The sequence below is a fragment of the Aythya marila genome (genome assembly GCF_965140915.1).
Source record: "Aythya marila genome assembly, chromosome: 2".
Taxonomy (NCBI): domain Eukaryota; kingdom Metazoa; phylum Chordata; class Aves; order Anseriformes; family Anatidae; genus Aythya; species Aythya marila.
In genome coordinates this window covers 135,553,157-135,624,060 of record NC_139043.1, presented here as the reverse complement: position 1 = coordinate 135,624,060, position 70,904 = coordinate 135,553,157, and the positions used below count along the sequence as shown (strand labels likewise).

Genomic DNA, 70,904 nt, shown 5'->3' with positions numbered 1-70,904 from the left:
TTACAGGCCGGCTCCAGCGTGTGAGAGCTACTTGGTGCTGCGCTGGCACTTCTACAGCATCCTCAGATGGGAATTTGCGAGTGCAAATTAAGCGTAGGGAAGAAAAGAAGCACGTTAAAGATCTGCATTAAAGAGCTGCAGTTGAGCTCTTTACGGGAGCTTTGAAAGATCTCGATTTCTGTGGTACAGGTGGTGCCTGATGTTTGATAAAAACCAAATGCAAACAAATTAGTCGTGAATTCAAAGTGGTTTCCACAGACTGGGAAGCGAGGTCTGTGCCCTTCCAGCAATACAATCCAGTCGATCCTCTCTGCTGCTACAGGGAATGTCACGGATTTGGAAAGATAAGGAAGATAAAGAGGACGGAGCCAGACTCTTCTCAGTGCCACCCAGTGAAAGGACGAGGCATGAGAACAGACTCAAATAAAGGAAATTCCACTTCAGGAAAAGCATTTTAATGTGAGGGTGGCAGAGCACTGGCGCAGGTTGCCCAGCCAGGTTCTGGAGCCTCAATCCTTGGAGATGCCCAAAACCCAGCAGAGCAGGGAACTCGAAATGATCTCCAGAGGTGCCTGCCAGCATTGGTTGTTCCGGGATGCTGTGCAAGGTGATGAAATTCCTGAATGAGGCAGGTTTTTCTGCAGTCAGGGGAGGCCAGTGTACACTTGACACGAAGTCCTTTCTGTTGGTCAGGAACAGAGGGCTACACACAGGGCTTTGGGAAAAGCGGCCAGGTTTCTTCATTTTAGGCAGTGATTACCTCAGAATAAATCAGGTAACGCACAACTGATGTGGAGTGGAGTTCCCAGAGTGCTTCTTCATCCTCTCTGCCTCATCGTTTTCTGCACAGATACATAAAAGATGACGTTACACTCCCGTGTGATTCACAGAAGCTCCCTCCCTGCCTCGCTCAGCTCTTACTCACGCAAGGAGGAGCGCCGGTGAGCAGCGCTGTCTGTCACCTTCGGATTCCTCTTTGTGGAGCTGAAGGAGTGCCGTGACGGTGCAGGTTGCTCGGAATTGCTGTTGGGGGCATTATGAGAATGCAGTGAACTTTGCGGCTTCCCTGGAAAGTAGGACAGGAGCCGAGAGGCAGCAGCGAGCAGCTCTGAGGTGTGAGACTCCTCTGCGGGGGCTCTTCCTCACTGACTCATCCGGGAGCTGTACTCCCACTTCCCACTCCAAAACGAAGGCTCTCCCCCTCCTTCGTTGTCCCGAACTGTGTCAGCGTCACCCCTGCGCTTCTTTCTCTCCTGAGCCCGCGTGGGTGGCACTGGCTTTGCCCGTGAAAGCACTGGGGGAAGCTCAGCCCTGCTCTTTTGGGCTGAGTTCGACACCACAGACAGGGCTGATTGCAGCAGTGGCACCTTAATATCCATCACAGCTGCTGCTGCTGCTGTCGCTGCTGTGGTCACAGCCCCGTTCTTCACAGGCCGCTGTGGTGTCCTCAAAGGTGAGCCCTTCCCGATACACTGCACGTGAAGAACAAGGTCGGGGCTGAGATATCCAGCGTGAAAAACACCCAAGAGCTCACTGATAACTGGGGAGCTATTTCTGTCCACGAATGCTCCATGGGTGTTTATTTTCTCTGAACTGTAAAAAAAAAAATCAGAGGCACGATGCTGAAGAAAGCCTTGCTGGAGAAATTACACTACAACAATTAGCTTTTATACAAAGATTGATCCTCAAGCAGGGAGATCTGGATCTCTTTTAACACTGCTTGACTTTTCCACAGGAGTTTTTTTTCTTATTTATTTAGAAGTGACTGTTCCTGCTCGCACAGAAAACTTCTGCCTCTTCATCTGCTTCCCCGGAGACTTCTGCGCTTGTCATCGACCTGCTCTCCCCGCCCGAGGAGCGCTTCCCCACCGCGCAATGAAAATTTATCAGCTTGTCCTTCAGCGTGTCTCAACAACTCCGAGATTATTAACTCATCCTTCAAGTGATTAATACTCCTGGCTGCTTGAGAGGCATAACTCGAGTGCTTGGGAGGTGCTCGGAGGCCCTGGAAAATAAGGCACGAGGGGAATGCAAAGCCTGACACCCTGGGCTGAGAGGCAGAGCCACCCCGCTCTTGCCCAAGCCCCGTGCCCACCACATTTGGTTCCCATTTCGGCTGGCAGCCACAGGCCCCACGGCTCAAAAGCAGCCCTTTTTAATCTCCCTCCTTCCTAAGACCGTCCAGATCTGCGGATCCTCGAGGGAGAACATCTGAGCAGAAGCCATTTCGCTTAGCGCTGCCTAATTATAGCCGTGCTGACAGCCAGAGCTGCAACTCCTCTGCTCGGAGATTTTCAGTATTCATCAAGGCTGCTCCGTGGTGGCTGCAGAGCACCTGTCACTCACGGTAATTACTAATTTGCTTTAACTTGCCTGGGAAGCATTCCTCGAATTTGTGGCTGTGCTGTGCATCAACACAGGCCTCGTTTTCCCATCTTGGCCTTCTACAACGACAGGGGAACGGAGTAAATGCAGCACGTGTAGAAAGCCATCGTGGCTTGTCCCTAAGACGAGTGATGTGCTGAGAAAATGCCCACATGGTTGTGCCACTGACAAAGCCAGCAGCTCCGTGCTACTAAATCACCCCTGGGGTTGCTCTTGTGGTGCTACCTGGGCTGTGAACTGGTAGGTACATGAAGATATTTTTCTGGTGAACAGACTGATGTGGAAAATAAGCCCTTTCCCAAGGTGAAGCGCTCAGTGGATATATTATTTATTGTTTTTCCTTTTTTTTTTTCTTCTCCTTTTTTTCCAGAGGCAAACATGTCTGTTCCATCAGGAAGGTTAAACAGGAAAATGTTTAAAAATTCATTTAAGTGCAAATGCAGTCCGTAGGACCGTGGCAATTCTTTCTCCTAACTACACATTAAAGAGCACGACGTGGAGGTATTGGAGGATAAATGATAGTTTGTCCGAGGCAGGACTGACACACTCTCTTCTCTTCTCTTCTCTCTTCTCTTCTCTCTTCTCTTCTCTCTTCTCTTCTCTCTTCTCTTCTCTCTTCTCTTCTCTCTTCTCTTCTCTCTTCTCTTCTCTCTTCTCTTCTCTCTTCTCTTCTCTCTTCTCTTCTCTCTTCTCTTCTCTCTTCTCTTCTCTCTTCTCTCTTCTCTTCTATTAACCAATGCAGCTTAACTTTTTGCAGAGATAGATTAAATAATTCCAACAGATACAAGAAAAAATAAAATAAAAAAGATGGATTATGGCAAAGCAGAACGATTTACTGAAAAATTAGCTCATCCAATTGGAAATAGTACATCATATGCCCTAGTGAATCCTTCAGAGCTAGAAAAATGTGCTTGAACAATGTAAATACGGGCAGCGGTTTGTGTGCAGCTTTCCAGGAAAATCCGTCCTGACAGCTGCTTGGGTTTCCCTCTTCTGGCTATTTGCGATGGTGACTTAAAAACTTCCTGACTGACTGTTCAGTCAAGTAAAAAGGAAGAATAAAGCCATGTAGGCTCTTACAGCTTCTTTCACACGAGCTGGCAGCGCCTGCTCCCGGCACGACACGCGGCTCCCTTGCAGCAGCCCAAGCCGTGCCCCGTTCCCCAGCTCCGGCTGCCGACGCCATCCTCTGATTTATGCCGTGCAGCACACAGCCATTAAGGAAGTTTAAATTCCATCGTAATCAGGAGTAATCAGCACCACAGGATAAGATTAGTAAGTAAAAAACTGCGGTCCCAGCGATAAAAATAGCCTGGCTGGGGCAGCGTGGAGCTGGAGGGCGGCAGAGCTCGGGGCTGCAGAGCAGGACCTGGGGAAAGGTGCAGGGCCTCTGGTCCTTTCCAGCTGCTTCCAGCCCTTTCCTTGCTTCCCTTGACACTTAACTCAGGAGTTAAGCAGCCTGGCCTGCTGGTTTTCCTCCCCTGTGGCCCTGGCGACAGCGAGTTCAGCGTAAATGCCCCCGATGTGCTCTGATTGCCATAGTAACTCAGCCAGGATCTGTGAGGAGATGCTGGAAGGGAAGGGCTGCCTGAGAAGAAAGCAGCTCGCTGCTACCCGGATGCCTCCTCCGAAGGCAGTGGGATTCCTCTGGCACACAGTGAGTGCAAATTGCAGCACAGTTCTCCCAAAGGCTCCAAGCATTTGGGGTCTAAATGAAAAGTCACCTTGTTAGCAGGGGCTGCTTTCCAGCCAGGCGTTTCACTCTCTCACTCCACTTCCCCCATTGCCATCGGAGCGAGGATGTGGGGGGCTGCCCAGAGCTGCCAAAATGCCGCACCAGGAGGCCAGAAGCAGGCACAAAACGATCCTGCTGCCCTCCTGCTGGGCCTTCCCCAGCTTTACCAGCAGGGAGCAACATCCATCACGCCTGGCTGCGGCGCTGCCAGCACCAGGACGGGCAGGGATGAAGCTGCTGGTGATGATTTCCTTGGCATTTGCTGGTGGTGATGAACTGCCAGCACCTGCCTCGTGCCTGTTTCATTGAAGCTCCTGGCTGACCCAGCTCCATCCGACGAAGGAAGACACAAAACTACAGGAAAGTCGCTGGGGGGATTCCTTTATTCCCAAGTGGGAGCAGAACGATTTTCTGAAAGAAGACACCTGCCAGGCTCAAAGGAAAGCAAATCCCTCCTGCAGCAGGTGGCTTGCAGGCTCTGTCCCCAGCCGGGGAGCCACCAAGAAATGTGGTAAGTAGAGTGAAAACAGGCTGGGGAACAGCAACATGGCACTGCCCTCCCAAGCACGGCTCTCCCCAAGCCCAGATCAGCCCCCGGAGCCCAGGACACCCAGCGGTGGCTTCACCACCACCAGGGAGAGCAAAACATCTCACAGAGTGCAAGCCCATTTCCATGGGTTTCCACTGGGCAAATGTGTCTCTCTGTCTCGTCACACCACGACGCCCACAAAGCTGCTGCAAGCTGCGGTTGCGTTGCTCCACGCTGCTAAGGACGAGTTATACTCGTCTTAAGGAGCCAGCCTACGTCCCTTCAGCTGTTATTATCTTGTCAAAAGGGAGTGCTGGGGCCAGCCTCACGCTCGCTAGCTCTTGCCCTGTCTTGTTGCAGTCACTTGGCACCATGGCTCTTTTTTTTTTTTTTCTTTTTTTTTATTTTCAAGGCTCCAGCTTGCATTTGCATAGGAACGTTACTGGAGCAATTTCAGACCTAAACACCCAGCTTAACCCTGCCATGCCCTGAGGAAAACTCTCTTCCCCTGCCTCACACAGACACACATGGGTCAGCACGCATCAGACCCATTTCCTCTTATCCCACCCTCCACACTCGCTTGCCCTTCTGCCGTGGAGAAAGCCTGTGCTCCGTCAAGGCTAATGAGATCTTTATTTTACATTTGATCTCTCCATTTAAAGCTTAATTACCGCCCTAGAAAGCTCCGGTCCTTGGAAATCGGCAGCTGTGTATGAGGGAAGGATGGAGCCCTCAGCTCTTGCACGCTGCACATATGTCTAATGCATTTCAAGATTTTAACAATTTCTTCACCAAGAAGTTGCTCTGAATAATGAGGCCAGACCAATGTTTTCAGCATGGCCCATAAGTAGATAAACACAAACGATCATATAATAATCAAAACACCAGGGCTCTCATTCAAGGCTCTTTCCGACATCCTCTGAAGTTAATGGAGCAGTTACGACCTATCAAATATACATAAATATTACTGTGGGCAAGAGAAAACGTTCCTAAATGTAGCTGCACGCCTCATGCAGTCTCACCACATTTAAGAGGTGAGTGTCCTTCCTCAGCCAGCGCCACATTGCAGTTATTCAGACAGAAAAAAAAAATACCCAAACCTCGTACTTCAGTATGGGAGAACTTTGTGCAGGCAAATCCAGAGAAAATGCATAATGAAACGTTGTGAAATTTCATTTCTAACATTTATTTTGACATAATGTATTGGTCGTGTAGTCCAGAATGATAGCTGGTGCAAAACCCTACACCTTTAATGCGAAGGGAAACAAAAATCTTCCTTCTCAGGAAGGTGCTGGGGCTGAGGTCCAGTGGGGATTTGGGGCTGAGCTCCCAGCCTGTGGGCACTGTGAGAGGGGAGCTGGCATATTTTCCTCCAGCAGTGCTTGTGCTGTTCATTTTGTGTTTCTGCTTTGGGCTGAGAGGGAAGATTATCTTTAAAAGAAGAAAGAGGGGGAGCTGGGATAATTCATGAGCCCTTTACCTTGGAGTAAAGGGTCAGTGGCCACAAGCCTTTGGGTACCAGCCTCTGCTTGGTTTCCTGGAATAAGACAGCCACACTCTTTTTGCAGGCTTCGCATGCACCAAATTCATCCAGACAAGAAAAGAAATAAACAACGAAACCAGCGATGAGAGAGGCATCCCTAATCATCTCTTACAACAGCTTCAATCACTCCAGATGTCGTCACCGCTGCGAGAGGTGCCCCTGGTTGCGCCAGCCCTGACGCAGGGAGGGGAGCTCCTCTGGGAAGCGCCGGGACCTGCCCGGCAGTGGCCATGCGTCACGTTTCCTGCTCTCATGGGCTCTTTCCCTGCATGTGCTGGCCGGGCAGCCCATGCCACCACATATTTCAGGAAGGTCAAGCAAATAACAGCATTGGCCAGGAATTATTTTAGGTCTCCTGGTAAAGTGATGCATGCCGAGAAGATGCCCACGGGCAGCTCTGTTGCCGTACAGATGGGCACTTCGACAAAGCAGCTCCCTGCCATGCCCTCATGCTTTCTGAGCTGTCATAAATCTGATGGGGATCGGTTAAAAAAATGAGCTTGTTCAGCTCTTCTGCCTAATGCATATTAATGCCCTGAAGGAAAGCAATACATTATTTATTCAGGAACCAGCAAGCAGCCCCTCCAGCTCCAGAGAACCTTCACTGGGTCCCAGTGAGGCTTCTGGGGAAATCCCACCGTACAGTGAGGGCTTCCCTCTTCAGCATCCCCCACAAGCTGGGGGGCAAAACCTGGGGGCTGCTTGCTGGCATAACTGAGCCTCAAGGCAAACAATCCCATATATCAAGTCAAACAATCCCATATATCTGCCACCTCCTCACGCACTGGCGGTGCTTCTTGCAGCTCCAGCACAAGCATCGGGACCCCACCGCTGGGAAACGTGGCTGCTGTCGTGCTCGCTCGGTAGCGCCTCGGTTTGCTCTGCCTTTTGGAAGCCGTGAGTCTTTCCGAGTGGTGCTTTTTTATCACCACGCAGCGCGGCACATTTATAGCACCACTGCATAATTAACAGTTGCTATCATTTGCTGATGACAGGCATCTCCTCGGTTGTTTCTCTCAGGCTGCAGTTTTGGGCTAATGCGGATTTTGCCAAGCAAAAGGATGACTGGAAGTTCGTCGGCACCTGAGAGTTTCTTGCGATTTGGCACTCTGGGTTATAAAACAAAGAAAAAGAAACCCCCTTACCACAAAATGTTAAAAAGAAGTTGAGCAGCAGAGGCAGGAAAGCCTGGTTTCCCCGTGGATTTATAGCTGGATCCTCTGGCATCCAACAAGACACAGATTCCCACTAAAACGTGGGTGGGAGGGACACAGTGCCTCTTCCATGTGGACTCTCTGGTGTCTGTGAGCAGCCTCGGCACAACCTCCAGGCCAGGGGGAGATTGCCCTGTGCCTGGACGGCTGCCCCTGATGGTTAACTGCTCCTGCAGGTTTTGCCTGAAATCAGCCAGTGAGCCCAAATTTACCTCGGCCAGTCTGCTCCTGCCAACAAAATGCAACAGCGAGCACAGGAGCCGTGCCAGTGGAGCCTAAGCAGCTCTGATATCATTGTGTGTGGAACAGAAAGGTTAAGATAAAGCTAATGGAAAGAATTTGAAGCCCGGCGAGATCTGAGGCCGAAGCGGAGCCCTGAGCTCAGCCGAGCTCCTCTGTGTCTGCTGGTGGGGGCTCCGTGACGCTGTCTGTCCTTATCCAGGCTGGGGCTGGCCAAGGCCATGCTTCAGTCACCGCTAGCCCCATCCAAAGCCGGTGCTGGAAAGGCAGAGGTGGAGGCTTTATCTGAGAGCAGCGACCCCAAAGGGGCTGGGTTTGGCTTCTCCAGGCTCTGCCGTGCCTCCAGTGAAGGTTTTCGTGACAGGCTGGAACTTGTTCGTGCACACCAGCCTTGCCCAACCTGGTTTCAGCCCTTCCTTTGAAGAATATCAGGTGTCTTTTATGGGATGCTTTTGGAGGATTACAGGTGCCGTGCTGGATATCGCTGCTGCGGCCTTTCTGTCACAGGGCAGTGGAACAGCCCTTCTCTGATTCCTCAGGGCTGTCACGAAATCCTCCCCAAATTCACAAAGCACTGACTCGACCAAAGCCTTTCTCTGCCCTGAGCTGAGCTAAGCACGAGGGTGGCTCCTTCCACCTCCTCCTATTTCCCAAGACAAACATTTCCACCTGCTTTACAGCCGGGTGTGGTGGAAAGCCACCTCCAGTGCTGAGCCAGCACAGCCACGGGTTCTCACCCTTATCACCCCTGTTTGCCCCGAGCCGAGCCGGGAGAGCTGCGGGCCCTCCAGCCACGCCGAGCACAAAGGTCGTTTTCCAGGCCTAATTAACGGTGTTAAGAGCTGCAGCGCCTGTGAGGAGCGTGAGGCTCTGTGCCTGTGCAGGGTTTGGGGTTAGAGCTGAGAAAAAAGGGATTTGAGCTTCAGAGCAGCTACATCAGCTCGAGGCCTTCCACCAGCCTGCTCTCCACACACAGCTGCTTCAAGATCTGCTGGAGCAGTACTGGGAACAGCCTTTGGTGTTTCTCTGTGGGAACTGTGCCTACGTGGGCAGCCGAAGAAGGAATTTGTGAAGATCTCCAGAACTTCTGGACACCCCATAAATCAGTCAGTGTCTCCGCCAGGACTGCTGGACACCAGAGACATGGACCTCTGGGGCAGGGCGAATCTGCAGTGCCCATCACCCAAGGACCCCATGTCCACGGCACAGTCAGAAAGCCAAGAGGAAAATTCAATTATCCTGCTTAAAACAACTGATGGGAGCCATGGGAACAGCCTGGGATCTGACTGCGTGGAATCACAAAAAATAATTGTAAATGGGAGGCCAGCCTTGGTGCCAGCCTTTGTTGGTACCTGCTCTCAGCAAAGCCCTGCTCAATGTTAGCTCAGGTTCTTTGGGTTATCAAAGAACCTAAAAACCAGGATTTGCTAATGATCTTCTATATGTGATGAAAAGATTTCTCACATGAAAGACCTCTTCATGGTGTCAGAGAAGAACACAGAAGCAAGAGGCCTGGGGGATTACTTCCCATCTAAATTTATCATGCTCAAAGGTGCACGTTTTAAAATAGGGAGCAGCTGAAGGGTGCGAGGGCTTGGGCTGGTGTGAGCTCTGTGCAGCTGGAGTTATTTGTTACTGGGGCTGCCAGGCACGGGAGGGTGTCAGCAAGAAGCCAGGACAGCTGGCTTGGAGAAGGGCACACGGGAGACGTGGGAGGAGGAAGATTTACGTGAAGGATGGCAGGGGCTGCACTCCTGGCCTGGGGACAGGGAGAGTGCAGCAAGCAGGTGTTGAGCTCCTATCTCTGAGCAAGGACAGGATCAGGCCCTAATTGAGAGCCTGAAATTGTTCTCGCCTTGTAAATACTAATATGCAAAGTCTGCACCTAGTGCTACCCCATAACCAGCTCTTTTCAGCTCCGGGACTGTCCTTGAAATGTTATTGTGTCTTGCCTGACTGGAGGTGTGCGCTGAGGGTTTTCACAGAAGCATAATTCATCCTTCTTGGTTTTCTCGTGCAGTTCCTAAGCAGGAGCCAGGCTAAAGTACAAAGCGAAAGAGCAGCCCTTTGCCTGTGTTTGTAGCAGGCTCTTTGGATTCCTGCCTTTAAGTCCCACGGGGGTTTCAGCGTGAGGGTAACGGGGCACCAGAAGAGGAAAGAGCTGCAATCCAGCAGATGTTCCTCACTGATCTCTTCCTGAAGCAGCAGACTGCTGAGGCTGAGCCAGCGCTGCAGACCTGGGAGCACCAGCAACGTGTGCGGTGCTTTTGGATGCCCAAGGCTGCTTTCCTTCCACGGAGCATGGTCAGCAGCTGCGGAGCCCATTCCTGTGTGCTCATCGTAGGATGTGTCATTCTGGGATGTGTCCTTGGCCTCTGCTTCCCCGCCAGCACCATTTCACATGCTATTTGGCCAGCAGAAAGGGCTTCAAATGGCTTAGCAGTCCCAGAACGGCAACGAAATCTGCACGTGGATGACTGAAAGACAGATGGAGGGGCTGGCTGTGGAAGAAAAGCACCACTTCTGCAAGGTACAGTAAGCAGCTACCAAAATATTCGCTGGTACAGGGGTGGAGCCTTGCAGATGGGCTGCAGAAGGAAGCAAGCAGAGCCGGCAGATGTTTTAAGCCTCGATGTAGAGGCCTCTCTGGGATGTGCAACCACCCCAGAGCACAGACAGAGGGACGTATTGCCCTCCTCGAGGCTAGAGACAAGTTGTGAACAAGGCTGGCATGCTTGTAAGAGGTTCTAATTACAATTGCTGCACATGTTTTAATATGCACGTGGCATGGTGCAAGGATTTTTCTCATTCCTCATACACATATTTAAATATATCCTCAGAGCAGGAGTGAAATCTTGGTATTCTTCACTCAAAATCTGCAGATAAATTGGTTTTCAAGATAAGGTGGGGACTTCAGCACACATCAGACTCAAAAGCATGAATGGAGGGCACGTGCAAAAAAAGGAATGAATGCATGAGATTAATTTGTGTGCATTTAAAAATAGAAACTGTATGTAATGCTGTGCAAAGCTGAAATCTATTTTTGGCTGTTTACATAGGACGGAAGCATATGTTCTCAAGGTCTCCAGTTCGCCTATGTGGGTTGGTCCGAAAGTTGTGACATGCTGAGAAGGGCATTTGCGCCCTGTTTTTAGCAGGAGCCACATCCAAAAACGTGAATTTCAAAGAGGAGAGACTGCAAAATACTTCCAGGCCACAGGGCAAGCTTTGCCCTGCTCTCTCATGTGCCTTGCCAACCTCTCGGCACCTGAATCTCCCAGCTTCCGACTGCCTCCCTCTCTGTCAATCTGCACAAGCCTTTTCCTCAAGCCCTCTCTTTTTTTGTCTCTCAGAGGATGTAGGCAGCTCCGTGTCACATCCTCCTGTGGACATTTTTTCCTCCTTCCAACAAAAAGGAGCGTTCACTGAAGCGACTTGTGGATCAGCATGCTGTGCACTAGACGCATACCCTCACATGCCTCAAAACGTTTCTTTCTGCAGTATCTATGTATTGTGATTTGGTAGCATCTCATGCAAGAGCAGAGCTAAAAATCTAGTGAACACGAAAAACAAGCATCTGGTTTAAGATCTCACTCTTTTTGGTGTGTGCCACGACAGCAATGTTGGACAAGCCTGTGAGATGCCAACATCCCGGCTGTGGAAAAGTAGCACGTAAGGGGCAAAAGGGGGACAGGAGTCGATATTTTGTCACCCAGGCACGAACTGGACGTATGAAAGCTGAAGCAGTGGTTGTGAAAAATGCTTTTACAGGGAAAAAAATGATATATTAACACACAGAGGAGGGAGGAAGTAAAGTCCATAAGGCAAAGGAAGGGTAAATGAGCAAAATGCCACTGCCAGGCCCCCCAGCTATGGTAAGTGCTGGTACACGATGGTTTATGGCAATACTAACAGGGGAGGATTCCATCCTGTCTGGTGCTCTGCCTACAACGGTGTCACCCTGCCCCTGAAATTCAGCAGCATTGTCCCTGACTGATCATTGCACCAGCTTTGAACACCCTTCCAAAGGATCTTGGCTTCAAAGTCTAAGCTTTGAACCCTTTTGCTGCAGAGCCAATCTTTTCTGGTTGTGTTCCTGTCGGCGTTGCTCTGCATCCACAAAATGCAGTGCGATCTCTATCACTCGCAGGCCTGGGTCACGTCCCCTTTCACTCGTGAAGACGTGCAGACGTGCCGTGGTGGGGCACCAAATAAAATCTCTTGATAGCCACGCACACGATGCCAGCATGTACACATCCCACACGTGGGTAGCAAAGGGCAGCCTGCGGCCGCCAGCCAGCATTTGGCTTACGAGGTGACGTCTGATGGTCGTGGCACCAGATCGAGAGCGAGCACGCCAGAAAAAAAGCAGGAGGAAGACGTGGCGAGGAACGGCAGTGGGAGGACCTGGCAGGCGCCCGCAGGAGCTGATTCAGAAGGGAGATGCAGCCCCACCTGTTCTGCTGGGAGCCAACCTGCCCTGCACCGCAGCACCGCAGCGCTCGACGTGGGTTTAATGACACCCGTCGCTCTGAAGGGAGATAGCCCAAGCTGACTTGCAGCGAGAGCCGAGTGCCAGCCAGCTGCTGCTGAGCAGGACGGGGATTTTGGCCTCGTGACAGAAATCGCACCCCTGTGCGTGCCCAGGAAATGATGGGGTCCTAGAGTTCAACGAGATGGGAAATAAGCATGAGAGTAACTAACAGCCAGGACTGTTAAAAATTATAATTAACAAATAATCTTGCCATACATCATTCTTCCCATTGTTTGCATCTGTAAATAAAACAAGACTGTAATAGATGTGGAATTTCTTATACTCCTACCCTATATAGCTCTTACCATCATCCTGTAAGTGACTACTGCCCTTAGCACTCAGTCCTTTTCAACCTGTTGTTCACCACCTTGATATTTGGCCTTGAATTAAAACCTTATTTCTGATAAATTGTGTCATGAAAAGATCCCTCTCTCTTTTTTTTTTTTTTTAATATAGACTGCACTTAGGGGCTCCACAAGAGCTACAGTGCCTTAACAATACCATTTGGAGCTATTTTCTATGTGTATGATGTCCCTACAGGTTGCAGTGAATTCCAGCCTCTGAAACATTTCTGTATGGCTTGGCTTGGACATGCTGGCAAGCTCCTTACACTTGGTCTACCCTTAACTACTGAGAGGTATTACTGATTTTTTTTACTCTATTTTAACGCAGAATACTTGGTAACATCAGTGGTGCTCGAGAGTTGTTTTAAAATAAAATAAATAAATAAATAAATAAATAAATAAGAAGACAGAAAAAAATACAATGTATTTCTAGTATTTTGAAAATATGACATCTCAATCTAAAGCCTTATTGTATTCTTCATCTTAACTTCTATTTTTGCTTTCATTCATATACTCCGGCTTGCTTTACCTCATATGGGAGCAACACAAAGCACAGGAAGTCCGTCAGCCAGATAAACTGCAATTAACTGCCTCGTTTTGACAGAGCTATGCAAAACATCCAGCACACAGCCCGGCTTCGCCTCCACCAGCTCACTGTACCCACCCTGCTAGCCTTTCTGCTAGCCTGCACATACGTGTGCATGTAAATATCCCCTTTGGTGTGATAAATCGCTTTCACCCAGCGAATAAATTCTGAAAAATCATTTAGAGCAAAAGGGAAATTTTATTTTTTTTTATCTTCATAATAGAAATGTCAGCTATGGGGACTCGTTTTCTTTTTTCACAGTTGGTTCTGTTTCCTAACAGTCTCTTTGGAAGTGTCTCAGTTGCAAAATGATTTGGGCAATATAGGACCCGAAGCTGTGACCGGGGGCTACAGCACAAGCAGCTGTAGACAAAGCAGCCGGAGGGGTGACCGTGGTCCTCTGTCCTGTAAGATCTCTGTTCTGCCAGCAGCAGGAGAAGGTTCAGAGACAAGCCAGAGCTCGATGTGCAGTCAAGAAATCTGCTTCATTCGAAATTCTCATCCAGCCCGGTGCATGGCAGTGACTCCCTATGGGGACACGACCCTTGAAAGCAGACTCTGGTAACACTGCTGAGGTTAGCAGCCTTCCCAGAACAGCATCAGCCAGGAGAGAAGCTATTTTTTCACTTCACAACCTTCTTTCTGATCAATGCAAAACCTCATTCTGAAAGCCACCTGTTCCAAACACTAAACCCAAGCTGGCCACCTCACCCTGCAACCCCACAACCCCACACACGTGCACTTTCAGGGTTTTTTAGAGTTGTGCTTTCCATAAGGTTCAAAACCCACTGACACGACTATCTGAATGCGGTGTGGACTGTGGATGTCATTGATCAAGTACGTGCGTTTTCAGCACTGTCACTTTAATGTGGAAGAAATTATTGAAAATGGGAATGTTGGGAAAAGACATTATATATACATGTATATATATATGTGTGTGTGTATGTATATATATTTAAATCAGATGCTTATAGCTTGACTGTGTTAGTTGTAGTCACATCCAGACCTACTTGCAGTGACTTAAGTCTCCAAATTTGCTACGCAGCTGCCCTGTCGCTGCTGTCACGCTACGGGCATGACTCGTAACAATGGCACCATTGTTGTTTTGAGGACTTTTTTTTTGTAGCTTTTCTTCTCTCTCGGATGGGAAGGGAACGTAAGAGTCATCTAGCCTGACCTGTAAAGTGCCAACACCTATTAATTAGTGAGGGTAAGCGTGTTTGTGTTTGCTGTTTTGCCCCAGATGCAGGAATGTTTGGGGACCCCAGGTTTATTTCAAAAATGCAGCAATTGATCAAAGAGCGGTGGGATGTCAGCCTGCTCCCTTTCCCCTTTTCTGTGTGGGTGTGTGAGCGAGGAAGGCATACACATTCCTCTGGGATACGTGAGGATCTGTCCCAAAACTGATCCTTTACCAGGCCTGCTCCCCTCACTGGGGGTTGAACTCTTCTCACAGGTGACGGGACCAGAGGGAATGGCCTCAAGCTGTGCCAGGGGTGGTTCAGGGTGGAAATGAGGAGACATTTCTGTCAGAAGGAGCAGTGAGGTGTTGGGACGGGTTGCCCAGGGAGGTGGTGGAGTCACCGTCCCTGGGGGTGTTTGAGGAGAGGTTGGACGTGGTGCCTGGGGACACGGTTCAGTGGTGACACTGGTGGTGGGGTGATGGCTGGGACTGGTGTTCTCTGAGGGCTTTTCCACCCTAACGATGCCACAACCCTCAGCAGCCATCTCCCCCGCGGCCCCCCCTCGTTATGTAACGGCGGTGGCGCCGCCATTTGCCGGCGGGCGCGGGGCGGAGCCGTGCATGCGCCGTGCCCGGCCTCCTCCTCCTCCTTCCTCCACCTTCCTCTTCCTCCTCCTTCCTCCTCCTCCTCCTCCTCCTCCTCGCGGGCAGGCGGCGGCGGCTGCAGCGGGGCCGCGCGGAGCCTTCTCCTGCCGCTCGCCGGGGCCGCCCTGAGGCCGCAGCTCCCAGGCCGGGTGAGGGGCAGGGGCCGGGGCCGGGGCCGGGGCCGGGCGGGCAGCGGGGGCTCGGGGCGGCCTCGCCGGGCCCTGCCCGGGCTCCGCGGCCTCCCCGGGCTGCGGGTGCGGGGCGGCGGCGGGCGCTGTGCCTCCTTTTCTGCCCATAAACAAACTTTGGGGGCGTTTTATTCCTCTCCTCGCGTCCTATTAACCCCACTAGTCTTAATTATCCCCTCCTCGAGGCCTCGTTCTCTGCGTTTTCAGCCCTGTCGGTGCGATTTGTGGCGTTTAAGCGCTCGGTTTTCGGCTCGCAGGCGTCGTGCGGAGGCCGATGGCTCCTCAGCAGATGTTCCCGGCTGTGTGTGCTGCTGCGGGGCCTGCCCGGCAGCACCGCCCGCCCGCTGCACCCAAGGTCAGCGTGACTGGGCTGGGCGGCGTGGCCCTCAGCAGCTCCCTGCCAGGGGCTGGAACACAAAAACGCCAAAAATCCTGCACGAAAATGCCCCTCAGCAGCCCCTGGCTCTGAAAAGATCGCTCCGATCGCGAGAAAATGGAACTGAAATACACCCCGTGGCTCTTTATAGCGTGCGCAAAGCAGCTGGCAGCACCTCATACCGTATTTTTTAATGGGGTTCGTGCTGAGCCGTGATGCACATCAACAGCGAGAGGCCCTGGCTGGGGTGTTTCGGGGTCTCTAGGAGCTGCTGGCAGTGACACAGGCTGCTGGGCTCAGTTTAACGCCCTGTTGAATGTCACATCTCTGCATTTGTGGTGGTACAATTGGTGTTTTCTTGCCTTCAGACAATTTGTTAGCCGTACAAATAATCTCTCTGGAAGTGCTTGGACTCTTACAGAAACGGATGATGAAGGAGGAGGGCGCGCTGAAAACGTAGCCCGATGCCGCTGCCCGGGGCTGTGTGGTGGCGTGATCCACCCTGAAAAAATGGGAGCGTGGCCGGAGAGCTGCCTGCCAGCTGCTTCGGGTCAGGGCTGGCCTCCTGCGTGGTGCTGGGCGCTCTGATGCTCCGCGTCTGGAAATCCCTGTGGTTCTGGTGGATGCCTAGATGGAGGGGTGTTTCAGGGAAGCTTTGCTTCTCTAGTGGCAGTGAGGGCTTTTTGTGTGTTGACGGAGCTCGGCCTGTGTTTGGACAGGCTGTTCTCAAGACAGTGGACTCCAGGAGCTCTCCTGTGCTTGTGCAGTAAGCCTCGCGTCGCTGTGAGAGCCACGCAACTGGATTATGCGTGGGACGCCAGGGACTGTGAGGAAGATAATAGCTGGAAGTGGGTTGCTGGCTTGTATAACCACGGTCTGATCCCTGCCGTGGTCGTGCGCCCTGATCCAGCTTGGTACAGGCCAAGCTGAGTGTCCTGGTGGGCTGCACGCAGGTGGAGCCTTCCTGGTGTGGAACATGCTGCTTTGCTGCTCCATCAAATGTGGCTTTCGTAGCTCGTTTCTGTTTGTGGTGGACCTCCTGATGGCAGGTGGCTGTAGTGTTTGCTTCCTTGGTGTTCCTGGGCTGTGTCAAATAGTGGCTTCTGACGGACACAGCTTTGTGTCTGTCTTTCCAAGAAATGTGTATGCGTGCATGTAAAATCAGCTGGAGATCGAGAAGGGTGGCCACCTCTAAAAACAGCCTTGGATAAAGAGGGATGACACATCATTCTTACCATTCCTGATTCCAAAGCAGATCACAGCAGGTACACCAGAAGACCGTGATGCAGCTTGGGGAATGTTTCTGAGTTACCCTTCTTGAAACCTGTTCCAAGCTCCAGCAGTAAAGGCTGAGTCTCCATGTATTGAAGACATTTGTCAAAATGAAACCTGGAAGCTTTTCAGAGGCAGAAACTTCACTATGGACTAGAAAACTGTTGCATCTTCTTTGATAGGGAGACCAGAGGATCTTCACAAAGTAAAGAGCCTGAACAGGTGTTTGTTGTGTATGAATTACAGGAGTTGTCGGCCAGAGTGCATGGACAGCCCATGACTGCTTACGTTTGTAGTTACAGCTTCTGGGTCGGCTAGCAGCGGTAGTTTCTCACACTTGTAGACTAAATGTCTTCTTTTTGTTTGTAGATATGGCTCGTGGACAGCAGAAGATTCAGTCGCAGCAGAAAAATGCCAAAAAGCAAGCTGAGCAAAAAAAGAAACAAGGACATGATCAGAAGGCTGCAGCCAAGGCTGCCTTGATATATACCTGCACTGTCTGTAGGGTAAGAGATACTGAAGGCAAAGCAGTATTGTGGGCAGGTCTGTCTCCAGGCTGAGAGCAGAACTTTTAGATTATATAGCATAAACTAAAGTACTTTTAAGTGGCTGTCTAGTTTGTTACTGTGAGCATTTGTATCTGTTCTGTTACTTGCTTACAGATCACTCAGCTGTATTGATAACTGAGATAGGAGAAATTGAGAGGTCACGTAGTGGTTTCAGGTAGTTCTCTCCCTAAATTGTAAGGGCTGTGTGCACTTACAGTATGCTGTAAATACTTCCTGACCTCTGGGTCGAAAGATCATTTCTTTGTGATGGAATTGGCTTGCCCTAACATCCCTGGTCATTGATGACAATGTGCAGAGGGAAAGGTGGTATTGGATGCTGCCAAAAGCTTTAGTGTAAGTTCAATATACAGGAACTTCTGTTAGGGTAGAAGGCTTGATGAGAGAACAGAAATCTGAGCGCTGTTCAGATGGGACTTTCCTTCTGGGTGTTCTTCTGGAGTGTTCCAGTGTTGGAGCTGAAGTATAAACTTGCCATTTTCACTTAAATGGTCAATTTTAGAATAGATCTGTCACTTCTGAATGTCTTAATCAAGGTTCCAAACTAAGGGCTGCTCACTTAAGTACTTGTAGCCAGCTTCTCTTTTTGTGGAATGGGACTGTAGCAGCCATTACTTTCCAAGCAACAACTGCCCAGATATGTTGTGGCAATAGTCTGAGATTGTTTGTGCCAAGTAGAGGGTCGGACTGTGCAACACAACTCTCTGGCCTCTTGATAAACGGTGAATAGCTTTCATAAAGATCTGATCTGGAAAAAGATGAATGCTCACCTCTTAGGTGTTGGAAATAAGGAGCTGGGTTTTTCACCAAACTAGCGTATGAAACACACGATTTGCAGGCAGATTGCTAGTAAGAATAATAACTGCTGGTGAAGATACTAGTAGTTAAGTACCTCTCAGAAAACCTGAGATTAAATAGTCTCTCTTAATCTGTAGATAAATTAATGGTTCCTTTGTCTCTAGACAGTGTCACTGAAGAGATGATTGCTTCACAGAGAAAAACAAACAAACAAAAAAAAACAACTAGGGGGTGAACAGGTTTTGTAGTATCATCTACCTCTTGTACTGTGCGTAAAGTTAAATGTCTCTCTTCAATCAGACACAAATGCCGGATCCCAAGACCTTCAAACAGCACTTTGAAAGCAAGCATCCTAAGACTCCACTTCCTCCAGAGCTGGCTGATGTTCAGGCATAAAGTTGTCTACAGGTCATTACCTTAATTTTTAAATCATTATTTGAGAAGGTATATTATGAACCAGTTTTTTTGTTTGTTGGGTTCTTTACGTCCACCAGCTGGGGCTTACAAGTTGCTTCATTTTCTTTAATATAAAGAAATATAACTGTAAATTAAATTTTAAATTCTGAATTGTTAGATCAAGAAGAAAGCTAATACTTACACAGCTGAAGTGGTTGTGGCATTTCACTGTGTCCAGAGGATGTTTTGAAAGGTATTGATGTTATTTGAAATGGTCATCCTTAGAGTTGTAGGAATACTTTGTTCATTACTTACTGCTTTGAAACATTAGCTCTTGCACTTTTTGCTTTGAACAAAGTATTTATAATAAATGGGATCTGTGGGCTACAAAACATGTTATGAAAGCAGAATTGTTTAGAATATTTCCAACAATTCAGCCTTCTTTGTTCCTGAAGCTATGCAAGTGAATGCAGATTTTTCTGCATTCAGATACAAAATGTAACCTCTGCGTTAACTCTAGAAGAGATTCCCCGACGGCCAGTTGTGAGGCTCTAACTAAAAGTGGTTATAATTAAAGGCTGAAATGAGGCAAAAAACGGTATTACGGCATTTCATTCGCTCAAAGGTAAACAGCATCGTGCAATAGTTCAGCTTAACGGAGTTGTTCTTGTTTTTTGTAGGTGAAGTCATGGCACCTATTGACTCTTCTACTGTCAGACCTTACATAACAAACCTGCAGCTGCTTTTCTAAAACTGTTGATCAGCAAAAATGAAGGGGCTACAGAAACGTTCATATTTTTATGCTGTTCCCTCTCGGGCTTCATGCAAAGACAATTCTGTGTAAATGTACAGTTGTGCCCTCTTTGGAAATCCTGAAAAATCAGTCCATACTTGTTATAAAAAAAAAAAAAAAAAAAGAATTTTTTACAATTGTAATTATATTGATGTTCATATTGTGTAAAATAACTCATTTAATAAAGTAGTACTTTGATTTTACAATATCACAGATTAAACGCCTGTAGAAGTTCTGTTTCAACTTCCTGCATTGTCTGCCTTATAAAAATAATAAAAGACAGAGTGGAATTTTCCCCGTCCTGCCAAAACACGAGCAGTATCGTTCCACTGACAGTAATGTACATTACAGTAGGTTAATCTGAAGTGAAGAGGGAAGCTGCTCGCATTCCCTGCTCGATGTGCTGCCTGCTTGAGCTCGGTCGCTAGCGTTCAAGTTACAGGCTCGAGAGGCACGGCCAGCTCCCTAGAAGCTGCATGAGAATCGGGAGACTTCCTTCTGCGCTTCTGCCCTGTGTGTTGGAGTCTGTACCACGAGCCATTTCAAAGGGGGTTCTTGTCCTCCACTGGAGAGACTCTGGGTAGGCTTGTGATCCTTGGTAGGTGCCTGAGGAAGCTGGGAGGTGATAGGATTTAGTGCTTCTGGGGATGCTGGCTTGAAAAGTGCTCGCAGATAGTAGTTAGAAGCAGCTCTGAGTTGAAAATTTGATTTGAGAAGGAGTTTTGAAGATACTCGAGCATGTGTTTCCCCCTCTAAATGCATCTGGTTGTGGCAGTAGCAGCTCTTCAGGAAATACATAAAATAGCCAGCCACTAATAACCCCTCTTCATGACCAGCTTAAAATAAGCCTGTTGGAAGGGAGCCAAAGCAACTGAAACTATGGCTAGCGTAAGAAATTGCATGCGATTAAAAGTTGCAGTGACAAGAAAAAGCTGGATAACAACTCCGGCCAAAAACACTTGAGAAGCTAACCATGATTAGCCTTTAAACGTTCTGGGCTCAGCTCTAATCCCAGATGCACGGTGCAGAAGTAGTGAAAAAACAGGGTCTGATGTACAAAACCCTGTCTTTGGGATGTGGAGGGGGCTTACTCAGAGCTTTCCTTGGGAGCTCCCAGTAAGAAGCAACGCTACAACTGCTGTGGCTTACTGTAGTTAAAAAAGGATGTAAAAATAAAAATTATGGTGGTCCGGGTGCCGTTGCTGCGCAGCAGGGCTGTACCTGTGACCCTCAGATGGCTTCCTGAAGTCTAGGACCGTAGCCTCAAAGACTCATTCACTTCAAAGAATGCACTTGGTATTTTATTATATAAAGTCGAAGCCTTTGTCCTCGTCCCCTCATTTGCTCTTTAATGAACTACTTCTGTGAGCCTAGCTTCCTGTCCCCTCTGCTGTGACAGTACCTGTGTAAATACCTCCTTTGACATGAAGTTTCTCTGTACTGGAGTCACTCCGGGGTAACCTGTGTGCCACTTAACTTTTATAGGTGATGTTGTTCTCCTCCGCGAGTAACCCACTACTGCACTTGTACACCTGACATCAGAATGTAACCCTGCATTTATTTTTTTTCTTTGATGTTATCAGTGACTACATCCTGACCAACTGGCTCCCACGAGGCAAGAAATCCGCTCTCAACTTTTGTGCTGTACGGGGGAGGTGTGCTTAACTGTTCTGATGCTGTAGTTTGTCTAAAATAATGCCGAGTGCAAATGGATAAAGATGCTTCCTGCCCTGACTGCTGTTTGGTAACCTGGTTTTACTTTGGAAAATGTTCTGGGATGTATCCATATGGCTTGGTCTTGAGGTGAAGTATCTGTTCCTTCGATCCAGATTGTGTAGCATTAAATAAAAAGATTTTGTTTCTTAAAACAATCTCTCTTTATGAGCGCTGAAGAGCTGGAAAGCTGCATCGCTAGCGGGATGGTGAAGTTAGGACTGTGTTTCCCAAACTGTGTGATGCCCAATTTGAGAATACCCTATGAACTGGTGTTTGTAGGAGGCAAGGGTGACCCTAAGGCAGTAAGACCCCTGGGTGCAGTAGCTGCAGTCTCAAAATACAGGAGCAAATGAAAGCGGTCACTGACTTGTTATAAGGGCTTCGTGAGTGTAGTGGGAATGCTACACAAAATGGGGGAATAGTTCTCATGTAGGATATCTGCGATATTCCTCGTGCCTGGAAGGTCAGATTAAAGGCTGATTAAAGAGAATTAAAAAATAAAAAATAAAAAAAATAAAATGTAAAATGGCCTAATTCCTGCCTGCTTTTATAAACAAGCATCGCTGCACTTAGGAAATGAATTTCCTAGCTGTGGACAGTCCTGGAGCTTGAAGCCATCCAACTGTAAATTAAAGTTTCCCATGTCCTCTTAAGAATCACCTTTGTGTAGGGACAGCGTTTAGGTAAAGCGTTCTTGTGTCATCAACACGGGTGCTTGTGGAACAACGTTAAGAAGGGATTTGGGGTTTTTAAAAGCCCACGTCTCTTCTGGAAGTATCTAAAATCCAATTTTAAGCGAGGCTCAGAATGTTTTGCAAAAAATCCCACTTAATTCCCAGAAAGTAAGTGAGCACATGTAGTTAGATGAGGTCATCCCAGGGAGCGCTGAGTAATCGCTACAAACAGCTCGAGGAGCTGCATCGCCCGGGCTCACTGGGGTAAAGCAGAGGTGCAGGAGCTCGGTTCTAGCCTCTTTCTGAGAGATTCTGGGTTCTGGCTACCAAAAAAGCCATGAAAAAATCTGCAGTGGACGTGGGAGGCGGTTGCAATGTAGCCGTAAGGAAATAGTTGGCTTTATGCAGCGCTCTCGAAATGTCCCCGGAGACTGTCCCTCTGGGTTATTTGTTCCAAAGCTGCAAACACTTCAGCTCAAGTGAAGCTAATGACCAGGGGCTGTTTGCAAACCGCATGGCACTGAAGGAATTTGTAGCATTTCGGTAAGCTGTATTGAGCCCTTGCCCTGTCCCGATAAAATGAGTTAACGAGTGGAATTTCTTTTGTCATCAGAGAGGCTCGAGGTCTGCCTCGTTTCCCATTGCCACAGCATCGAGTCGGGGAGTATCTGGCTTTGCTACAAGGGTGGTCTCCCGAGCTCTGGCCGGTGAGGTCCATTCATCCTACAGCACTCATAAACAGTGTAAAGGTCAGCGTGTGTTCCTGCCTGCTCACTCTACTGCATTTTGGGGCTTTCAGTTTATTTAGTTAGAACCTGACAGGTTTTTACAGCAGATTTTGAATTCAGCCCCCAGCCTCAGGTTTGGACGTGCGTCCAGTCCGTGATTTTCCACATCGTTCAGCACCACCAGAGCCGTTGCTGTGGTCCAGGCGGGGGAAAGGTGTGAAGGTCTGCTCTGTCTGTGGAATTTTGCTATCAGTGTTTTGGAAACTCTTTGGAAAACTTCAGTGCGTTGTTTACCGTCTTATGTTTTTTCATGTAGGTACACTTGAGAGTCCCTGAGGGAGCAGTGTTATTGTGGTAGCTTTCAAAGAGAGGTGTTACACAAAACAGTGGTAAATGCAGGAGATGGAAGGGCTGAGGGAGGTCTCCAAAAGCTACCCAGGCCATCTCCTTGCTCAGAGATTGGGTCAGATCTGCCAAGACTATCACAATTCTTTCTCTTTTCCATAAAAGCTTCCAACCAAGGGCATCCCCTGACCTTGTAAGCAGCACATCCCGCTGCTGAACCTCACAGCTGGAGGGTTATCACAGCAACAGTCCATCCCTGCGAGTTAAGTCCATTACTTATTGTTCCTACTGACAACAGATATGATGAGCAGTGCCCTCAGCTGAACATTGCCATCATGTCCTCTTTGTGGGCTTCTCTGTTAAGTAAACCCAGGTAATTCAGTCACTCTTCATAGGTCACGATTTCAAAGTCTGTTGATTGCCTGTGCTCTTCTCTGTATCATCTCCAGTGTGGCTGTGTTCTTCACTTACATATTGTCCAAAATGTGACCCGAAGCGCTGGCAGAGGCTACCACAGAGTAGGTGGAACAGGCACATCCAGGGACTGGCATACATTAGTTTTATCAGCACAGGCTACAACTACCACCTAAATCCTCTAAATACTTTCAGGTTACTCTTTCCACTTCGTGTCGTGCTTTATTTAGTTGTTAACTTCTTGGAGTGTGTGGACTTGAGTCAAAAGTGCTCTTTATTACTTACTGGTAAACCTCTTTCATTTGATTTCCTTCCCTGACAAGTAATGTACCTCAGCTTAACTTCATCTTTTTATAGATATTTATAGACTCTGTATCTCTCTCTTATACCCTTGGCTGTTTTCTTTTTTTCAACCCTGCCAGTGAAGCTGTTACCTTGCCCGCTTTAGAGCCACCTAAAAACCAGTCACCTGCCTGCCAGAATCCACAGAAATTAAAACACACGGGGTCTTTAAAGACACTTTTTTTAGTGTCATGGGGACAGCCTGGGCCGAGCTGGTGTCCGAGAGGCAGCGTGTAGACAAGGTCTCGCTCTGAGCTCAGCGCCCCGCGGTGGGCTCAGGCAATTTAGGCTGACTTGGTGGTGGTGGTGGTGGCTTTTTGCACCCTTTGCTCACTGCAAAGATACCAGAGGCTATTTATACTTCGCTCTGATAAGCTCAGGGTCCCGAACGAGTCAGAGCTGTGAACTTTCTCATTAAAGTCTGAGCTGTGCTCGGTGTTTGCCCAGCCTCACATCAGCCGTGGCTGCACGCCAGCAGGAATACGGCAGCGGGGGAGAGATGCAGCAGACTGGGCTGACCCCATAAATCTCAATGTGCAGTAGCTGCTAGGCTCTGCCTAAACCTGTTCACTGCTAATTAGAGTAAATGACTGAACGACTTCTCACCAGACTTCACTCTGATCTTTTCTTCCCCACTTTTCAGGATTGTTCCTAAGCTTTAATGGTTGCTCCCTCTCCTTCGTTTTCACGTGGAGGCTTGTGCCATCCAGACCGTCGTCAGTTCATCCTATTTATGTTCTTTACCTTCTGTTTAGTAGTAATGGGGCAATACCCAAGCCTTCTTGGTGTACTATAATGGTGCATCGCAAGATGAAAGTACACCTGGAAAACAAATGTACATCAGTTACACCTCATGCTCCCAGGCCAACAGGGTGGGCCTTCATTTTCAGCTCCTTCTTCCTGATGTGCCTTCAAGTCCCAGTAGCCACTGCCTGATGATAAATTTATCTCTCTTTTGGTCGATGTGTTTTCTTTTAGTGGTTCCTGCGTATTTTGCAATAAAACGATTGCTTTCTTTTGAAATACCGTGCATCTTTTGAAGGGCAAGAAACATTTACTTTCAAATGAAAGAATAATGGAAGAAATATCATCTCAAAAAAAAAAGTCTAAAATGTTTGTGCGTGCTGTGCTGGCATTAGGAGTCTTCTAACAGTCGTTACTGACTTTCTGTTGCAGCAACACTCAACACAATGGCACTTTTTGGTTTTGAGGGGGCTGTGATTCAGATCTTGTGTGCTATGAGAGCTGACCAGAACAGCTGCCTGTGCAGTGGAGCTCCTTCATGCAGGACCACAGGGAAAAATAATTTACATTTGTGACTAGATCCCACTTGCTCGTTTATTTTGTTTGTTTGTTTAGAACATGTTTAGATCATGATTTACGGAAAATGCTCAACTCGTCTTAGATACATTTTCTAAAGAGCGTCTGCCGCTGCAGTTAGCTCTTACCAAATCAATGCTAAAAGACAGCATTTCTCCAGAGATCTAAGCAATACTGTTTATTCAGGGCCATGTTGAGAAATAGCACACAGCTGCTTCTTGCTGCTGCAGTAAATCATTCAAAGAATTTGCTGCTATGCATCGGAAAGAAAGTGATGCCGTTTGGGTCATAACTGTGCCACTAACTAATGAGGAAAACTTCTCAGCTTTTAGACTGCCTTCTACACGGACGGAGCATGCCTCTGTTTTTCTCAAGTAATAATTTCATTCTACATCACCTGACAGGAAATTAGTTTTGTCATTTGGTGAATATTCATGTGTTTGGGCAGAAATCTGCTAGTTTGAGCACCTCTGTGACTCAATCTATGAATCGAGTCCAGTTCCTCTGCCCTCTGCACCAAAAAGAAGCTGCGATTACCGGGCATGCAGGAGATGCTCTAGCCTAAAAATCCCACACAATACTGAATGCAAGGTAAGGCAGACTTCACAAACTGCAGTTCATAAAGTCATCGGATGTTTCTGAGCTGCAGTCACTCAATCCTCAACATTTCTTCAGCCCTGCCCTGCTGTTTTATCATAAGCCTTTTAATTGCAAAGGCTGTGTGGGCAGCGTGACTCTGCATGGACCTCACAGATGCTGGTGCCCCATAGACAGAGATTTGGAAACCGCTGTCCTGGACACTTGGGAAATTAATTGTCCCACTCGCTGGGAGGCTCCGGGCCTTTTCTCAGGACCCGAACATCTCCGTGTCACCCCCTTTATCCCAGCTGGGGCAGTGAAGGCGTAGGAGTGCAATCATGTAACAATGAAACTGTCCAGCGTGAAGCTAACACTGGCTTGATTGCACCATCTATTTTTAGCTGGTGGTGGCCTGACTTCACCTTTCATTGCTGCGAAGGGGCAGGAGCAAGCTGGCATCTGTAGACGTGCTGTCCCCTGGAAGGGAGGCTCGTGCAGTCACACTGGAGTCGTGCCGAGCTTCCCCTAGAGCAGGAATTTTAACCCCCTCTGGCTGAACACAGCCAAATACAGCAGAAAGGGGGTGTTTTAAGGGCAATCCTAAACACCGGGTGTTTTTGGGCACCTCCACAGGACGAGCCAAGCCAGCACTCCGACAGAAAATGATCCCACCAGCTCCTGCTGGCCAGGAGAGGTAAATCAGCCCCAGGGAGGCTGCCAAACCCCAGAGCAGGGAGGCAGGGTGAGCTTGGTGGGAGTGTGAGAGACAGGAGAGGAGTCCTCCCTCCTCACCACGGCACATGAACCACGGTCACAGGGGGCCAAATCCCATCCTGAGTGTCCCTGTGATGTATTTTGAGCTCCTCGGGAGCATGCATTAAGCTCAGACAGCTTCCCAGGGAGCCTGTCTTTCTTTACAAGATCAGCAAAGAAATAACAGCTTTTCCTTGATAGTGAGGAAAGGAGGAGAGGAAGAGGTTAGATCCCAGCAAAAGGCTGCAAGAACAATTTACTCTGCATTTGCTTTCAGGAAGTGTTTGCTTGTGAACACTGGAAGCTGGCTCTCAATTGATTGATTGTTAATGATGGTCAAAGTCCATTTAAAGGCAATAAACTGACAATGTCTGGAGGAGATTGTGCTTTATATGGCACCGGTGGCAGATACTTTGCAATTACTGATGCACCATCCATCTCACTAATGTGCTAACTCCTCGAGTGAGCTTTTTTCCCCTTCCATGCCTCCTCGTTGTGGCTGTGCCTACGCCATGTGCTGCGCTGACACTTACCCGGACACTCATCTCCCCGCATACTCTTGAGCAGGCTTGCTTAGAGCTGGTGTCTCAGGAAGGGGAAAAACTGGACGGAAATTTAAACAAAGCTGATGCTGGGACTTCATTGTCAGCGGGGATGTTTACGAGCTGATTTTGACCAGAATTTGACTCCAGCAGGCCATGTGCCGTCGAGCTGGCAGGGAGAGAAAGGAAGTCCTTCCATTTCCAGGGAGCTCCAAGGGAGGAAATGGACAGGAAAGCCCAATGAAGCAGTCACTGCTCAAGAGCAGGCTACAACAGCGGAATAGGAGCATCGAAAAATGCCACCAAAAAATAAAGGCCAGCGATGAACCCAAAGAGCGCCGCGTCCCAGAATTTCTTTACAAATGGCTCTGGTTCTCCAGCAGTTTCAAGCTCTACCAAGAGCTTCTTGGCTTGATTGCTAAATCCGATTACGACAAAATACTGAAATGTTATTCTAGCTGAAGGTTAGTTGTCCAGCTCCTTACAACATGCAACGCTGGTAATGCCCCCTGGAGAGCGAGCACAAGCAGACTAGAATTAGTGTGTAGAATTTACCTTTTAATTTGGTGGATTAGGACATATGCAAAGACATTAAACAAATAACCCCAATGGCTACCCTTGGTTAAATCTTTTAGTTACCGGACTTTGTGGTGTGAGACACATCACTTTTTTTTTTTTTTTTTTAGGTAGGCATCTCTTGTTTCTGCTAATAAAATAATAATAAAATAAATAAATTAAGGCCTGCTTTAAGAATCCTTCCCAATCTGTGAATTCATATTGTTTAGTAACAATCCATCTTTTAATTCAGGAAGCTATTTCCAAAACAGCGTTATTATTGGTATTAATTTTGTCTTCCACTGGCTACCATTTTCTAGTCTCCCCATTCTCCTGGCGGACTCTTCCTCATCCCTGTCTCCAGCCAGCTTTCTCGGAGAGCTGGACAAGCCCTTCTTCTTCAAAACCATGATTCAGCTACCATTTTTGCTCCCAATAGCTCCTCAATCTGCCTCTTTGCTGTGGAATAAATCGCAGCCCCCCTCTGCCATTTGCATGTGAATGCCTAGCCAAAAGCTGTCGCTCCATCCAACTGAAAGAAAATGTACCTGCCTCTTGCATAAAGCCTTCACGTGTACTCCCTGGCCCTGCTGATAACTTAGAGCATTGCTACCCAGACAGCTGCCCAGAAGTTTGTTCTCCTGATCCGTTGCTTTCTTCTATTAGCCTCCTCTTTGGACTGCCCAAGACCTTGCTGCCTTCCTTCAGACCCCTCCACGAAGCTCTTCTTTGCTTAGGATGCATCCCACGAGTCACCAGCAGCTGCCAGGCTGCCGCTGCTGTCCCCCTGGTCACTGTTCTCATGATTTTCTTGCACATCCCCATCCAGCTGTGCTCAGCCACCACCTTTGCAGCATCCCATGGTGTAGCTGGCTCCTGCTCCACACCCCTCCTTTGGCACTTCCCAAGTACACACAGCCATAAAGTCCTTTTCCTTAGTTCACATTGGTATGTTTTTCCCCTACAAGACATGCCTACTGGGCATGCCCCAGCCAGGAGGGCTCAGAGCAGCCCTGACCCACTGTCCCCATGCTTCAAACCACCACGGTAGTGAGCATCGCCCCTTCCAAAATGAGAAGCCACACAGCTCTTTAAAACACTTCGGTGTTTTCCACCACTATCTATCTAACATAATTAATGCTCAGGTCAAGGTCAACCTCATGCTTTACCCCAGGTGAACCTCGGGCTGCTAACATCCCGAAGCTCTGCCTTACTGGGTTTCCAGCATCTCCTGCCCAACCTGTTTGTTCCTCCTTCTTCCTTCCTTGGGCTTCACCTCATTTAATTTTCAGTTAATGTCCTTCTGTCTGGAAAAAAAAAAGCAAGTCTGGCATGAAGGGAAATTAATCCCCAACTCGCCTTCCCTCCTCCTTGGCACGGTGCAAAATGAGGACAGGCGCTATCAAATCCCTACGAGAGAGGCCACATACCCAGCACGAGTGCCCAACAAATCCGAGGAGCAGCGCTGGCTGGCTCTGGCCCTTGGCTTCTGTCCATCGGGGTCATTCAGTTTTGAAACAGGGCCACGAGCAGTCAAAAACACAGCCCAGGAGCTGAGTCAGCTTCAGCTGGAGCAGGATTAGCCCCAAATGTCAAGCTTCCTCTGCAGGTGGCATCTCTTCCTGCACGGATACTTTCCCTTTAAAAAAAAAATGACAAGCTGTTCATAATCTCCATTTATAAAGCTTTATTTACAGTGCCAGTTTCTTGCCATTTCAAGCAGAGCTACAGGGCTACTCCTTCAGGAAGCTACCAGGGTATTTCCCTTCCATGCTGATTTAAATTAGCCCAACAATAACCGGTTCAGTAATTAAAACACCCACAAAAAAATCAGAACAAAAAGCTTCCCATTTAAACCTGCGTTAAACCAATTCACCAGAGTGACACGATTAAAATCTTTGGGCCAAATCCTCCTTGTCCTCTTCATGTAAGCGGCGCTTTTGAGAGCAAAGGGATGAGTGAGAGCAGCGTTTAGGCTGTACATTAATAATGTATAGCCTTTGACTGGCAGGGAATGGGCAGGCAGCACAAATGAAAGCACCCTGGGGTAAGAGGAAGAAAGCTTCGGCTCTGCGCTGCGAACTGCACGGGCATAAAAGTACATTTTGTTCCCCTACGAAATAAGGAGATTTGGGATATAATGCTGTCTCCTTCTGCAGCCCTTCCATTTTCTCCTTGTGGCAAAGAGGATCAAACTGCCCGCAGCTGTAATTGTTCCGCCCAGCTCCCACATGCTCGGGAGAATTAATCACGAGCTGCAAAATCCACTCGGTTTCAGAGCAGCATCCTTCTCCTCTGTAAACATCCACGGACCCACAGTTGGAAGATAACTTCTGTGTTTCTTTTAATTAACTCATTCAGGAATTAAACATTGACCCAGGCAGACAAGAGCTGTGATCACACATCCATAGCCCCGACCTGCGGCCTGCAAGGCCCCAGGCTGTGTGAGTGCATCCCGTGGTGGCACAGGGCCCTGGCCTCCACCATCCACCATGGCCACGTCCTCCTCAGCCTTCCCCACAGCCTCCTGCCAGCGTCTTCTTGGTTTTGTGTCCACCAGGGGCTGATTTCACGTGGCTTGGATCCGCTGCTCCGCCTGCCCTGGGGGTGGCTTGTTACTTGTGCACAAGGAGTTCTAGAAAGACCTTACCCAGTGAATTCGATAAAGTGAGGGGAAAAAAAGCAAATTTCAGGAAGAAATTACCTCAAATTTTGCACAGTGTAATAACCCTGCGCTTCTACCATCCTCCCAGCTGTTTGGTAGCGATTGCTGCAGTTAAAACGAATTCGTAATGTTCTTGTCTAGCTTCTTCCAAGCAGCACCTTCCTCTTTGTTACTGGGCTGTTTCTCCAGACAATCTTTGTAATTTTATTGTACCTGCTGTTTTTTGTGTCTGTTTGTAATCTTATTGTACCTGGTGTTTTTTCTGTCTCCGGAGTCGAGCCAGAAGCTTGTGTTAGTGCTGAAGGTTGCCACAGGGAGCGTGAGCCATCTTTTCACTTCCAGTCGTTAAATTAAGGCTTGGTAATGAACGAAGAGCTGCTAATCGGGGTCAGCACCTTGCCATTTCCTTGGTCTCGAGCACCTGATTTCCAATGTGCTGCAATTCCTATGCTAAAATACAGATGGGGTTGGGGTTTCCACCATCACACAAGTGCTGGGTGCTCCCTGAGGACTTTACTGATGTCCTTTGGCCTCCTCGAGGTGGCTCGGGGCGGGGGGAGTGGGGTCAAGGTGGGCTTAGGGGTGGAGGAAACATCTCCTCACAGGGCTCTGGCCCTGCATGGATTTTGGCAATTAGTTTAGAAAAGACTTGGCTTGTAGAAACCTAATGTTAGTGAGGGCAGTCCTGCTCTTGCAGTCTGAATATTTCTAAGGCAGAACCCAACCCCCTGGTCTTCTTCTATATGCAGATAAACGGTGGTTTAAAAACACGATTAACTGATTAATTTTTAAATATCATATCTCTTCCTAAAGGTGTTTTTAAATGCCTTTTTAATCCTTCTCAGCTTCCTGGCTGAAGATTCTCCGAAGCTTCTGTGCCAGCGGAACTGCTGTTGAAGAGAAGCACGGGGATATTGCAGCACTGCAACCCAAACTGTGGGCTGAAACCCAGAGCAGGTGACTCCAGAAAGCTCTTGGTTGTTGGCATGTGCTTGAACCACCCTCAGGACAGTGCTGCCTGCTGCTCAGACCTCCAAGCTCATCCTCAGCAAACCTTGGAGGTCCTCAACCTGAGGCTTGAGGAGCCTGAGGCCAGTTTAGCTGAAGGAATGGCTGAGACAGGGCAAAGAAAGTGGAGAGGGGACAAAACAGCAGGGAGAATTGGGGCGGTAGAGGCTGCACCTCAAGTATTGTGTTCAGCTTTGGGCCATTCACTACAAGAAGGACATCAAGGCCCTGGAGCATGTCCAGAGCAGGGCTATGAAGCTGGTGAAGGGCATGGAGCACAAGGCCTGTGAGGAGCAGCTGAGGGAGCTGGGGGTGTTTGGTCTGGGGAAGAGGAGGCTCAGGGGAGACCTCATTGCTCTCTGCAACTACCTGAAAGGAAGGTGTGGGGAGCTGGGGGTCAGCCTCTTCTCACAGGTAACCAGTGATAGGACCAGAGGGAATGGCCTCAAGTTGCGCCAGGGGAGGTTCAGGTTGGAAATGAGGAGACATTTCTGTCAGAAATAGCAGCCAGGCACTGGGACGGGTTGCCCAGGGAGGTGGTGGAGTCACCGTCCCTGGGGGTGCTCAAGGAGAGGTTGGACGTGGTGCTTGGGGACACGGCTCAGTGGGTGACAGTGTTAGTAGGGGGATGGTTGGACCGGGTGATCTTGGAGGTCTCTTCCAACCTTCTACGATTCTATGATGCTATGATACGAAACCCCATGGAGAGGGAAGGCACGGAGACAGCTCTTGGGGCATCTTCCCTCACTGGGGGGCTCAGCCACGTGCCCACGATGCCCCCCTATGCAGCAGCCCCTGCTGGCTCCCATCGTGGTTAATGCCTGCTCCAAGCTCATGTCCACAGGGGGTTTAAACCCAAAATGGAGAGCCTGATGGCTGTTACCCATTTTAACTGTTTTAGAGATCAGGATGGTTGTGTCAGGGAAATTGGAAGCCTCTCCTTCTGCGGAGACTTGGATAATGGATCACTAGCAATAATCCTCAGGCATAAAACAATTTTTCCAGCAAAAGGCTATTGTTGTTTTGTGATAGCTCCTTGTGTATCACTCCACAGCAAAATAATCAGGTTTGGCCAACAGCTGTGAGCCACTGTTTGCCCAAGTGCTTTAACAATCAAACGAGGAAGTTACAGAGGGTTGTGAGATGCTCGGAGGTGGGACTCTGCACTGGCCCGTACTTCCCAGGCTGGCAGCCCCATAGCTGTGGGCCCACGTGGCTGGTGTGCTCCAGTTAATGATTAATGAGGGTGATGAAGAGCATGTCACGGCACTGCAGTCAGGCATTTTGGCATCCTTTCCTGCGCTTCCTTCTTCTCCAGCTCCCTCCTCTGCTGAGTAAACCCTCGTCACCCCATTCCCTCTGGGCAGGCTTTGCCTTTTTGCCCATAAGCTGTCCAAGCCCAGTTTTTCCTCTCTCCTTCTCACAGATCCCATGCCAGGGATGCTCCCCAAGCCACCCCCATCCCTCTCCTGCACAGTGCCGCCTATTTCCCTTTCTCTCTGTGCCTCAGGTGCACAGGAAATCCCCCTTAATTAACACGTGCCCAGATCCCTTCTCCTCTTCCTTCTGAAAATCGTTGAGGACCTCACCTACCTTGTAAAGCACACGGCCAAACCCTTGGGGCACAGCAAACACGGGATGCTGCCAGCAACCACGCGTTGATCCAGGCAGGGCTTTCCCACCCTGCCTTCCCTCCTTCCACCGCCCTCCCATTTTGCAAGGTCCCATTATGGGATGTGGAAAACCGGCACATGAAGGAAACATGCCCGGCACCCAGCAGCACGGCTCTGCAGACGGGTGCCCTGGGAGCACGGCAACATTTTGGAGTCATTGACACCAATTTGGGCTGGCATCCACACTCCCCAGGCTGGCTGTGGAGGCTCCTGACCCTGTGTGAGCCCTGCTTGCTGTGGTGTGCTCCTGGTGACTCCTGGCTCGGGTTTTTGTATGCATTAGAGGGGGAAAAATCAGGCTGAGGTTCTGTGGTGGCCCTCCCCGAAAGGGCTCCCTCCATCCTAATGGGATTTCTCTGGGTGCTCTTCCCTAAGCAAGTGTGTTACCAAGGCAACAAGCTCTGCTGCCATCCCAAAATGTGGGGAACCCCAAAGGGCCATGCTGACAGCTCCGCCTAACAAAAACTCACTTATTAACCCCAAGTTCCCCCACAGGGGCATCCCTCTGCTTCACCACCTCCCTGATGTAGAGGTTAAAGACCTGGGAGCACAAGTCCTGGGTTTTAGGTAGTGACTGGTGGGGAGAGCAGGGAGTAGTGCCCAAAATCTGCTGAGTACCCCCCCCCCCCAAAAAAAAAACAAACAAACAAACAAACAACACAGAGCCCCTGATAATGATAAGGCATATCAAATTTTTTATAAGTCCTGGGGTCAGCCTGAGCCTGCAGTGCCATGCAGCGCTTCCTGCAGCAGGAGCAGCCTCGGAGCAGCCCAGAGCGGTGCAAAACTGTGAAAGGGGAAGAAAGGAGAGGGATCCATGGAGCCGGAACGGCGAGAGAAGCCTAAACAGGAAAAATGATTCAGCTACACGCAGCTCCTTGTAATTACCCAAGTAACGCTTGGCTGGGGTACCGGAGCTCACGTGCCTGCCTCTGTGAAAAGTGCCACAGGCATTTGCTGGAAACCTGCCAACATGAGAAGACCAAGCAAGCTCCACTGAGGTACAACAAGGCATGCAAAAAATGACTTTAAAAACCAGCAGAGCATCACCTCCTCATTTTCCTACTTGCTGAGCCATCCCAGGGAAGAAAGGGTTGAAAACCTCGCAGAACGAGGCATGAAACCACTGCTGTGCTTCCACGCGGGGCGTTGTGGCTCTCCTTGGCTTTGGCTGTATGCACAAAGGGGATGCACACGTGGATTTGTGTTACAGCTGCCGAGCGAGGAGGCTCCCACTGGAGCTGGGACTCCTTGAAATTCATCCCCTTGCTGGAGCACCAGGAGAAGCGACACACACGCTTGCTTGCTGCAAATGTCACCATAGAAACTCCTTCTCCAGGGCTGCCACACACCTCCATGGGCTTCTCTGGTGTTGGTCGGGGCAGGGTTGTCTGGCAGGAAATAATCCAGGCTGGTGCATCCCCTTGTGTGCCTGAAATTGAATCCGAAATGCTAAATCAACTGAATCGTTTTAGAAGTGCAAGTGCTGTGATTATGAAAGGAGGCAGAGGATAAGAGTCTGCCTGCCGCAGTGTTTCCAGGCTGTAATTATCATCGAACCATACAACAGCTCAGGTGGGAAGGGACCTTAAAGCCCATCCAGTTCCACCTCCCTGCCATCCCCCTGCCATGGGCAGGGACACCTCCCACCAGCCCAGGTTGCCCAAAGCCCCATCCAGCCTGGCCTTGAGCACCTCCAGGGATGGGGCATCCACAGCTTCTCTGGGCAGCCTGTGCCAGGGCCTCACCACCCTCACAGTGAAGAATTTCTTCCAAATATCTATCCTAAATTCTCTTTCTATTAGCTTAAAGCCATTCCCCCTTGCCCTATCCCTACACCCCCTGACACAGAGTCCCTCCCCAGCTGTCCTGCAGCCCCCTTTAGGCACTGGCAGGCCGCTGTAAGCTCTGCCTGGGGCCTTCTCTCCTCCATGCCAAACACCCCCATCTCCCTCAGCCTGTCTGCGCAGGAGAGGGGCTCCAGCCCCCTGAGCATCCTCATGGCCCTCCTCTGGACTCGCTCCAACAGCTCCATGTCCTTGTGCTGGGGGCCCCAGCACCTCCCTCGCCCTGCTGGCCATGCTGCTTTTGGTGCAGCCCAGGATATGGCTGGCTTTCTGGGCTGCAAGCACACATTGCCAGCTCATGTCAAGCTTTTCACCAACCACCACCCCCAGGTCATCTCCTCAGGGCTGCTCTCAACCCATTCTCCACCCAGCCTGTTTTTGTGCTTGGGATTGCCCTGGTCCAGATGCAGGACCTCACACTCGGCCTTGTTGAACCTCAGAGGCTCACACAGGCCCAGCTCTCAGGACTGCCCAGGTCCCTCTGGCTGCCATCCCTTCCCTCCTGCCTGTTGACCACACCACCCAGCTTGGTGTCATTGGCAAACTTGCTGAGGGTGCACTCGAAAGAAACAGAGCTCGCAGGGCAATAGCCCGTGTCAATTCCTCATTCCTATCCCCAGCTGCACTTGCATGACAGCTTTCATGCAGCTACCACATGGCAGCCCTGACGTGACCCTTTAATTCTGCCTCTCTCCGTTTAATTACTTTTTTTGATCTCTGGATCGTTTCTGCTCTGAAGCCGTGCTTTCCATCCCTGCCGCTCCCACACCGCCTCTGCCTGCCCCCTGGTGCCATCGCTCTGCACCTCGTGGTGCAGCCAGCGCCTCCATCTCCATGGGAGACAGCATGGAAACACGAGTGTTCAGTTAAAAAATAAAGCAATAAGTAATAATAATAATACTTTGGGATTCCTCACAGTTCTGCTGGTTTCAGCTCTCCCCCCTTGGGCTGATGGAGCAGAAATTCAGCCGAGCTAGGCTTCACCCTCCTCTGCCCTAGGCCATGGACCACGAGGCTTGCCAGGCTCTTCCCTGGGGATGTTTGGATGTGGTGCAACCCCTAGAAGAGGCCACACCTGGCCCCCAGCTTTCCAACAGGTTTCTGCCCCAGCAGAGCTGCCAAGGGGATGAGGGATGCCATGCTGAAGCATGGCACGTGCCTTGTGTTGCAAATATACATGTATTTGTGGGCCCAGCCTCCCTCTCATCAGGTGCTAATGAGGCTTTGTATACAGCTACAGTGTCTTGCGTGGCAGATGGTGTTGGGTTGGATTTGGATCATTCCTCTTCGGCTGGTTTGTCTCTCAAATGTGCAAACTCGCGTGCTGCTTGCTTGGCTCAGCTTGTTGCAGGAACCCCACCAAGGACCCATCCATAATAAAACCTCCCTGGCTGTTGGCTGGGGGCTGCAGCTTTGTCTAAAATTCAGACGGAGACCTTCTGACAGGCTTGAAAATATGATGAGGATGTGCAGTAGGTGCGGGCTGGAAGATCTGGTGGCCTTCCAGACCAGCTTTGACTCTCAAAACTCTCCCTGGTTGCTGCTGGTACTGACTTGGAGAAGGCATTAATCAGCCTCGCAGACCTCATCCAGCAAAGTTGTCCCAGAGCTGCCGCACATTGCAATTAATTAATTACTATTTGAGTAGTGGCAATACTCACAGGCATCAGTCTTGTAAACAGCACTCATAAATAGCATTTTCCCAATCAAGCAACTAATGAGGATATTTGAACTCTAAGCCTTGTTTCTTTGGGGCCTGTCGAAACCTTGCTGTGGACTGATGGGCACCCTTCAGGACCTGGGGTCCTTCCCTTCCCTTCCCTTCCCTTCCCTTCCCTTCCCTTCCCTTCCCTTCCCTTCCCTTCCCTTCCCTTCCCTTCCCTTCCCTTCCCTTCCCTTCCCTTCCCTTCCCTTCCCTTCCCTTCCCTTCCCTTCCCTTCCCTTCCCTTCCCTTCCCTTCCCTTCCCTTCCCTTCCCTTCCCTTCCCTTCTTGACTTTGATTGCATAAGTCACTGCCACTTTAAAAAACAAGCAAATACGCCAATTTAAAATGAAAGTTTTCCTAAAGATGTTAAAAAAGCAGGCTGTAGCAAGGTAGAGCCCTTGCTACACTCAAAACCCTAAATGTCTTGGTACAAAGAACCTGCTGGCCCACACCAGGCGCTGGACCTTAATCCAAACTGGATCCGATTCGCATGGCTGTGTGAGGCAGCCTGTGCGAGATCACAGATTAAATATAGCTCATCTTGCTGCAGGCTCTACGGGAAAAAGTCAGGGGGCAATTTTCTCGACTCCTACACAGCTCAAGTCAGAAGGACTTGCACAGAAAGCGGCTGACTTGCTCCAGCATAAGTAAAAACAGCCTGGTATGGCCCCATGTCTTGAGCACTGGGCAATATTTTCAGGTTTTTTTTCTTCTATTTATGGGGAAACTGAGGCGCGGAGTTGGGTACCTGGGGTATTTGCTTGGCCACCCAGCTCCTCAGCAGCACTGCCCTGAAGAAAAGGCTCCGTGCCCCAGCTCCCAGGGCTCCTACAACCCTACAAGCCTGCTCTTCTCGTCCTTACTGGTCCAGTGCAATCTCTCCTGCTCCCCCAGTGCCATTCGGTGCCCTCCCCAGTGGAAATCCCAAGGAAATCCCATGGCCCACACGGCTCTGTTTTGTTACACAACCCTGGCTACTGAGCCAGATGCCCCAGGAATTAATCTTGCCAATGCCCAGCGAGGCCAAATTGTAGGAAGCTCACACCCAGTCTTGAGAGACCCGCATAAGTCTGCAGGCTGCAATTTTCTTATTTAGTTTCGCTCTTTTCGGGACCGTCACTGCCAGGAGATTGCTTTTGCTTGCCACTGGCCACCATCCAGCTTGTCTGGGGCTCTGTGTGTGAGGACGCAGGGCCATTAAAGGGAGATGGCTAATTACTGCTGGTGGTTAATGCCACGGCCTCCCAGCTACTTGTGTTAAACAGCTACTGAGTGCAAAAATTACCGCTCTGGGTATTAGAGGGCCACGAATGTCTCCAGCAGGAATCACTACATAATTCAGAGGAGGTGGTTTTGAGGCAGCACAGCCAATCTAGGAGACTTCTTCCCCTTTTTCCAGTGTGTGCAGCAAGGGAGAGCTGGACAGGACACTCAGGGTTGACCTCCAGGCAAACTAACCTGAGCCCCTGGGGTGTTAACCACAGCTTGACAACTCTCTTGGGGTTAATTCCCTCTTCAATCCGATGTTGTCCCATTGGGTTTGCCAACGTGTCCTCTGATAGCTGCAAAACAGGAGGCTAAAGTCAAGGATTATAAGGAAAAAAAGGGTGGGGAAGCTTTTATGACTGGTGTGGCCATGCTGAATATTTCAACAATGTTCCAACTGAGAAGTGAAGATTTCTTCTTTGTTTTATTAAAGAAAATAATAATAATAAATTAAATGCTTTTCTTGCTAAATTACAGGCTGGACACAGCAACTCCACGCTCATTTTCTTTGAATATCCTTCTTCGCGTGCAACAGTTCTGCAAAAGTAAATGCTTTCAGGCTTCCTTCTCCCCCTCTGCTCCCTGGTGACTCACCCAGGCAGGTATTTTCTAACCATCCCAGGCAGCCTCCGAAGAGCTGCTGTTCTTTCCAGGTACCAGCTGAAAAGTGTGACTGCTCAGAATAGAGCACAATGGGTACGGCAATCCATCAGCATGGGATGAGTAATTCTGGTCTTTGCATAGCAGGGGTTGTTTTTGTTACAAGGAAAAAGAAAAAAAGAGAAAAAAAAAAAAGCAGAAGAAGAAGGAAAGAAAAAAAAAAAAAAAGAAGAAGAAGAAGAAGAAAGGATCCTAAAGGCAGGATACCTTCACAGCAAGCTATAAATTCCTCCATTTAATCGACTCTTCAGGTGGAGTCACAAGTAGTTTTTAAGTTTTCAGTGCTCTGTGGTGGTAAAACAATAAATATCCCAAGCCCCTGTGTTATTCTGCCTGCCCCTAACATCCCAGGAATATTATTGTAAGGACACAGGTTCTTCCTGGGGAAAAAAAAATGTATATGTATTTATATATTATAAAACTTGAATTGCCATTTCCACATGGCACAGACCTCATGCGAGGTCATCTCCTCCAGGGACCACTCAGCTGAATGAGGTAGAATAGGGAAGCCCTGCCAGCCTGGACTTGCTTGTCTTTGCTCAAATGGAAATAAAAATCACTACAAAGCCATGAGGTTTCCTTGCATGGCAAATCCTGATGGAGAACAACCACCAGTGCCAAGGTGTCAGGCAAAGAGCTGGGCTTACACTTCTGATTTATGCCAAGTGAGGTGAAAGCACGTGTGCCATTTCCCTGCCCATGCTGTGCTGTCTTGCTTATTGTACTGCTTTAGTCAAATGGGGAAAGGGAAATCTTCCTTTAGGGTATGGTTGTAAGGCTCCACAAGTAGAGAAAATGACACCTCTTGTGTTCAGAATGAAGGAGATTTCCTCGTAGCTTTCAAATTACAGCATCTAAACCCTGCATTAACGCTACCCCAGGATGTTCCTGATGCAGTAAAGGACAGCTCTGCAGAAGGGCTGATCCTGCCCATCAAACCACCTCAGTGGAGCTCAGCACTTTTGCCCTGGCGGTGCCTGGCGGCTGGATCCAGCCCATCCAGTTGGAGCCCACCTAAAATCCCCACCTCGCTCACCTCTCTGACGAACATCACTCTTTCTGGCAGGAATTATGGATCGTGCCTACACACTCCAGGAGGGCTTGCTGCCCTCAGAGGATGCAGCAAAGTCCCTCCGGTCCCCTGGTGTGCCCCCTGGGTTATTCACCCAGGTTATTCACCTCTTTCATACAAAACAAAACAAAAAAACACAAAAACACTATTTTTTACCTGAACTTTTATACGTTACTAGCATACTCCTTCGAACCCTTCAGGTCTCTTGCTAGTTTTACCACCAAGGAGGCTTTGGCCTTCCTGATTTTGTTCCCAAATCCGCAAGCAGTGCTTTTATACTCTTGATTTGCTCCCTGTCCTTGTTTCCTCTTATTATTCACCTCCTTTTTGGCAGTTAGTTTCACTGAAAATCTCCTTGCTTAGGCACACAGGCCTTCTCCTGAAATCCCTGTTCTGGGTGCCTAACATGACTGTTCATTCCTCAGCCCTCGGTTGTTTTTAGAAATTGGCTTGTTCTCCTGGGCATCTTTTTCCCTTGTGGCATCTTCCAGGGCAATTCTTCCCTGCGATCCCATAACCAGGCAGAAATCCCGGAGCACAGAGCCCTGACCCCGCTGCTTGCCTGCAGCATCCACCCAGAGCCTCAGCACGGCCACCTCAGGCAGCTGGTCACCCTGCAGGCTAATAGCTGGGGACAGCACCTGTGGAAACCCACAAAATTCCCCACAGACTTCCACTGCAGCGTGAGAAAGCTCCCCAGGCATCGTTCAGGACCAGCCAGAGGCCAGAGCCCTTTCCTCACAGGGTGTTGAGTTGTGGGGGTGCAGAGAGTCTGATGGATGGCCTTGGTGCCTGAGGCTGCTTCATCACGTGCCCCATGCACCTACATAGGTGTCACTCCAGATTCTGCAGAGCAGGAGAGCCACAGAGAATAAAATGCACAATATAAGCCCCGTTACTTGGCGTTTTAATTCATTTCACTGCTGAAGAAGCCACGTGGTTAGTGCTGCACACGAGCAGGCACACAGCGCACTTGGAATAAGGAGTAGTGCTCACTGAGTCCAAAACACAAGTTTAGACTTTGTTGGGTTGGATGCTACTCTCAGGCTTTCCTGAATGTGATTGTTGTTTGTAAGTGTTCTCAAACGCTTCAGGAAAAAAAAAAAAAAAAAAAAAAAAAAGAAAGAAAAAAGAAAAAAAAACATTTTTATGCTGTGGGTTGTCTGCAAATGTTCATTTTGACAAGTTGCTGTCTGTTAGTGGTATTGGACTAGTCACACAGTGTATCTTATGTTCCCTAACTGGATGACAAGCTTGTAAAACAGAAGAATAGCGAGTGACAGATACTAGCATGATTTCTGGTTATTTTTTATCACTCCGGATTTGATGGGCACTGGAAGCTGCATGAATACCTTGAACAGGATATTAGGAATGAAGAGGTTATTGGAAAATACGCCGGCCGTGGCTAACCTTGTCAGAAAATGAAAGGCTTGGTGATGAATCAGGTAGCTTCCCCTCGTGTAATTAGTATTCAATTGTTGGGCTGTACAAAGAAAGGGTTGCGGGAAATAATGGATAGGACACAATAAGGGTTGATATGTGAAGGAGTTGTCTAAAAACTCCTGGCACGTTGTAGAAAAGGCTTCGCAGATGTTTCACACTCACTTTAAAACAGAAGAGAAAAAGGGGAAATATCCTCAGAGCTCACAACAACAGCCTAGCAGCCCAGAGGCCAATAATCTTCTCACCCTCTCAAATGTTCTCCATGCCACTCGGTTTCCAATCTAATGAATTTAACACAGTTTCAGGCTAGAACAACAATCACACAGAAGCATCTTGTTCTCAGGAACTTCTACCTAAGGTGTACAAGGCAAGCACCTGGTGTCCCAATTAATTCTTGCACAGAACTGCAGCAATGAACCATCTGATTACTGGATTACAGTTCAGTGCAAACCAGTCTAACAATCAAACATAAGCCATCCATCACCAAAACAAGTTATTTAAAACGAGTGCAAACAGCTCAGAATGTTAACTGCGCTGTTTTCTATTCCTAAATAAAAAATGATGCTTAAACCATAAATGTTTAGCTAAAAATGTTATAATTTGTTCCAAAGGGAAACTGCAACATGGGCTGTATGGCTTAGGTAGCATTCTGTAGCCACAAGAGAAGCCAAGAGCTCAGGCAGGGTGTTTAGGAGATGGTGGGATATTTCTCTGCAGCATCATTCCTTGCAGTTTTTTCCCCAGACTCGATCCTTCTCTGCTCAAAAATTCGCGTTGCAGCCTGCAGAGTTCTGGACGGGGATTTTGGAGGTTAAACATGACCTTTAAGTCAATAGGAGAGCGTGTCCAGGTTGAGAAGGGCTACTTAACAAGAAAACAAGCCTCCGTAAGAGGCTTCAGAGCACGGCATCAGCACAAAGCCACGCGAGCCTCTGGCTGGTGACAGTTTGTCCAAAAGGCACAATGTTGTGCACGAGCCCTTCTGAGCTATAGGGCAGTAATGAGGCAAAGTTGTGACCAGAGGAGCAAAGAGCTTTCAAGAACCTGAAGGGAGCTGAAGGGCAATACAAGGCAGGGGAGATGCAATGTAGATAAATGAAAGGAAATGCTTGTTGAAAGGAAAAATCAGCACCTGGCACGCACTGCAGAGACATAAATGAACCCCCTGAGTCCATAAGGACCAGCGGGAGTGATGCTGGCTTTGGTGGGAAGCCAAAATGGTGGGTTTGGTGGTAGGAGCCAAGATGAAGAAAGCCCTGTGACCCCTGCAAGAAGGCCACCGTCCCTCTTCCCAGTAGATATCAGCAGTTTAGAAGGGACTTATGAGACCCCATTAAAGAGCAGGTGCCTTCTGTAAATGCTCTCAGTTTGACAAATGCTCCCAGAGCCAGCTCTCGAAGAGGCAGAGCAGCTTTCCAGCACCAAACTCGAGTAGGCTGAGCAAAGCAAAGGGGTTCAGATCAGTCCATAACTTGTGAACACCGGGGTTTCAAGGCAGAATGCCCCATTTCTGACGGCAGGGAGCCGGGGCAGAGTTCACCTAAGCCCAGCCACTGAAAATCTGGGCAGCTGCCGTGTGCCAGCCGTCCCTGTCCCTGCCATCCGCGGGGAGATGGGCGCTCTCACGGCTGACTCACAGCCTCCTGGGCGAGGTGTCTGGTGTAGGTGGCGTGACTCAGCCTCGGGGTGGTCCTCTCCGCTGCTGCTCACAGCATCCTGCATCGTAGCATGAATTACAAGCCTGCCTTTCATGTGTGTTGAGCAGGGGATAATCAGAAAGCCTGTAGTCCTGTATAAGACCTGATTATGTAAAGACCAACACTAAATAAATTAGAATAGCTTAGTAGGTAGCCATAACTTCAGGATTTATTTTTTATTTTTTTCTCCTGATATTAGAACCAAGGGAAAAGTCCTTGCCTTAGGTCAGGTGCAAAGAGAAAAATAGTAGCTATCTGGAACATGCACCAGTTCCTCAGTGTGCCGGCGCTGCTGTCGGGCAGATGTCTCCTTTCTGCCTTCAGACCAGCTGAGCTGCCCACACGGGACACAGAAAACAAAAAACAGGACTCAGCAAGAGCATTAGGGTCCCCTTCTGGGGAAATCCAAGGATCTGCCAGTGGGCCATCTGGGGTGCCACCTCCTCTCTCTGATCTCTGCTAACACATTTCTGGATCAGAAGTGTAAAGTCCTCCTGAAGGCAAAGAAGAAAGATTGGCTTCCTCTTTCATGGAGCCAGGCCACAAGGACAGGATCCAAACGCGTTGCTTTGCTTCCAGATGCACTTTTGTTGATCCCTTCCCTAAGGGGATAAACATCTTCCTGTCTGTCAGGCTGTGGTTATGTTAAATGCTTTAAAACCATGTCTCATAATGAACACCACCGAGAGCATCGGCTCTGCGCAGCAGATGGCTGCAGAAACGAGTGCCCTGAGAAATGCAAGGGAAGGTCCTGAGCTGTGCCTTTACATCATCTGCCTTCAGCTGGCTCCGGGAAGCAGCATTTTGACACTGAGGGTGCTACAAGGAGTGACTTCACTCCTTGCACGTGGCGTAGCTGTTTGACACCTGCAAGAATACCATTTGCACCTCTCATGGCAAGCTTGTTTTGTTGGCACGGTTTGAAAGGCCACCTTCCTGGGCATCTTGGAAAGCTAAAGGAGCGGAGAAAACTGCCTGACGTTCAGTGGGAGAACACAAAATGAGCACCGTGCTTCAAACCTGGTTAATAATGCTCAGCGAGGGCTTGATTCCTCCTAAGTTAGTCATGCTGAGCAGTTTCTTGTTCTACAAGTAGCCTATTCATCTCGCTTAGATTAGTCACAGCGCGAGGAGAGCAGGATTGGACTCTGAATAATTTCAATTAATTTTCTGCTGTAAAAAAAAAAAAAAAAAGTATTAATTAATATTTCCCATTTCACCAGCATTTGGCAAATATGCTTTAACTATGCATAAATATTACTCATTTTGTACATTTTCTCCCTATAAAACATATCTTGATGGTTTGTCAAGTTCCACTTAGCTTTTTAATACATTTTTTGTCTAGGCATAATTCACGGCATGAACTGAACAGAGGTGTCAGCCCGGAGCAGGCACAGCTTTACTCTGCCTTTGGGGGTTGGAAGTGGATGGTTTTTAAGGTGTTTTCCAACCCAAACCATTCTATGAATCGATGCTTCTGCTATGGCTTAGAGTACGTGCAATTAGGGCTTTAGCTGATGAAAAATTCTGGCTAGCCTCTAAGGGCTGCGAGAGCCTCTGGAAACATCTGAACATGTTCCATCGGCTGCCCCCTGTATCCACAGCACTTTCAGGTGGCATTTGAAGAGGTCCAACGCTGTGCTCATGCCTAAGAGCTTGTCCTTAACATGCTACAGGCAAGCTACAAAGGTTAGGGGAAAATCTGAAAAAGGGAGCATCTGCGTCTGGTTTCACTGCGTGCTCAGACATTTCCCTGGTTTACTTCTCCTGTGGAAGTGATACCTGCCAGGAGTTTCACTCCGTTCGCCCTTACACAATTTGCCAGTTTTATTCCCTGTGTAACAGCTCTCTGACACTCGCACAGTCATCCCCTCCCATACAAGAAGCTGATCCCTGTGGGTCTACATGAAAATTAAGGAAGATTAAAAACAACAAAGCAGGTACATGCCTCACTTCCACTAATTTCTCTGGGTATTAGAGACCAGGACCTTAGTCATCCTGAACAGAGTCAGCAAGAGGAAAAGTGTTACAAATGCAGAAGAGGTGCGTTTGTTTCATGATGCTGCACTGAGTTATACAGATGACTTGACAGAAGCATGTCTTTTGGGAAAACAGTGCCTGTCAGCATCCTGGAATACTGAAAGTTTAAAATCCGTGAGCACGGAAGCTCAGGAGATGCTCAGAGCTCTTCAGCCAGTCATCCAGGATGCAGTGTTAATTTACTGCTCTACCAAAGCCTGAAATGCCATCCTGAATAGATAGGGAGTGATTTGCTAAAACTGGTGTTATTTGTCTCTGGGATTTATAGGGATAACATCAAGATGCGATAGAATTAATACTTTATCCTGTCATATCTCTTTTCTCTCTGAGCATTGGAAACACTTCACAAATAACCATGATCCCTCACCGCACAGTACACGGCCATCTCAGAGGGATGGATGGAGGACCACTGCTGCTCTCCACCTCAGCAAATGCGAGAATAAACGAGAACAACCCTTCCTGTGATGGCTTTGCTTCAGGAAAATTTATTTTAGAGCATTCCCTGCCAAATAATGAAAAGTAAATGTTGCACAAAGACACTATTTTTCCTTATCGTAGAAATGATAAGGAAAGGGGTGAATCCATATAAAAGATATACATAAAATATATGTCAGCAGATATCTCTCTCACCTGTGAGCATACAGGTTCGAGAGCGAAGATTTCTCCATTCACTCGTACAAATACCACCTTGAAAAGACCTTGCTTTTGGCTGGCATTTCTGAATGACCCAGTTCCTTCCTGAGGGATGATTCCTGACATCACTCAATCCAACAGCAGTGATCCTTACAGCTTCAAAGCCACTTCTAAAGAATACCAAAACCAACGCTGTGTTTATCTGGCCAGCTTTTCTGTGCCAGCTCTGAAAGGCCATACATTCAAGAGAAAGTTCATTTCTGGCATACCCAATCAAATAAGGGTTATGTGCCTGCTATGTGTGAAAATATATCAAATAGCTTCAAAAAGTCCTGCCACCACTTTGTTCTTTGCCCATTTTTGCTTTAGAAATACTGTCCTTTGCCCACCAGCGAGGGGAGGCAACGGGGGATCTCACGACGGGGACAAATCCAGCCTGGTTGGACCGCCTTCTCCTTTCTCTCCTTTGAGCAAAATCCTCTCTGAACCCACAGGAGGACAAGCCCTTTTCCTCAGATACTTTGAGCGTATCTCTGCCTCGTCTCCTCTTCTGGAACAGTGCCATCAAATTTCCCTTTCTGCCTTCTTGGGAGAGCTTTCCCGGTGCACAGCCAGCGAGGGATGTGCTGGTGGCTGTATTTTTGGGGAAAACACACGAAAATGGTCTTGCCCACAGCCATAACCTTCTGCACGGGTGCCCCAAAACCCTGCAGGGTCACGGGGAGCTTTCACGGGGGTGAAAACGCTCCCTAAATCCTGCTTATCCAGTAAGATCTGCAGAGAAGGAGCCCTCTGCCCCCTCATCTTGCACAGACGGTCTGACTCACTGGACTCAGGATTCCCATCTGGATGTCTCTGAGAGATGGGTCCACGCCAAGGAGTCGGTCTATTCTTAGACCTATCTGCTATAAAGATAGTTTTCCCCACCAAAAGCCCACTTTCTCCCAGCCATCCCCGAGAACACCTGTCTCCGAGCGAAACGCAGCAGCCGCGGCGGCGCGAATCCTGTGCCCTGCTCGTTGTCATGAGGTGCTCGTATCCGAGGCTGCTGGAGATTGTGTAAATGCTAATAACATTGCTAAGCAAAACCGCGAAAGAAACAAAAATAAATGGACGTCAAATTACGTGAACCCTGCTGGCTGCAGGGATGAGGACTGCACTTTGAGGCTGAAAAATGTTCCTGTGCCTCCCGTGCCTCAGAAGTGACAGATTTTGGCAGATTTTCCAGCCAGCACCTTTCCATTTTCTCCCGCGTTGCCCGAGGACATGGCATGGCCTGGCTGACGTGATCCGTAAAGCTTCGCTGCTGTCCTCTTCCCTCCTAATTCCTGCAGGAGCTTGGCACCTGGCAGCAGAGAAGCAGCGGAGAGGGAAGCCAGAGGGGGCAGTGTATATTAAAAAACAACCACGCCGCCTCTTCAGCGGTGGGGAAGGAGGTTGTGCAATATCTGGCTTGTGCACCCATGTGATCTTACCGCTGCCAGCCAGGGTTTTCAGAGGGAACCGAAAGGAGAGAAACACCCACTAGATTCTGCTTCAGATCATCTGCGAAGCTCAGCTGCTTCCTTTCAGCCTCTTCTCTTCGTGTTTTGCAGTTGCTCGTCGTGGTATTTCTCCCTGGGAGCTCACGGGAGGCCAGGCTCATGGCCAGGTCTGTTTGTAGGCAGTCCCAGGATGGGTTTGGGGTGCTAAGCCAGCTTCCCCGTGCCCTGGCCTTCCCTGCCTCTTGGAGCAGGGGTCTTCCAGCAAAAGGCTGGTGTGGCACAGGGTGGGTTAAGCAAGCACGGGGTGGGATGGGTCGCTGCCACCCTAACAGGGCTGGGGCTGCGGGAGGACCTCGAGAGGCGACGTTCTGCAGCTGCATGGGGTGCAGAAGGTATGGAGCTCAAAAGGCCTGGAGAGAAAGAGGAAGGAGACACCTCCCTCGCCAAAGAGCTAAGCCAAAGTAAAAATGAAAGCCTGTAAAAACAGGGGGGAATCATAGCAACATATACTGGAGGGTTGGGTGGTTCCTGTGCTGCGTTTATGGCTAAAAACATTCAGGTTCGTTGGGTTTCTGGTCTCTTGGATCGCCGTGACAAGCACCTGAGCCTCTTCCCTTCCCACAGATACACCTTGCAGCTTACTCCACCTCCAGATGGGATCTCTGGTCGCAGCGCTGTGTGTCAGCCAGGATTATCCTGTGGGGCTGATCACATCTGCCACCCACACACGCTTCCTGTGGAAACTATGGGCAGGCAGGGAGGCAGAGACCCGGCAGTAACACAGGGAGCGGGAGACCGGGGTGTGGGGACAGCAGCTCCGAAGCAAAGTGCTGGGTGCCTCTGTAGTCACCTGAGAAAAATCAGCACTTCCAGAACCTGATTCGTCTTGTCCTCGTGCAGATGCCTCCAGGAGATCAGGTAAAACTGCTTCTCTCTGACTACAGAGGGAGCACAGCGGACTAACTGAGGCAAGAGACACGGTAAGCACCGAAGTAGGGTGAAATTAATCCCGTTGAATCTTCAGAGATCAGGGCAATTTCACGCAGAGGCTTGAGAGGGCACTTACATGTGGAGACAATTATATGTGAGACACTTGTGGGTGTAGCTTTATACCAGTGCGCATGAGAAAGTATCATCCTTAATATGATGCGAACAGCGCCCTTCATCCTACAATCAGATAGCTGTGACACCATATCCTTTCAGTACTCAAATCTGGGTGAAAACATCAGATTTCCCTTCAACAGGAACCCAGATAACGCCCGAGACCAGCCTGGGAGGAGGCTGACCCTGGCGCTGCAGAGCCCCACGTTGGCAGAGCGTGTGACACTGGGCCCTGTCTCGAAGTCACGCATGTGCCACAGTTTCTTTCCTCCTTTTTAGCACAAACTGCCCTTGATTAGTCATCGACCTGGTTTAGACGCTGCACTGCTACCACACAAGCTGCGGGTGAGTATTTAAATATAATGGGCTGCGATCGTTTTAAAACTGGCCTAGATCTAAGCCCGCAGGGGGCCATAACTAATTTGGTGGAAGCTGTAGCTTCTAAATAGAACTACCTGGGACCTCTCCGGAGCTCGGCTGTGGGCTTCACTGTTCCAGCACCAAGCCTCAGCTGAGCTCCCTGACTGCCCCGCAGCCCTTCACGACAAACCAAGGCCAACCTGGCTACAGCAGGGCTGAGTTTCCTGATGGGCATCCTTCCCCAGGGGAATGAGGAAACTCAAAATGGAAGGAGGGAATTACGGTTTTGACTCCAACACCACTGAAAGTCTGCCTTTTTGTACAGTTTTGAGTCAAAACCATATGCAGCTCCATGGTTTTGGCTGTGTATTGCCTTGTTGTTTTTTTTTTCCAGCTAACTTCAATAGTCTCTGATCCAAAAGGTAGGAGTAAGTAAAGTCACCGTATGTTTCAAACCTTCCATACTGGATTATTGTCTGCAATATGCAAGTCCTGTTTTTAATGTCATAAGTCCTTCACACCTGATCTTTTTCGATTCTTCATCTTTGACTAAGTACATCTGCAAACTCAGGACGAAATATCTGCATTTTATCAGCAAGCACAACACTGACAGACAAATAAGTATATCTGTAGTGAGTTTGTTTGCATTAGTAGATACTGCTTCCTTGCATTAGCTGGTATTCCCGTAGCTTCTAGACCAGGAAATTACAGGTGTTGGCTCTGTATAAATATTGAACAAAACATTGGCTGATGATGCATGGCACTTCGGTGCTACTCAACTGAAAGTGTCACCCTTCAGATGGTACCACAGCTGAGATTCCCTTGCCCATCCCTGATGTCTGCTGAAGTGGAAATCAGCCATTGCCCCAGGCTCTTTTTCAGATTCCATCTCCTTCAAAATTTCTCTCTTCCCTCTCCAAAAATTATTCTAATAGAAGCTTTGAGTGAGGCTGCTATACTGATGTATCTGCCTTCAAAATCACTTTGCCATTTTTTTTTATCATAGTGTAAATGCTGTGAAACCATGATAAAAGGGACAGTACAGCAAGTGCTTGTGGTACTGATTTCTAGGGTCATCTTTATTCACTGCAGACAATCATATGACATTCACTCTGAATCCAGTGCTATACAGCTGAATAAATATTCAAGTGTAGGTGAGGTTCACCTGTAAAAATGTAATAAGTATCAGGTGCAGCTTATTTGCTAACTATCTTTCTTGCATCAAATCAAAGCAAATGTTTCTAAAATCTTATTTTTTTTTTTTTTAATTTTATGCCACCTCCACACCACCAAAATCAGTATTGCTAAGTCTGCAATATTCGTCATGAACTCCACATTCCCCTAGATCCCAGTCATTAGAACTGTATCATGCCCTTTCTTGTCTGGGGGGTAGGAGTAATGCTCAAATCTTGAACAAGCAGAGTCTTCCCCCAGGACTGGAGAGCAGGAGGGACGTGGCTTGCTTTGCATGCAGACAGGGTTAATTTTTCCTTCTTCCTGCATTCTTTTGCACAGCCATCCCAAGGGAAGTGTCATATTACCTCACCTCTCATTCCTAGGTTTCTAAGTTGGACCTGGATTTGAATTTCCCTGGCATTAGAGGAGTTGCATTCGGTGTTCTGGTTTGGATCCATCTTAAAATGGTAGCTGAGACATTAACTTAAAGGGAGTTTGAGTTGCTTATTCGAGATCCAGCCCATCTCACTTCAGACAAATCCTGGTGTCTAGTCTCCCCCTTTTTGTGCAGCTGTGGAAGATACTGGGACAAATCACTGCTTTAAAGAGGAAATAAAGTATTCCCTTCCCATGGGAGAATTTCTGAAGACAGAAAGACGGCGTAGTTAGCACTGCAGCCTTGTCCTGGCTTGTCTACACATGAAAGTTATTCCAGAATAAGCTAGGGGCTGAATGTAAAGCAGGATAGGCATTCCACAACTGCTGCGTGTTGCTGAGATCTCAGCAGAAGCCAAGGGTCAAGGTAGCTGCATGCCGATTCATTGGGACTGCCCTGCGTCTTCTTTAGCTACGTCCAACAGAAAGAAACAGGCAAGGATTTTGAGGACTTTCATGGAGAATAATAGACACAAAAGCAGAAGTAAACTATTTCAGACTACTCAGAATTAATTAAATACTTCTTATTTTCCTGATTTCATAAAACCAAAGCAATGAAACGTTTCCAGGACTCCTTTGCTTCCTGTCCTTGGTTCAGAATAGGATGAGACAAAAAAGGAGAAAAAAACAAACAAACAAACAAACAAACAAACAAAAAAAAACACAAGGCAACTTCAAACTATTTCGTTCCTCCCTGGATCTTGCACCAAAAACATAGCTGTTTTCACTCCTTCCCCCCATCCCTCTCTGCTGTCTGCTGCAGGGCATGGGCTGGGCAGCGGCGCTGATACAAACCCCACCTCACTGTCATTGTCTCCCTGCCTTTTTCCAGTGCCACATACACCGTTTGCAGCAGTGGGCACTGGATCTTTTTGGAAAATACTGGTGGCAGTTTGACCGTCTGGAGGAAAGCCAGCCTCCCCACAGTAACGTGATGGATGTTGTACGGGCGGGTGGCCGCCATCATTTGGATTTGCTGCTGCCATTTGCTCCTTTAGTGCTGTGCTTTTCCCCAGTTGCCTCCTGCCCAGAAATTGCTAGGAAACTCCATGTGCTTCCACAGGGAGAGGGCAACACTGGTAATACCTCAGGAGACAAGTGAAAGGAGGAGGAACATGGCCATGCCAGCCCCTCACGCTGCCCTAAGATGGCCGCAGGGCCCTGTCCTCCCCACCTCAGGACTGGGGGAAGCTTCTGGCAGATGAGGAGACCACAATGGCAGTCAGAGGCCACTGTACCCCACCAGGCCTCACTCGTCCAGCCTGGCATTGTACTTCACAGCTCAGGTTGCCAATTAACCCAATTAATCAGCACCCTCCTGAGGTGCTAATTAGGGCTCCCCAAGCCCTCCCCTGATAGCACACTCTCCATTCCTGGGGGTGTCCCTGTGAGGGCAGTGATGTTTCCAGGCCAGTGTGGGTGAAAACCCTCAGTTTTGCCCAACTTCACAAATTACTGACTTTTGGCATTCACCTGATGAATAAAGATCCATGAGGTCTGCGGCTGCTCTGGACTGAGAGCTTTTTTTTACTGCTCCTGCTGAAATGGAAATTCAGTAAAGAAACAAAATGTGGGACCTGGGCACAAAGACAGAAGGCACTGTGCTCTACTTGGGGAGATAAAATGACTTTCGCTAAATTAAATGTAGGAAAAACTTGAAAGGAAAGGGGTTTTTGATGTGAAAAAAAGCTAAGGTTTCATTTTGAATGTGTTGGAATGCAGCATTTTCAGAAAGGTGAAACTAATACAATCCAGTGCATTCATTGTAGATTTAAATAGGTTTTTATCATCCTCACCCCCTCACCCTGGCACCCACAGCATGATGGACTTCAGACTCCCCAGTTGGCTCAAGTAGACAAATTTTATGCCCCCAAATTTAGGAAATAGGTAATTTAGGAAATATTCCCCTTGCATTGAAAAGGATGTACTGCTTTGTCTTCCTTAAAATGTGATCAGAGGCTAATGAACAAATACTGCTTTAACAACGTTTTTGACACGTTCTGTTTTTCTGAGAAGATGTAGGCCTAGGTTATGGCTTTATTGTGAAAATATATATATATATTTAATATAGACATAAAATTCAAGTTGAGACAGGCTTTCCTGCTGTTCTGCCACAAACTGACTAATGAAGTAGGGCTTGGGTTCAATTTTTAGAGGGCCTTTGCAGAGAAGCACTTAAACATCATTTTGAGCTTCCGTGGTGAAATCTGGGAAATTGCATTATATTACTTGGGCCTCACTGAGTGAAATATCTCCAATAATGAGCAATAAAGTAAAAAATGTATTCAAACAGATGTAACATCTTGGAGGGGGATGAAAGAAAAGCACAATAAATCACATCAATTTAGTAAATTTGAACAACAAACACTCCCCAACACCTTTCACTCAGTGTGCTGGCAGTTGTCCTGATATGTTCTTCTTGCTGGGAGTGCTCTCTGCAGCAAGCAGCTCCTACTCTCTCCTCTCCCTGCTTTCCTAAGTACTTTCCCCCAGCTCACAGGAACGCAGCCATTGAATATGCTGATGTCTTACTCCTGTTTTCTGCAGGAAAAATATAATTTTTTAGTCAAACGCATCAATTCAGTAGAGGTAAAGCTTCAAAAACAGACATACGCACAGTGCTCCAGTGAAGAGTTACCATCTGCCTTCCCCTCTCCTCCTCCTCCTCACAGGAAGGAAGAAAGAAATTTCACAGGGGGTTAGCTCTTCATTACCTGCTTGCTCTGACATTCATTCCCTGCAGGAATTTTCTTGCTACCCAGGCAGGATGAACACCCACAAAAATTGGCAAGGAGATGACTTTTAACTCATTTTCAAAAGCTGGCTCTATTTCAAGTAGACAGTGTCTCTCTTGTATCAAACCAGGAAGAATTTGGTTTTGCTTTTCTCTGAAAAATAGAAAAGGCGAGTAGCTATCCTACTGGTTGCCTTGAATACTAACAGAGAAATATGATGTTTCAAGGATCAAAAGGAAGACAATTTTACCTGTCAAAACCGGAGGATGAAGCTCCATGTTCTCCTGATAACATCTTTTAGCTAAGCATCCTGAAAACCTAAGGCAGAGTTTGCTTTCTGCATAGTCTGCTCCCCTGCCACTACTCTGGAGACAGAGCCACTATTGCCTACAGCAGGGAACACTCAAATGTCAAATTCAGAGCTCAGCCATTGTGTCAGGAGAGAGCTGTTATTGCTACACCAGTCATTTGCATGCGGTGTTACACATACAAATGGTGTTTGTATGCTGGAAAAAGTTGAGTCTTGGTATAGAAGCAAAAAAAAAAAGTGATTTTGCTGGGATAGATTTTTAGACTGAGAAAAGTTAGACCAGCTGCCTCAGCCAAAATAAAATTAAATAAATAAATAAATAAAAACAACAATGACACCTTCCTTAGCCAATGTACCTTGAGTAAAGGAATTCAGTCTCTTGGCAGAACTGTACCAAGCAATACGAGCAGGTTGACAAGGCTTGGGATAGACTTGACAGATGTCTGAGAGAAGAGAAATAGCTGGAAAGAAAGAGCTCTTGTAGAAGTGTGCCTACAGAGTTACTCAGCATAGGAAAACACATGTATTCTCCATGTTAATCTCAACAAGTCTTAATTTATGTCAGTTTGGACACCAGCAAAAGTGTTATCCCTAACAGGCAGTCTTGGAAAGGTGACTTCAGGGCTTTGAGATATAACTCAGCAGACGTGAATTTCTAAGGGCAGTGAGGTTCTGTGGTGGCATGTAGGAGGTGGTATATTTTAGAGAGATCAAGCCAGCTCTGCTTGGGAAGGGGAAAAAAAAAAAAAACGATGCTTGCTGTACAGTTCATATGTTGCAGACAGGGAATTTGTTTCTTTTGTATGGCTCTATTGTAAGCTCAGCAAGCAAAGCACTGGGAGGAACTAGCACCCAACAGAATTACATGGCCGAGGCTTTTATTGCTTACTGGAAGTTTTCCACAGCCTGAAGAAACAGTTACAGTCTATTGCATCAATAAGAGTGCAATTTAAATTGGAAAGTAAGAATACAATGTTTATTCTGGGAAATTATTGACATAGCTTGATGCCACTTACTACCTTGAAGGTGAAGAGCAATATCACTACCTTGTAGTCATTAGCAATAATTAGGAACAGCTCATCAACCTTAATACCTCCTGTGGCAGACAAGGAAACTATGTCTGTAATCTCTACTGTTTACAAGTGTAGAAAGCAAATAAAGTCCTGAATATTGGCAACAGTGGGATGGATGAAACTCTTATGTTGCCACAAATGTATGCTTTACAGTGCAGTACAGGAGTCAGTCACCTTCTACCACTTTGTCTCGATGAAGATTTCTTACAGGCCACACATGAGATTCTTACTTACCTTGGAAAATTATGTTCATCTTGCTAATCTTCACCTCAGGTTCAAGATGGATTCAAAAGTGGCTTCTCACTACTCCTGGCCTGGACATGGTCTAGAAAGAGACTCCTTTGCTTTCATTCACCTGTAATGAAGGGTCTGACCCAAACTCCAGATCCAGACATTGTAAAAAAATGCATTTTGATGGTAGTTGAGAATCCAAACTACAGAATTTGTGCTAATAGCCATACACACAAATTCCCTGCTGGCTGGACAAACATTTTATACTAGCAGAGACCTGTTGCTGATAGAGTTAAACCATCTTTGAGAAATGGAAGCTACCTAGCCAAAAGGCTCTTCTGCTTGTATATGGGGTGTCTGACTTGGCTGTGGGTTCCAGAAGAGGTGCCGACAAATCCATGTCAGTGAGAATATTGATTATTTTTCCTACTCCTGAGCCACTGGCGCTCTGCCAGGAAAACGTGGTATTCAGGGCCTGCCTACCATGACTCCAGTCCACTTCCACTTCCCTCTGAGCACATTTTACAATGAATGATGTGCGATATCTCACTTCAGGCAGCTTACCAAGACTTCCCCCCCAGATCGCTGTAGCTGCTGAGAAAACCAGTATCCCTCAAATTAGACACCTACTTTAAAGAACAGTGTGCCTCAGTAACAGACACGATAAATGCTATGAGTAATGACAGATCCATGTGTTAGCAGTACCCTCTATCAGCCACCTACTGGCTCATTTCTTCTTTTGAAAGAGGCTTTTCTCCTCCGGTTCTGTATGAAATGTATATTTCTTTTGTGAAGGTGGATGCCTCTGCAGAAGCAACGGGAGCAGAAGGCAGAAGCTCCTGAGTCCTGACTGCAGCTGTGAAACAGGCTTGGTGTTGATCATCAGGTTCCTTGCCTCAGTTTCCCCACTTGTCGTTTGAACAATGCCTGTGTTGCAATCACGCTGCAAGGCGTAGCCGATATTTGCGCAGCGGTGCTTTGGAGGTGCCACGCATCAGATCATCCCAGGAGATAGCAGTATCAGCCGTGTATCAATTGTATCTACGCAGGGAACAAAACCAGGCACAGATGCTAGCATAATGTTATGTATTTTGGTACAAAATGAAATAAAAATCTTGCCTTCTGTCCTCGGATTTCTTGTCAAACGTTCATTGCTTCACATGCTGAAACAGTTAGGAATACAAAGCATATTTCTATCCTACTTTATTTTATTCTTTGAACAGCACTCCACATAAAAAAGTGAAGAACCATGATTGAATCTTAATACAAAAAAAAGGGCTTAAGTTACATTCTCCTGGGATCATCTGTAGCAAAGCATAATAAGTTTCTCAATATCTGACCTAATTATATCTGTCCTTCTAAGTTTTGTTTCCCATAAGAGCTAAATGTCTATGGTTAAAAATAACATTTGAAACTCCTCCAAGTTCCAGCAGAACTTTTTCAGCCTCTCTCAAATTTAATATCTATTTTTAATTTGTTTTAATTTTTCACCCGACTTTAAAAGTTACGATTTTGAGACTGGCATTCTGCTCTGCTATCCAGCTCCTAAAAATGTTTTGGATAGATAAACTCAAGAGCTAGGAAAAAAAATAACAATTCTATTACATGGGTTTATTTCATTGTGTTGGAGAAATACCGCCACGATTGGAGCATGTGACACAGAGACATGGGGAAGGAAGGATGGCTCTGTGGTTGAAAAGAGATTGGCTCTGCTAGGAGTGTGTCTTCTGGGTCACATTGAGGTCTCTGCCAGACAGTGCCGGGTGATTTTGTGGTGGCTGTTGGCATATTTTGCCCCCTCTGCCAGCAGTCACTGCCCCAGAGCAAGACTGAACCAAGGTGACAAAGGTCTTTGCTCCACCCCATGGGATGTTCAGGGATCCCAGTGGCTACTGAGGACCTCTGTGCCTTTGAGATCCACGCAGGACTTTGGAATGGGAGATTCAAGCTCAGCCTTCGCTGTTAAAAGCCTTTTGTGGCTTGCAAGGATGTGGAAGGAGGGATCTGGAGCTCAGGCCGAGTGCTGGAGTCTTGTCTGGAGGAGCCCTGCATCCATCTCTCTGTGCTGGCCATAAAGTCGCATCCCGGGGCTGTATAAATGGCACTGCCCGGTCACAGGAGCTCAGGGCTCAGCCCACAGGAGGAGGGCACAAGCTGAACCACAAATTCAGCTTATAATTGCCCAGATATTCCGCTTCGAGTGTCTGGGGGAACATGATCACAGCACACAAATGGGAATTGTTGGGAGAAACAGCACCACGAGGCTCAAAGTGATTGCAAAGGCACAGGACTCCGGTGTTTTCCCTAATTTGTAATGCAGGTTCAAGGCCAGAGCAGCCTGCCAAAATTCCCCCAGAAAACGACAGTTTCCTGAGCGAAGGGCAGTGAGGACGAGGCAGCAGCTCCTCAGCAGCTCGTGTGGTGAGGAGGCCTGGCTGGTGGCAGCCTGCTTTGGTGGCTGGACACTGGTTCATGGAGGACGTGTGCCTTGAAATCCCTGCGGGCCCAGCTGGGCCGAGCACTCCAATTTCAGGGACCTTGCCTTAACCAGGAGGATCTTCCACGTGTGCGAAGCCTGATTGCAAGCCTGGCATCCTAATTCCGCAGAAACATCTGACTTTTCTCTCAAAACTCAGAAGAGAGACAGGGACAGAGCCACCTCGGGGCTCCTCAGGAGGCCTGGCAGCACTGAGTATTGCTGTCTTGGGGACGAGGGGCCGGGGCTGGGTTGCTCCTGCCACAGGAAAGGGGAAGGAAGGGCAGCACTGCGACGGAAAACCAGGCTTGTTGCTTGCTGCTGCCTCTGCCGCAGAGATAGGAAGGGTGAAGACAGAAGTACTGGTGCGGGATGGGGCCCTGGGGCCCTCCCTTCACCCCACACAGCAACTGCTGCCGGGCTATCAGCACGCCTCCGCCAGCTCCTGCCATGGCAGGACCCACAAATGTTTCTGCAGCTGCTTGTTGGCCTGCCTGGCTTGGCTAAAGGAGACATCTTCTTCTTCCCAGTGGTGGGATCCCATGGTGTTCATCCCCAGAACAGGGGAATCTGTGGGTAAAGCAGGGAAGAAAGTGAGACAGCAGAGAGGGGAGTTACTGACACGGGATGGCAGCTGCTGTGGTTTGGGACTGGAGCATGGCAGTGGTACCCTGACTTGTTTTAACACAAGGGGGGGTTGAACACATGAATTAAATTCAATTAATTCAATTAAATCACATATGAATTAAATGCATTGTGTTTCCATTCTCTGTTTTCTAGCTGCTCTGCCCTGTGTAAGGCATTGAACTGTTGGTTGTTTTTTTTTCTTTTACACATCTCTTTTTTGGAAGAGTAAGGTAGAAATTAAGGGTCTCAGACATCTCTGAAAGCCTATATAGCCTCAATTGTGGGAAAATGGCTCCTTTTCACCAAGATGTTTTCTAATAAGAAGGTGGTTTGTGAGCAGTAAGCACCTGACATTCTTTGATGATATACCACGGCTCTGCCACAGCCACTTCGGGAAGCAATAGAAGGGGAAACTGCTATTAGAGAAAAGCCAGCATAGATCTATCATGAAATAAAAGGCCTACAATTTCACCAACATTAGTCCTCCCAGACTGGGAAACTGAGGAGAGGACAATTATTTTTTCAGACAATATTGACATTTCCAAAAGCAGGACATTCTTGGGTGATAAGGCTGACTTGCAGCAATAGGTGCACACAAACACCCATTTGCTCCTCGCAGGAGTGTCAGAGGCTCATTTCTAAATCGGGCACTCGCACCTGCATGTGTAATATTCCAAACATAGTAGGCACTTCTGACTGTTTTCCTATGTCTGATTTTAAAAATCTGTTCCTCACAAGATTGAACTCATTGCTTCCCAAATATCTTCTTCAATCCAGGTTTGCTTGTGATGTTCATCCAGGACTTCTGCAGGATCGGTTCCGCTGTTATGTTTTCTGATGTTATTTGTTTTAATGGTTCCATAACAATTTTTCTGCCCTCCCTTTCATTTCTATCTGACCCCCCAGGAAACCTCTATAATCCTGATATGCTGTTTTCATACTTTCTCCAACAATCTCTTTGAAGAGACCGGACAAGCTCAGCCATCCCCGAAGTGATGTGAAACATTTCCCCAGTGTGGACATAACGTGTGCCAGGAAATTCCTGACTGAGTTTGAGCATTTCCATGCTGCATTCATGTATGTCAGCAGCCGTCAGAGGGGCAGCCTGTCCTCGCTGGAGACTGCTCGTTCCCAGAGAGGTTATTTTGCACCTGTAGGTCACTGCATCTGCCTCTGCCAGTTCCAGCGAAGGGCTCTCCACCCCTCCGATGAAAACAGCCACCCCCAGCTATCACCTGCCGAAAGCCCGTCATGACAGATCATCTCCAGCAGCCCACGAGACAATCAATGCAGATAGCTGCTCTTGGTTTATTTTTAAGGCTAAATACAGCCCAGATGCCTCTTTTCAACGAATGTCATTCTTTTTTTCTTTATTTTGGTATCTAGAGCAAGTTCTGATCGCCAAGCGAGGCCAAAGCAAAGAGGCTCTAAGCAGAGAGGCACAGAAATAGGATCCTCTCCCATGACAATTTCTGGATTTCCAGCAGAGCTGCTCTCCGGTTGTTACAGCAGCCTTTACACAATCGCTGCTCCTCTGCTCCACCCTCTAGGGAGATCTCAGCCACCTGAGCTCAGCACCCTGCCTCCCTCAAGCATAAAGGCTGCACACAGAGCAAAGGGCTGGTGCTTTGCTGTGGGGACGGGGGGGAACCCAACAGAGCCCCCTCTTGGGTCAGCAGCCCTCCTCTGTCCCTCCTGAAGAAGAGCCGGGGTCCTCTTCTTTCCAGCTGCTGCTGGTGGGAACAAGGATTTGTTCTCTTATCTCTGCAAGATCCTTCAAATACAGAAGTTAAAACCAGGCTTATCCTCTCTTCTCTTTACATAAAAGCTCCCACTCAAAGCAGGCATGTTCTGAAATCTATTATCTTCTATATTGTTCATAGTGGGTCTAATTTTTCCCACGTTGCTCAAAGCTCTATCCTCAGGTGACTGTTCCCAGAGCTTTTGCAGCTCTGCTTTACCTTTCAAATAAGATTTATCCATTAAAAAAACAATTCCACTGCTTTTTGCAGCTATCATTTTGTCACATATGGATTTATTCAATAAATGCTTTTAATAGCAACATTTCTAGGCTTTGTTTGTAAAGGGCTGCCAGGCTTTTACAAGCCAGGGTTGGCACAGACGCTGAATTGCCTCTTTGTACCCAGGAGAGTTCCCCGCTGGTCGTGACAGAGGTCCTGCACACACAACTAAATGAAAGGAAATTAAAAATATGAGTATCTACATAATTCACAGCCAGTAAATTGTGGCATGTATCAGGCTTCCAGCAACTTCTGGACCTCAGCAAAGCTTCTCATAACAGCCGAGATGTGGGGTTTTAATTGGCAATTTCAAGACCCACCCAAAGACCTAAAAGCCTGGCTTCAACACGCGTACCCGGGGAGGGAACTACACAAAGGGCATCAGCAAGAGCAAATCCAGCCCGTCCAAGGGCACTGGGAAACAACAGCTGACAGGCCAGAAGGGAGAGGTCAAGCCCAGTATGCCAAAAATTTGTCATTCCTGGGTCAGCCTGGAGTTAAGCAGCCTTGCTCCTGTCCATCCGCTGCCTGCTGTGGAGCAGAGGCTCCAGCATTTGTGTCTCAGTGTGTGGGGCACCCACCCGTGCAGGACTTCACATGCGTCTCCCGAAGAACTGTAAAAGAAGGTGGTGGCTGTAAAAGAGAGAGTCTTTTATCCTCTTTCCCCAATCCCTTGCTTTTTCTGCGTTCTTCAAATGTCTGTTGCTAAATCCTTGGCCCAAATTCTCCTCCTTGAAAGTGGTGCAGCACTAAGTTTTGCTACAGCAAAATTGAAAGAGAAAAGAGAACGCGTTGCCTCATGCTCTTTGTGAGTTGTTTTCCAAAAGCTATCAACTCCTTTTGGTGCCTCTTTGGCTTTCCTTCAATGAAATGTTCAATACATCCAGACATTAAGAGGACCTTTTTTTGCTCATCGTCCTCCATCCTCTCCACAGTCACTCGCAGCCCCACAAGGACTTATTAATTAAATTCTCTCAGTACCCTGTTATCTCTCTCTGCCTCTCTCTCTTCTGTGCTGCAGCTTGTGTACATTGTCGAGAGAAACCAGAGCGAGCAAAGAACCAAATAAAAAGATCCCTCCAGGAATGCAGTGTTCGATTATACAAAGAAAACCCACAGTTTGGATTGCTCATCCTTATTTCCCAGAGGAAACCGGATGTCTTTGTTCTTTGGCTTTTTTAAGAGAATTCCTTTTTTATTTTTATTTTTTTTCTGGTAAAGTCCTTCTACCTGTGAACTGCAGGCCAGGCCTTTGGTCACATTCACCTGCTGTTCCATCAGCAGTTGTCACACATCGCCCTTCCCCACGCTCTGCCTCCAACCAACAGCTCCAGGGCATTTTGCAGCGCTCCCTCCCCGGGGCTTTGTACCCGGCTCCACAAACTTAGGATTTTTTTGGGGGGAAAGCCTGGCTTCACACAAACAACACGGCTTTTCTCACAAATGACAAAGTGTCATAAATGCATTGCTGCTGTTAAAAAGTGGTGATGAGGTCCCTGGAGAGGCCAGGAGAGGAATGAGCGTGGGGCCCAAGGTCCCCTCTCATCTCCCAAAGTGCCGTACCTGTTTTATGGACAAAGAACACCTTCTGCTCCCGGAGTTGTCCACCAAAGCCAGCTTCTTCAGGGCTAAAGTTACAGTAAATTGCTAACCACGTAACTCTTAAAATCAAAAATAAAATACAGCTATGTGTATAATGCACCAAGCATTTAAAGCAGCGAGTTCCCTGCCCCCTCGAAGCCCATACATTTCCATCATTCACCTGCACACATACACACGTTTTGAAATACACAGTATTTTGCTTTTCTCCAAACATAAAGCTGGATAACGGAGGGGGAAAATCCACCTACCCCCTCACGCTTTATGCTGGGAACCTGATATTACCTCGAGCTCGCTGTCTTCCCAGCTGGCTGGGTATTGGATTGTTTGTGTTGGACCTCCTCCAGGATTAGCAGCAGCATCTGCACAGTTTTCAACATCTCATCGTGCTAAATCGCTTTGTTTTGAGATCTGATTGCGCCCGATCTCCATTATTTTAATTGTTTAATGTATTATAATTAGGGGGTAATTAGATCTAGCAGATCCCACTTCAGCCCTGCGGATCCACACCCGTCTGCAGGCTGCAGGAAGCACGAGACAAAAAGGGTCGATCCCACACTGGCTTTTCAGCCCCAAGATCAGTGCTATTTTTTGCCACTGACTGTGAACAAAGTTTCCTATCTTCTCTTCCCCATCACCTTAACCCAGTGGAAAGAGCATTCACCCGGGACAGGGGGGACCCAGATTCAATTCAATCCATCCTAAAGAAGATAAACCCATTGCTTCAGGGAACGCTCTTGCTACCAGGAAACCTTTAGCTCCTGCTGAAATGTCGTATTTGTGCCAAAATGGACAGCAGAGCATTGATCCTGAGCTGCTGGGCAGGGCTGCAACGGAGAGCCAGGAGCCCTGGTTCTGCTGCTGTGCCTCATCCAGTGATCGCTGCTGGGTGAAATAAATAAGCTCAGTTACCTTTCGGAGGAGGATCAGCACTGCAGCCAGCTAAAGGTGCGAGGCTGCTCACTTGACTTTGAGGAACGTGTGCCCAAAGGAAGATGCTGCAGGGGCAGTGCTGGAGGAGCACAGGCACTCAGTCCAGGCAAAATGCCCCGAGCAGAGGCGAAATGGGTGGGCTGCAGAATGAGCACCCACCAGCCCTGAGCTTCTCCCGAGCTTCGGCAGCGTCAGTGCTTCTGTTTCAGCCTGCTCTGAAAACGTTTCCGAGATGAATTGAAGGCTCTCCCTTCGAAAAGCAAAGAAAAAGGGGATCTTCCGTAGGAAGCTCGGTAAAAAACAAGCAGGAAAAAAAAAAAAAAAAAAAAAAAAAAAAGATTTCTAGCGAGCACGGAGATAGAATTTAAATTTTGAGGCTCTGGAAGGAAAAAAAAAAAAAAAAAGTGCCTTCTTTATTTTTAAATCCCTTTGAACATTTACAGATCTGCAAACATAGTCAGTTAGAACAACTGCAATCAAAACAATACACAGCATCTGCTTGTAGCCTAATTTGGGGATTCTTTTCGACTCCCCAGACATAACGCTGGCTCATTTTTTTTAGGTAGAGAAACGTTTTTATTTCAGTAATTTTTTTTTCTCTGAAGAAAAGGTAGTTCGAAAATAACGTGTGGGATGGATTCATAAATTCATAACTGGTTTGCAGGGCTGCTAGAAATGAAAAATAGCAATAATAATTTGAGAAATCGCAGCGTTTGGGCCAGCAATCCTTACATCCGGGCTGGTCCTGAGGGCTGAGCACCATTCCTCTGCTGCCTGGCTCTTTGTTAGTGCTGTCAGCAGAGCTGCTGAGCATTTCTGACTCAGGTGGGCAGAGCGCTTCACACCCCAGTAGCCATGACCACAGACTGGGAGGGACCCGGCAGCAGCTATTGTTGCCAGGGGAGAATTTGTCAGAGCAAGAAGCTCGCTGGGGAGTGCTGGGGAAGGGAGGAGCAGGCCAAAATCACCGGCAAGGCTGCTCTGTGGGAGGAAGATCATGATGGGGAGGGGGGATTTTTTGGCATGGCATAGACAAGGGGTGCTTCATGGCTGTGAAAATCCAGAGGAAAGCCTGGCAGAGCTCTCTGAACGTCCCCCTTGAGCTGCTGTGTCTTACCTAGGTGGAGAGGTGATATGCTGGAGATATGAATTGCTCTGTGAATGTAGGAGTGGTGCCAGGCACTGCAGAACAAACTCCCAAATCTCCCTGGGAGTGGCACGCTGCACAAGTGCCAGTAAAGGCTTCTCAGTTGACAGCTGAGGTAAGGGTATGACAGCCTGGCTTCTACCTGAGAATCAGAAGGAAAAGCCTTCCCTGAGTCATCCCTGCCTGGTTCAGGGGCAGGCCTGGGATTGCACATCAAGGACACGTGCACAATAGCTTGAAACTTCCAGCAGAAAGCAAACCCTTAACCAGGTTTGCTTCATCACCTACTTACTATCTGTAGAGATACAGATGGAGATGGAGAAAATAAGTGGTCTGGAGAGCTCCTTGTTTGGTGCTGAGTAGCTGTAGCACACACGGCACTGACTTGTGGATTTAAGCGTGCTCCATGATGCTTCAAGATCCTCTTGCCTGAACATCAGCCGTAGCTCTTCCAAATCTCCACCTTGTCTTGTGATCTGCTTGTTAATCCCCCTGTGTGCCCTTTTTTCCGGCAGTTGCAGGATGCAGCACAGATCTTCCCATTCTTTAAGACCATCTGTGGCTTTCACCTGTAGTTGTGCTTTTTACTGCTTCTCTTTATTCACCCAAATTCTGAACATAGAAATGCTTCAGACTTCTCTTATTAACCTCTTGATGTTTGTCTTCACAGCAGGTGGAACATTTTTTACACTAAGTTTTGGGGGTTTAGATTTTTTCCACCAAATCTCGTCCCTCCAACTATCATTGCACATTGGCAAAAAAATCCAGATTTTCCTTAGAAGAGCACCCAACCTCTGATTTTGAGTTTTTATTTGGCATTGGTAAGGACCTCAATCCATGGCCTAACAAGTCTTCCTTGTACACTGTTGTCTCTCCACAGCTTTTTGCATTTGCAGGCATGAGCCGTAACCAGCTACAGTGATATTTTTCTTGTGAGAGAAGAACAAGAGCTGATCAACACACCTGGTGGTGAAGTCCAGAGGCATTCACAGCATTCAGAAGTTCGTGTACTGCTGTTATTGCTGCCTGCATGCTGCCTATCCTATCACAGAGATCATTTGTTTTCAGCCTAGTTGCACTCCTAATTAACCTAGCCAGAAGCCCATTAGAATGGCTGAAAACAAGTTTGAAAAAATAAATGTTTAACTGAGAAGTGAGACATTAACTATTTGGGAGATAATCGCATCCATAAACTTGTTGGTCTCCTTCAGCAGTTTAACTTTCTTCTCATACAAAACTCATTTTCAAGTAATAAATAAATTAAAAGAAAGAGAGAGAGAGAGAGAGAGAGAGAGAATCCAGAAATTAGGGAGGAAAAAGAGTAGCTGCCCTGTGAGACCTCAGGTCTGGAGTTTTTTCCTCAAAAATTTCTCCTCAAGGCTTAGGTTTCAAAGTCTGTGCTAGGTAAATGATGAGAAAGATTGGCTTGGTAACTCTGGCCATGGCCTGCAAGCGAAAGGGTGGGATCTCGGTCCCTTCTTCAGCCTGGGATTTTCTGGATGGCCGTAGGCAAATGATGCAGGTATTTGCCTGAGAGCTTTGTCCCTACAAAACCTTATCCTGCAGGACTGGGTGTAGATGTCGATTTGCTGCTGACCTTTAAACGACTGTAAAACTGTAACTTGGCCACACTGCAAGCACTCCCACTACTTTTATACTTCCTGAGGCTTATCTATTATGCAAAACCAGACAGGTTTCACAAGCTGGGACACTGTGCAGAAGAGCAGCTTTTATCACAGCGCAGTGCTGTGTGTGTATGTGTTCGTTGTTTTGACACAGCACGGTTGGGTCATCCTGTGCAGACAACTGACCGGAGAAGATCTAGAAAAACTTTCTCTTCTAGATAAGGTACCCATCCTGAGGTAGAACCTGAGAGAAAAGACAAAAAGGAGGCAAGTAATTTGTTTCTCCGGTTTCTCCACATCCTAACAGCCTGGCTGAAGTTTTTGGATGAAGAAAGAGCCAGTAACTGGCTCCCAGCAGGGTACCTCTGAGACCTCATTACTAAATCAGACAAAATTTGTACGCCTGTTAAGTTACATGGACTGATACTGAGCCAGGAGAGCAGGGGGAATGCAAAGATAGTAACAGACTCCCAAAATTCTGGGAGGAAAGCAGGTGTTCAGGGTGGAAAGAAGGAAGAAGAGGCAGGACAAGAGAGTCGAGTTGCTCTGCAAGAAATAAAACAAGTGAAGTGGGCTTTGACTGATTGTTTTCACAGTCTTGTGTTGTCTCCTAAAATCTCCTTTGCCCTAATAACCTCAGGTTATCTTTCAAAACCCACCCTCCATGTAGGGCACATGCTATGCTCAATCAAAATCTTTGAGCACACTCTGGCTGGCTGGCTGCTCTCAACTGCTATAAAAGGCTGGCTTCCACCTGCCTTCTCCATCGTGCAGGCATTTAATTATGCTCCTTGTCCTCTGTACAGCTGCAGTTTCTCACAAACCTTATTTATCTTGAGATTTCATCTTTCAAATTCGGTTGAAATTGGGTCCCGAAGTTTTTTAAGGGGAATTGCTGAATGTACAGAGAGATAAACAACACAATCCTATAAACTTCGTTTCAAAGGCAACCAGGCTAAAAAAAAAAAAAAACACAGCTTTTAATTTCTGATCCTGTTCGTGCCAAATGTTGTCTAACATTTCAGCAGCAATCTGTGGCCCTGAGAGCCTCTTTCAATATCCTATCAAGAATATAAAATAAATTGTGATAAATGTAGTCAGTATAAAACAAAATGAGTGGAAATTGGTTGCTGGGATGCAAAACCGAAGTTGACAGGCAGTTGAGAGGAAACTTGCAAGAAAATGCTTATTTTGTGTATTTCTTTGGGGCTTAGCAGCCTGGAGCTGTCAAGATGGTTTTGCACATGCTCGGCAGCAAAAACAAGGGAACGAAGAGATTTTACCAGTGGAAAATGCAAGTTCCCACAGCACTAAGCAAACCGTCGGGGTTAAAAATGCTGTTAATGCCTGTAACTTGAATGAATTTGCTTAAATACTTATTTCAGGGCCCAAGTTTCCCTTGTAAAACTACGTTTTGAATTTCCTTAGTAGCTTGCTAGTTTCACCAAAGGTTTATGAAAAATCTTAATAAAATATTTTAGTAAATTCTCCTTTATCCATACTTCTATTTAACCATTCAGGTAACAGTGAGAGTTTATGGAGATGGACTTTTCTACTCTAGAAATTGTGGTTGCTAAGACCACCTCAGAAAATGATCTTTGAGGTACTGCATCGTTCCATTTTAAAGAATAATGATAAACAAATACACAATTCACTGTATTAGTAATTCCTTGGATTTCCTTTTAAAAATATAGGTTCAACAAATTACCTGCTGATCATGTTTTTAGTGAGAGTTCTCATCTATTATACACTAGCTATGCTACTTCGTTTTTGAGGCCCTTTAGAAGTCCTCAGGCCATATGAAACTGGCAACTTACATGTTTACGAACTGCGAGCACACCTTAGCATTTCTTCTGATGCCTTCAACTGTAGCAGCCGTTGTATATTTCTAAAGAATGTAAACACAGTAAATAATTTATCGTTTAAAAAATATCAGACAAATTAATTCAGAATAAATGCATACAAGGCAAGGAGGCCTGAAATTTAGTGACAGAACAGATATGAAACAAGACATTACAGAACCTTTTTCCTGACAATCAACGTTAAAATAACATTAGCTCGTAAGCTCAAATAAATAAAAAATAAGTCCAAAAATAAATCAAAGTAAGTATAATAGAATGATGTTAGTCTCAAGTCTGCTTCAAGACATCCTGTCTCTTCTGGTAACACTTTTTATGTATTATCTCGCTCGCTCAAGAACAGTTACACATAAAGGAAATGAACACAAGCTAAGGAGAGTTCCAAGTTCCCAAATCCCCGTGGCTATTGTTTGCAAAAAGAAAAGAACTGTTTTCAGCTATAGACCAACCAAATTACTCAGGATTTAGTAATTCAGGGTGTAATTTAGGGCTATGTAGAGTACCAGGATAAGACCAATGCATGGTGATTTTATCAGCACGGTATTAACTTCACTCCAACTCATACTTTCAGCCCCAGAGGACCCGGGTTCAGCCAGTGATCTCACCTGACAGTGGCCTCATCCATCTTGTCTCCTGTAGGGAGAAATTGAGAAGAAAACATATCTGATCCACTCATTCAATACGTCTTTGGAAGACACAAATAACTCAGCATTTGGGCAATCGGTTAAGAATGAGAATATAATAAAATCACAAGACATAAACCATATATATTCCACTCGCAGGCCTCTGTCTAGCCAAGTGTCTTTAAACACTCACGTTAAGTCTCCTTGTGCTGATGGTTGGGGATATTTCATTTGATTTCTTCACAGTTCTGATAACTGCAGCAGCATCCCTAAAATGCTCCTTAGCTGCTTCTCAAAATAGTCTGATTAATCAATCTTATTCAAGTGCTGAACTTTATTCTTCCGCATAGCTTTTCAGTTTGCATTTAATTTTGCAAAATCAAATCAGGTACAACACAGAAATAGGATGAATTTTCCATGGGAAAGTAAATACACCCAAAGCCATGGCAAGTTGCCTGCTCTGAAAATGAGCTTTCAGCAGTTCAAGAATTTCCTCATTTTCTCTTCAATATGTAGGTGCTCAAATGTCGCACATGCATTCGAACACTAAAAGGAAAGGAATCAAATAAGATCCATCCATGGAGCTACATTTTATACACAACATCCCAACCTCTCAAACTAACTCGCAGCTAACTTGGTACTGAAATTTGTTGCAGCCCTTTAAATACATTCTGGTGTTCTCTGCCATGTCATACACTAAATGTCAGAAATAAAAGTTTTTTAGATTAAATTCAGCTTCTAGTGACCTCTGTGCAAACTTGCGGGCTTTCATACCTTGCTGGAACTTTTTCTAAACAAGGAAGAACTGCATTTAGCTTCCTTTCTCAGAAAGGTCAGTAGGAAGTAAAGAGCAGCGTCAATTTATCTTTGTCATTTGGCGACAAGTTCTGTGAAGGAAGTTGCCATTTCACATCACTTTTATTTTCAGAACCAAGGAACGTGCTAACTCATAATCTACCTGCTCTATGCCATTTATTTGGTGGTGTTCTGATATCCTTCTTGGATACACATCACTTTTGTGACAAAATGTTTACTAATGTTAAAAAAAAAATCTACATTTTATTTTTGTGAAAATGATGTTTGCATTTTCCTGACAGCAGAATCTCAGGAATCATCCTTCAGGACACTTGCAACCAGGCACTAACTCCCAAATATATGCATTTAAACCAGTCCATATCCAAAATCACTTGAGAATTTAACTCCTGTGTACCCGCTTACTGAAGCAGGACTCGCTCTGATTCTTCAGCTAGATGTGCCATTTTTAATAAAAATGGACTATGGATGGAAAGGTGAGGAGTTTGGACAAGGTTCTCAGCAAATCTCTAGGGAAACGGAGGGAAAGGGCATTTAAGACCCAGCAGCTCCAACTGCTTTCCATTCAGTGGCAGAAAATAGCAGCCCTATCCACAATTTATACTTTTTATCACTGGCACCTGACACGGAGTCAGAATCTGACTCATGTTAGACCACTGGGGGAAAAAAAAAAAAAAAAAAAAAGGGAACAAAATGGAAAGTCTCAAATGCATCCTTCCTTCAGTAAAGTCTCTGCTTGATCAATCTACAAGAATGTCCTGAGAACAAAGTGTGTTAGCTGACTCAAGACCTCAATCAGACTACACAAGAGAGGAAATATCTCATCCACTAATGCTATCAGCAAAGCTTGAAGCTTTTAAATCACTGAAAAACTTTTAAAATCACAGGTTGTGGCCAAGGAAAGACATGAAGGCAGCTATGACGGATTCCTTTAAATTTTGATGAAAGTTTTACTCCAGAAAGGTGGTGATACTCTGAAGATCTTGCTTTTGCTAAGTGGGGGCAAGCGGCTCAAAGCCCTACAGAAGCTCAAAAAGACTATGTAAGGATACATAGTCCTATATACAACATAATAACCTGAGAATTGGTGCAGAAAAGTGTGAAACAAATTCACAACAGCTAGGGTTTTGAGCAAGCAGCTTTCAGAAAAGTGGCTCCTGATGGCTGGACACCACAGGACAGAGCTGCCATCTCTTCTTTCTCCCCACATAGGCCATAGATTTGCCGAATCATCTCCTGGTCTCCTGAGAAATGCCCTTTGCTAGGCTGCCTTTCCTCATTTTCCTGTTCCCAGGAAAAAATAAGGCAATCAGAACATGTCCATTTTCTAGCAGCAGCAGCAGCCGCCTCCTGGTTAGCTCCAGGATCGAGCAACGCTCTGCCTCCCAGTTCCGGACAGCATTCACCGACCTTTAAGAGCTATTCCTACTGACTTCCTGGACTGCTTTCCCTGGGCTGTGTGAGGATAACCTCCCCCAAAATTCCTGCTGTCCTCTTCCAGCAAGCGGATAACCCTCCTTTAACCACCCATCCACTTTCAGTCATGTATGGTTAAGCACAGGGGAGAATAACTAGCACTTACAGGAGAAACGATGAGAGGGAAGTAGAAAGAACTAAATGCTGTGCTCGAGGGAGAATAAAAGACATCTGGGGCCCTTTTCATTTTTTTCCCACTCCGTTTCTTCCTCTCTCAAGAAGCAAGTGAAGTGAGAAGCGCTGTAAATAAACACACATAGATATACTTTTATATGCTAATGTGTCTAACTCCACAAATGAGTTTTTGCTCCTAGCTGTTGACAAGTATGCCTGACAGTCTGAGATAGTGAAAGTGCAAGTCATCGAACAAAAAGCCGTGTGGAAAGCAGCACAGAAAATGCATTTGAAGGAAAGGGAAACTGCTTAAAGCCTATCTTTTTAAGAGGCCGAGCTCCTTGGTCAAAACTGCAGCAAGCAAGACAAAATATAACATTCCACGCTGGGGGAAAAGTGCAGGAAATGTAAGAATAGAAGACAGCAGGAGAGTATCTGTTCAGGAGACGGCATATGCAAAGGTGAGTAATGTCTAATTCCTTGGATCTGTTTCAAATGGCAGCGTTCGTAAAATCCAGAGAAGTGAAAATGGTGTTTGGCAAAAATAGCTTACTTAAAGGAGAACGAGTGCAGAGTCTATTGACATATGGGGCTGCTAGCAAACAAAAACTACGGTTAGTGGCAATTAGGGCTGCTGCAGGAGACGTTCCATTCACTCCAAAAACAGAAATAATGGAAAGAAGTGAATGGAAAGGCTGATGTTTTCCTTCCACAAACCTATTAACACTACCTACTGTATTGCAGCCTACTTCGCAAGCCATTGCCCTGTGTTTCCTGGAGGTACCAAGAAGTGATACGATGCATACCTGTGCTTCAGCTGACACACACACTCCAGCATGGATTTTTGTGCACTTGTAAGGCTGTAAGGATTATTCTATTTTCTCGTATCAGTTCATTTTTCACCACGTTACCACAAAACATTCAAATACCTCTGAAAATGTATAGTCTATATTTGGGTAGCTGCCATTTCAATGAGACTTTTCTACAAAATAAAGGTTTAAAGCTTATGTTAAAAATGAACTCTGTAACATAACTTGAAGCAAGTTGCAGCAAATGCTGTGCCATCATACCATCTGTGTTCAAGTACAGCTCTCAAGCTCTCCTCCTATAGCTTCCTAAAGTGGAAAATAATGATAAAAAAAAATAAAAAACAGATAAGATGAAGAAGCATTGTGTGTTGGAATCCATTATGAACCTGAGCTTTACCCTGCTTGTCACAATAAACAAACTCCTCTGTATCTGCCTCCTGCAACAAGGTGTCACTGGGGAAATAAAAAAGGAAGGTTATGTTCTTCATCAGGTTTAAATTAAGCAGCAGAGATCTTCTCACCTGACACAGCTAGCCAAGCCTGGCCAGCTTTGCTTGACCCAGCGTTGTCCACCAGCCTCCATGCTCTGCTGTCCTTGGCTCCTTCCTCAGGCATCCCAGCAATATTCCACGGGCAAGCGAGTGAAATTCTTATGGAAGGCACTAGAAATGTTAAGAAAGAAAAAAAAAAGTAATATATATATATATATATATTCCTCAGTGTTAAATCAATGTCTAGGATATCAGTAGCTGCTGGAGAAAACAAGGAGGAAAAGGCACGTTATGACAAACCTCAACACACATCTTAGGCCGTGAGCAAGGGTGGTAACAGAGCCATAAGCCAGTAGTACAGGTAAAATGTCACTGCTGAAAA

The 70,904-nt window shown here is 47.3% G+C and overlaps 1 protein-coding gene and 2 long non-coding RNA genes across 3 annotated transcripts; 2 read left to right on the top strand and 1 right to left on the bottom strand.

Annotated features, from left to right (window-relative positions):
• The first annotated feature begins 14,929 nt into the window (after positions 1 to 14,929).
• On the top strand, positions 14,930 to 19,540 carry ZNF706 (zinc finger protein 706). The gene is made up of 4 exons (XM_082754059.1): positions 14,930 to 15,087; positions 17,144 to 17,280; positions 18,439 to 18,546; positions 19,215 to 19,540. Exons 2-3 carry the CDS (start codon positions 17,146 to 17,148, stop codon positions 18,532 to 18,534), a joined length of 231 nt encoding a protein of 76 aa, XP_082610185.1. The 5' UTR covers positions 14,930 to 15,087; positions 17,144 to 17,145; the 3' UTR covers positions 18,535 to 18,546; positions 19,215 to 19,540.
• A 27,854-nt stretch (positions 19,541 to 47,394) lies between these two features.
• LOC309875772 lies at positions 47,395 to 54,940 on the top strand. The gene is made up of 3 exons (XR_014317067.1): positions 47,395 to 47,406; positions 47,869 to 47,934; positions 54,705 to 54,940. It is a non-coding gene; the product is annotated as an uncharacterized lncRNA (long non-coding RNA).
• Positions 54,941 to 63,504: 8,564 nt separating this feature from the next.
• Positions 63,505 to 66,225, bottom strand: LOC309874392. The gene is made up of 3 exons (XR_014316826.1): positions 66,155 to 66,225; positions 65,162 to 65,292; positions 63,505 to 64,581 (listed from the first exon to the last, which is right to left on the bottom strand). It is a non-coding gene; the product is annotated as an uncharacterized lncRNA (long non-coding RNA).
• Positions 66,226 to 70,904: the final 4,679 nt, after the last annotated feature.

Bases quoted from the DNA above. Each gene is read 5' to 3' on its own strand.
- ZNF706 (XM_082754059.1), top strand. From the start codon at position 17,146: ATGGCTCGTGGACAGCAGAAGATTCAGTCGCAGCAGAAAAATGCCAAA. The intron at 17,281-18,438 runs GTAAGAGATACT...CTCTTCAATCAG, and splicing joins ATACCTGCACTGTCTGTAGG to ACACAAATGCCGGATCCCAA.